The sequence below is a fragment of the Rattus norvegicus genome, chromosome 16, assembly GCF_036323735.1.
Source record: "Rattus norvegicus strain BN/NHsdMcwi chromosome 16, GRCr8, whole genome shotgun sequence".
NCBI lineage: Eukaryota > Metazoa > Chordata > Mammalia > Rodentia > Muridae > Rattus > Rattus norvegicus.
This window is the reverse complement of record NC_086034.1, coordinates 73193759-73263651: the sequence shown is the minus strand read 5'-3', so window position 1 is coordinate 73263651 and position 69893 is coordinate 73193759. Positions and strand designations below refer to the sequence as shown.

Sequence of the window (69893 nt, the reverse complement as noted above, 5' to 3'; positions counted from 1 at the left end):
AACTGCCCAGTGGCTTGCTTCTGGGGAGGACCCGAGAGTTCCCAGGATCCATGTCACATATGCATAACCCCCTGTAACTTTAGCTGCAGGGCAGGATTTGGTTTCTATGTGCACCTGTATTTATGTGCACACACACACACACACACACACACACACACACACACACACACATACACAAAATAAAAAATTAAAAACAGGGCTGGAGAGATGGCTCAGCGGTTAAGAGCACCCGATTGCTCTTCCAGAGGTCATGAGTTCAATTCCCAGCAACCATATGGTGGCTCACAACCATCTGTAAAGAGATCCGATGCCCTCTTCTGGTGTGTCTGAAGACAGCTACAGTGTACTTACATATAATAAATAAATAAATCTTTAAAAAAAATTAAAAACAAATCTTCACTGCCTATAGTGGTACATGGCTTCAATCCCAGAACTCAGGAAGCAGAGGCAGAGGCAGAGGCAGAGGCAGAGGCAGAGGCAGAGGCAGAGGCAGGAGGAACTCTATGGGTTTGAGGTCAGCCTGGTCTACAGTGAGTTGTAAGTCAGCCAAGATTACATAGTGAGATTCTGTGTTTAAAAAAAAAAAAAAACAATCAAAATAAGCAAACAAAAGAACCTTGGTTTTGGTCATGGTGTTCAGTTCAACTCTAATCTGGGCAACTAGCAACCCCCATTCCCTTCTTAGGAAGGTAAGTTAGGGTTCCAACTACCCAACCTCCCTGGTGTCTTAGAAAGGGAACAAAACATCATGGTCATAGACCAAGCTGCCTTCAAACTCAGAGATCAGTTTACCTCCAGAGTGTTGGTGCCACCATGTCCCGGAAAGCCGATTCTTGAGTCGGAATATTGCCTCTTACTCCTGGACCCAAAACTTTAGGAGACCAAAGCAGATGGAATTAAATGCAGGTGAAGGGAGTGGAAAGAAAAAAGACAAAAATAAACTTGGAGCATACTTGATTTGGAAGAATTTTTCCATTCCCATTCTCCCTGGGCCTATTCATAACAGAGATATGGTTTCTTAAAATACATTTTCTGCACGGGCTGGGTGAGTCTCCTTAAAAAATATTTGCCATATTTTCCCTGGCCCTGCCTCAGATGAACTCATAACTCCTGACCGGAACCTCCAATAAGACCAGCTGGACTTGAGCAGCTGGAGTGACCCTGAAACCTAGTTACGGGGTACAGATCCTGACCCATAGGTGTCAGATTCCAGTGGGATTTTTTTTTTAAAGTGTCTGTATGATATACAAGCATGTATGAATGGATACATGTTGGGCACATATGTGTAAGTGTTTATACACAGTGTTTGTGTCTCTCTGTGTGTGTAGGCCTGAGGCAGACTCAAAGATTGACAGTGTGAGCATTTCACCTGGTCCTCTGGTCTGTCTCCTGGGATCTGTTCTCTCTGCCTCCACAGGGATTACACGCAGGCCACTACACCTACCCAGTGCATGTGTGGATTCTTGGGATCTGAACTCTTTATCCACTAAGCCATCTTCCCAGCCCCTCAATAATTTTTCTGTCAACCCACTTGGCCCCCTCAACACTTACATGCATTGTGTGTGTGTGCCCTGTGTTCCCAACAAACACACCCAGTCACTGGATCGGACTGAATAGAGCTGGTATGAATTCAAGCAGGCTAGCACCAAGTGCTCTTCAATATACTGCTCCAGCTGCTCACCATTCTTTTTTGCTTAGTTGATACTTTTTTTTTTTCAATAATTAGTTTTAAAGAGAAACCAACCAGTTCTCAATCCCTGCTTCAGGCATGTTAATTGAGAGCAGCCTCTTTTCCTGTAGCGAAGGCTTTGTAGTCAGTCTGTTTGGATGTGGAGCCTTGCTTCTGTGCCTTGCCTTGCCTTGCTATTTAGCCTCTGGAAGGCTCAGTCTTCTCACCTGTGAAATGGGAGTTGATCACAGTCCCTGCCTTCTCGATGTAGGATTAAATGAGAGAACTACACTGCTGCTTCCTTGTTTTGCCAGTTCATAGTGGACACGGACAAACATGAGCCTCAAAAGCCAAACCAAACCAAACAAACAACCACACACACAGGCTCAAGCACAGAAGATGATGCAGAAGCCAGGGGCTGCCAGCCCCCCTCCAACGTCCCTTCATTTTCCTACCAGCCTCTCCAGCATCACTGCAGAGCCCAAGCCCAGTCTTTGAAAAGAAGCTCAATTCCAACCACAGCAAGCAGCCAGATCTAGGGAGGGGGTGGGGCTTGGGGGAGGGCAGTAAGAAGCAATCGAAGATACTGTTGAAACACAAAACGAAATAAGACTTTTAACAAACAGGCCCATGAAGTTAAGAAGTAGGAGAGAAATAAAAGAAACTCCACAAACCATATTTTCAAAAGAGGTTAGAATCGATTCACGCTAGTCCCAAAATTTGAAGTTAATGTTTTTCTGTCATCCTCAGGTATTTTACTGTGTAAGGAGGAAGATAAAGAAGGACCGGATCACTCAACAGGAGTGGAAGTCACAGACTGAAGATGTAAATCACATCCAAGACTGTAAAGCAGTTAAGAATGCTCACTATCCTTGCTGAGGAACTGAATTCTATCCCAGAAACAATCAGGTGGTTTCCCATCTCTTTCCCGTCAGGTAAGGGACAATTTAGAAGGACTGCTGCTATCCAAATGGATACCCGACAGGCCATTTTCCATGATTTCTCTTCTTGCCTAAATATAAAACCCATACCATTTACCTTAGTCAGGGTTTTTATTGCTGTGATGAAACACCCTGACCAAAAGCAAGTTGGGCAGGAAAGGGTTTATCTGGCTCACACTTCCACATTGTAAAGTCCATCACTGAAGAAAGTCAGGACAGGAACTCAAACAGGGAAGGGACCTGGAGGTGGGAGCTGATGCAGAGGCCATGGAGGAGTGTGGCTTACTGGCTTGTTCAACCTGTCTTCTTATAGAACCCAGGACCACCAGCCCAGTGATGGCACCACCCACAATTGGCTGGACCCACTCCCGTCAATCACTAATTAAGAAAATGAGTAGCCCCAGCTGTTCTGGAACTCATTCTGTAGACTAAGTTGGCCTTGAAATCAGAGATTTGCCTGCCTCTCGATAAAAGGCATGTACCACCATGGCCTGGCATGGAAACGTTTTTTCTCAGCTGAGGTTCCCTCCTTACAGATGACTCTAATTCCAGATGACAGACAATTGATTCCTTGTAAAATTGACACACAAACATGATACTGTTAAACCATAACCTTTTCTTTCTTGTTTATCCCCAATATCACACATGGACATCAACAACACAATATAAAACATTTTACAAACTGAAAAAATACTCATGGTCTTTACAAATTCAAACACATTAGAACTCAGTCTTTAAAAAAAAAAAATCCAAAGTTTCAATAGTGGCCTTTAATCCCAGAACTCAGGAGGCAGAGGCAGGCAGAGTGAGCCTGGTTTACACAGCGAGTTCCAGGACAGCCAGGGCTACACACAGAAACCCTGTCTCAAATAAAGAAGGAAGCAAAATAAGATAAAAAAAACCAACCAAACCAAAAAGAAAAAAAAAACAAAAACAAAAACAAAAAAAAACAACAACCAAACCCCCCCAAAAAAAAACAAAAACAAAAACAAAATCTAAAATCCCATTTAAAGCTACAACAAAAAAAGCAGTCTCTCAACTGTGAGCTTCTGTAAAATAAAAAATAAGTTAATACTTTCTTATTTTATAAGGGAACCAGAGCACAGCTACAATCAGATCAAAACAAAAGACAAACTCCAAACTGTGTATCTAACTCAATGTCCAATTATCTGGATTCATCATGGTATTCTGGGCTCCACCAAGGGACTTGGGTCCCTTTTCCAGCTCTGGCCTCTGCAGCACACACAGCTGTCTTCTAAGTTCTGGTCAGCTTTATTCTGCTGCTGCTGTTCTTGGTGGTCATCTTATGGTACTGGCATCTTCAATATATTGGAGACTTCTGCAACAATTGGACTATGCTACACTTTTACCACTTTTACCTCTCCTGGCCTCCCACAGTGCCGAGCCTCAGCTGCTCTCCATGACCTCTTCATGCCTTCAAAACCCATATAACTGGGAGGTTCTTACGATACAGAGTTCAGCTTCCAGCGCGAAGATACAGGTTTGGTTGCCTCTTGAACACAGCTTCTGTGTGCTGACCCTGAGGAAACACTTCCCGGATTTCACTTCAGTGATGCTGGTCTCTTCTTAATCCTTGCTAATTCCTTAACTGCAGCTAACCAGCACCAATTGTCCCAGTAAACCAAAGGTTTTACTCCAGTGGTTCTAGTCTCATGGTATCCACAGCTAATTTGTGAGGCCCAGTTAACCAGAACCACAGATTCTCAACTCAAAAATACCAAACATACCCTGTAAGTCTTTAAGCGACTCTCAAACTTCCGTCTGGAATTCACGACCCAGGCTTCCATTGTCTGCAGGGCTTTCAACATTCTTCCAAGCTCCTACAGAACAGCTCACCAAGCTTTGAATTCTCTCTCAATGGCTTTTCTAGCCCAAAGTTCCAAAGTCCTTCCACAATCCTCCCAACAGTTAGGTCTGTCACAGCGATACTCCACTATCCTGGTATCAACTTCTTAGGGTTTCTGTTGCTGTGATAAAACACCATGACTAAAACCAAATTGGGGGAGGAAAGGACTTTTTAGCATACACATCATTCAAGAAAGTTAGGACAGGAATTCAAACAGGCAGGAACCTGGAGGCAGGTACCGATTATAAAAGCCAAGGAGGAGCGCTGCTTACTGGCTTGTTTCCCATGGCTTGCTCATGCTGCAGCCCAGGGATGACTCCACCCACAATGGGCTGGGCCCTCCTCCCCCATCAATCGCTCATTAAGAAGACATCCTACAGCTGGATCCATTTTCTCAAATGAGGCTCCCTTCTTTCGGTTGACTCTAGCTTGTCTCAAGTTGACATAAGACTAGCCAGGATCCCATTCAATGTAGGCTTAGAGGGCTTGTTTTGATTCATTTTGTTTGTTGTGTTGCACGTGTGTGGTCCATGTTTGTGTGTATGCACACGAGTGCTTGCAGTTCTGCATGTACGTATGTGCATATTCAGAAGCCATATGCTAATGACATGTCCTCCTCAATCACTGTCCCTCTCGGTTTTTTAATTTTTTAATTTTTATTTATTATTATTATTATTTATTATTATTATTATTATTATTATTTTGGTGAAGAGGCCTCTGACTGAACCTGGAGTTCAAGGCCAGTTAGCCCCAGGAATCCTGTTCTCTGGTTTCCCAGCACAAGGATTAGAAGGCAGCTTTCTCAACCTAGCTTTGTATGTGACTGTGAGTTCCAGGTCAGCCAGAACTACACAGTGAGATTCTGCCTTAAAAACATTAATTAATGGGTTCGGTCCCCGGCTCCGAAAAAAAGAAAAGAAAAAAACATTAATTAATTAAAATTAATAAAGAGGACGGGTGCTGGTACTGCATGCCTTTAATCCCAGCATTCTGGAGGCAGAAGCAGGTGAATCTCTGAGCTTGAGGCCAGCCTGGTCTACACAGTTAGGACAGCCAGGGATAAATAGAAAAACCCAGTCTCAAAAATCCAAAATAAATAAATAAATAAATAAATAAATAAATAAATAAATAAATAAGTTGTCACATCCCCGAAGGTAACCATTAGTAGTTTAGTTAACAGATTACCCTTTTGTTTCAATAGAAAGGGGGAAAAATGGTTAGGAGAAATTATGAATATATAGTAAGATTTTCTAAGTTGTTTAAAGTTACATTTTATTTCATTTCTTTTTAGGTTTATCTATTTTATTTTATGTACCTGTTTTCCTTCATGTATGTATGTGTAACAGGTATGTACCGGTGCCATTGGAAGTCAGAAGAAGGGTATGAGGTCCCCTGGATCTAGCGTTATGGGTGGCTTTAAGCCATCATGTGGGTACCAGGATTTGAGCTCAGATACTCTGCAAGAGCAACAAATGCCCTTAACCACTGAGCCATCTCTCCAGCTATTAAAATTATGTATTAGTGTGCATGCATGGTTTTGCACGCGCGCGTGCACGCGTGCGTGCATGTGTGTGTGTGTGTGTGTGTGTGTGTGTGCTGTATGTATATGCCTATGCAGTGTATGGGCACATATGTATCACAGTATTGTAGTTAGGGCTTCTATTACTGTAATAAAAGCCATGAATATAAATTACTTGGGGAGAAGAGGGTTTATTTCATTTTACCCCTCCAGGTAGCCCATCAGTGAAGAAATTCAGAGAGGGCTTGCTCGGCTTGCTTTCTTATAGCCCCAGGAACACCAGCCTAGGGGTGGCACTGTACACAGTGAGCTGGGCCCGCCCACAACAGTCATCAATCAAGAAAATATACCACAAGCTTGCCTACAGGCCAATCTGGTGGGGGATTTTCTCAATTGAGGTTTCCTCTTCCAAAATGACTCTAGCTTGTACCAAGCTGACATAAAACTAGCCAGCACACACCACATACTTATAGAGGATAGAGGACAACAGGCAGGGGTTAATTCTTAATTATCGGGAGGGTTCTGGGGGTCGAATTTAAGTCATCAAGCATAGCAGCATCACAGCCAGTATCTTTACCTGCTAAGCAATAATACCATTGGCTCCCGTGGTAGTTTGAATATGCTTGACCTATCGCTTTTAGGAGGTGTGGTCTTGCTGGAGGAGGTGTGGTCTTGTTGGAGGAGGTGTGGTCTTGTTGGAGGAGGTGTGGTCTTGTTGGAGGAGGTGTGGCCTTGTTGGAGGAACTGTGTCACTGTGGGATGGCTTTGAGACACTCTTCCTAACAACGTGGGAGCCAGTGTTAGCAGCCTTCAGATGCTCCTCCTGCACCATGCCTGCTTGGACGGTGCCATGCTCCCGCCTTGGCGATACCAGATTGAACCTCTGAACCTGTAAGCCAGACCAATTAAATGTTGTCCTTATTAGAGTTGCCTTGGTCATGGTGTCTGTTCACAGCAGTAACAGCCTAACCTAGACATACTCTAAAGCATCCGTCCCACTAGTCACTTAGTCCATCGGTTTTGTGAGGTTCTTTCCAGACATTCTAGATGAACAAACATGTTAGTCTTGCGTACCTAAGGCCTCGACATCCACAGATTGAGTCTAGAGTGCGAGATATTTTTAAAAGTTGTGTCTGCTGAACATGCCCAAACCTTTCTCTTTCCATCATTCCCTAAACAATGCGGTATAACAATATTTACACCGCATTTATATCATATTGGGGGACTATCGGTAATTTACAGATGCTTTGACATAGAGGAAGAAGTGCGCTGTTGTGCACACATCCATTTTATGTAAGGCAGCCCAGCATGCTTGGATTTTGGGTATCTACAATTTTGGTGTCCACGGGAAGGTAAAAATAACGGTCACAGCATTGCTGGTGAGGGAAAACCACTGAAGTCAGCGTGCATGTCCATTTTCTGACTAGTCCACAGGGAACTTGAAAAATAGACCATGTACATCCACATTTCAAAACCGGGCATCCTCCTTCGGAGGATCGGTTTCCAGTACTGTGTCAGGCAGCTCACAACGTCCTGAAAGTCCAGATTCAAGGGGTCCAACACCCTCTTCTATCCACACAGACACACACACACACACACACACACACACACACACACACACACACAAATAAGTAAATAAATAAATAACCTTTAAGAAAGGAATAAGAAAGATCATTAATTATTACCTAATTGGAAGGGAATAAACGTGATTCTTCATACCGTGACTGTAATCTTGTGTTAAGAAAATAGACACTCACATAGATACACATAAATATAGTTCACCTAATAATTATTCTTATACAAAAACATCTGTGTAATAATCTCTTAGAAAAGAATTACCAGAGCCAGATGTTTATGGTTTGGTTTTTTTTTTTCTTTTTTTTTTTTATTTCTTCTTCTTTCCTCCTCCCTTCTTAAAGACAGGGTTTCATGCTGGCCTAAAACTCACCAAGGCAGGAGGATGACCCTGGACTATTGATCCTCCTACCAGCATCCCTGGAGCATTAGGGATCCTTTCTGTATTGCTGTGGATCAAACCCAGGGATAGGTATATACTAGGCAAACACTCTCCTGTATCTATCTGATTTCTCTCCATCTCCTGCTTTTTAGTTCTCCACGTTACCTCCACCTCTCCCAGTATCACCAAAAGTTCTTAGCCTCCTAGCAGAAATTGTTTGCAACTCGGGTGGAATCCACTTCAAAGTTCAATCCTCAAGTGTCTCAGCCTAAGCCTGGATCTTTGATCTTTGTCCCTAGGCAGAAGCCTTAGAACTCATCCACCCCCACCCCCCCACCCCCAGGGCTTCTCAGAAATGCAAATTGTTTGCTCTGTCACCTCTCTAGTCTCTTGGCCTTGGATGAATTGTTGGCTTTAACTGGGAAAAGTTTGTAAGTTGGAGGAAGGGAAACTTTGGAAAGTCCTGAAGAAAAAACAGGACAAGTGGCCAACCTGCCTTCAGCTAGCATTCTGAGGGGAGGTGGAAAACCAGACCGAGGTTGTATAGTGCGACTGAGGTTTGTATAAACCTCCTTTTCCACACATGTTTTTGTTTTCTTCCTGTTTCCCAGCAAAACCCGTAACAAGGGGGGGGGGCTGCTTATCTTGGGGTGCCAAAAGGAAGGGCGGCAAGTGTGGAAAATATCCTTTTCTGCCGCCGCTGTTGGAGAAAGCAATTTCAACAGGGGTGTAGGCAGAGAGTAGATAGTAAAGCCATACAGAATCTAGAAAGTAGGCTCCAAAAGAGATGGCTTGGGTCAAAACAAAGTTCCTGGGCTAACGGAATGACTAAGGCTGAACTTACTGTGTGCTTAGGCACCAGGCCGGCCGCGTTGTTGCAGTATCTCATTTAATCCTTTCAACGGCCTTAAGAAATTACTCTTGGGATCGTCAAGGTACCATCGTGGAAACGGAACTGACAAGGGAACTGGCAAGAACACAGGCAGGAAGGCGTGGCAGGTCCGGAACCCACACTCAAAAGTGACCCAATGTCAACTTAACCCATCCTCCGATGTTTCTCAGAGCCTGCTTCTTCCACTATCCCAGGTGAGTCTGTATGTTTGCTTGGCGTCTCTCAAAAATGCAAGCATACTCTTCCTTTCCTTATCTGTTCTCTTGGAGTCAAAGCCTGACACAGATGTCCTCCGGCTCCAAGAATGAATGTGGCAGTTCCCTTTCCCGCTCGCAGCATACAGAACGAACCGAAACGTTATTTACAAAAACACCATGCCAAACAAGATTCTCCCCCCTCCCTCCCTCCCTCCCTCTCTCCCTCCTTCCCTGATGCTGTACTAGGAACAGTCAGGGGTCACCAAATGGCGGCCAGATGGTAACTGGCTGCTGTCCCTAACTCCAGGAGCCTGGGGCAAAAGGCACAAGCGGCCCACCTGCTACCCAGGGCCTGTGAACCAGCCACTTTTTCACGGAGAGCCAAAGCAGTTCTCAGCTCATGCATCCCCCTCCTGCGACGGCTCTCCCAGCTAGCCCGGCCGGTTCCCAGATTTCCAGGGACTCCAGCCGGCTGGGCTTGGTGGACCTGGGAGCCCATCCTCTGCTTCCTCTCTCCCAACCAGAGAGCACTGATGGCCTGAGCGGGAGGGGGTGCTCGGCCGTGGTGGGCACAGTTGATTCCTGGCTTTACAGAATTCTCCTGCCTTCCTGCTAGAACCGGCGAGGCAGAGGAAAGGCTCTGCAGCCGTATTCCTAAACAAAGAAGGCAGCCAGGGCTTTGGGGAGAGCTCCGTTTCCCTTACTTGTATTCAGCACCGCTCCCCTCCTCCCACCGAGCCCAGAGGCGGCAGGCCCCCTGGTTATCTCTGGTCCTGGAGCGCAAGGGCCTTTGTCTCCCCCTCTGCCGACCTACCGGCAAGGCGAGGGGCCTACAAACCCTTCCTGAACTTCCCAGCTCTTTGTTATCTCAGAGGGAAGATTACATTTCCCCGTAAAGAGACAACTGCCAGGCGCCTTCGCCCTCCGAGCAGGCCCAGGGCCCCGCCGCGGTCGCCCCACCCTGTGGCCTGCGGCGTCCCGGAGTTGCCCCGGGAGCCCCGGCTCAAGAAGGGCTGCGGCTCTACAAGAGCCGGGCTTGAGTGCCGCGGCCCGGAACAACGCTGCGAGGCGGGGAAAGCAGGCTTCCTGCCTGGATCTGGGAAGCACTGTCTCCTCTGGGGCTGTCACCTTCTCCAGTCCAGCCTCTCTAGCTGTTTCCGGGAGAGCAGGTGGACAGCTAGCAACTTGGCTACTCTTAGTCCCACTCCCCTAACGCCGTAGAGGAATCTTTTAACAGTGTCAAACTCTGCGCCTCGATACCGAATAGGCACGTGGGTCTTTCTTTCTTTTTCTGGCTACAGCAAGGGCGCATTCTTCAACTTGTATCTTCTACGTGCTCTTCAGAAGGAAAGAAAATTTTTAAAAGATTAGTTTATAAAAATATTATAATATTTATTTAATAAATTAAAAAATAAATTTAATTATGAGCAAACACATTGAGAAAGACACAGACAGACAGACACAAAGAGATGGGAGAGAGAGAGAGAGAGAGAGAGAGAGAGAGAGAGAGAGAGAGAGACTGAATTTCCTCTCTCTTTCTCTCACAGAGCCCAGTGCTGTGTTAAAATTCTCTTGTTTTAAGAAGGGCCTGAAAGTACAGGCCTGAATCTCTGCTTTGGGAAAGGCTGATGTTGAAGTTGGGTGCTGGCCTGACTACCTAGTGAGATCTGGCTTCTAAATGAATGAAGATTTTTGTCAGAAGAACTGCCGAGATGAAGTGCAATGTTCGGACTGTCCTTAGGAACAATGTGACAAATGTAGTTGGCCTTCGGCTATCCTGCATTTTCCAGGACTTCCCTTCCCCATCATCACCCCAAGTTGCAAGGTTTCTTCTCTGGTAAAGTAAGGGCTATGGTTTGTCAGAGGATGACGCTCTGGACTCGAATAGTATATAAACATAAAGAGTGTTTTATTCTGTAGAAGTCTAGTGTGCTGCCGGTCTCCCATTAGCAAGATAGACAGCCAAGAGAGCTTGCAGGCCTGATTTAAAGTACAGTAGGGGATTCCTGGGCTAGGTGACTTTTATCTTGTTTTATCTCTAGGGACATTCCATCACCAGGGCTTTGGAGGCTGAAGAGTGTTGTTGGGGAGGTCTGGAAACTGTTGTTGAGGAAGTAGCTGAGAAGTCAAGAAACTGTGACCGAATGTCCTTGTCCTTGAACAGCTCCTGAGGCCTCGACTTGCCTGGACTTAACCCGTTCTTAAAAACAGAGGTTGAAGGGGTTGGGGATTTAGCTCAGTGGTAGAGCGCTTGCCTAGCAAGCACAAGGCCCTGGGTTCAGTCCCCAGCTCCGAAAAAAAAAGAAAAGAAAAGAAAAAACAAAAAAACAAAAAAAACAGAGGTTGAGGCCTTGGCCCCTTGAACGGTCAAGTTAAAGCTTGTCGTAGAGTCAGCCTGGCCTTCCGAAAAGCCCAGGTTTCTCATGTGGAGCCATTCCCCACACCACAGGTCTACGGATGTCTAGAAAACTCTTGAGACAGATGAGATGCGTTCATCCCTGTCCTAGAACAGTTCCGAAGCTTGCAGTAGAGAACCCCACAAAATAAAAATGGCAACTAGTAAAACTATGCTAAGTACCAAATCAGCAGGAGGCAGCCACACCTCCAGGTGGCCGGGCAGGGGCAGAGAAGGCTGTTTGGTAGCTTCTGTGAGAGAATAAGAGCCACGGGGCTAAACAGGGCAAGGATATGGTTATGTGGGTGATAATCCTTAAATACTGGCTGGCATTCATTCGTTCCACAATCATTTCTGGGTTTTTTATTTAGTTTTTGTTGTTGTTGTTGTTGTTGTTGTTGTTCAGAAATACTTACTGAATATTTACTTCTTAGGCTCCCAATAAATGTATTCTCTCCGTATTCCTCCAAATTTGAACCCAGATCATCTTGCATATGCTAAGCACAGGATGTACCACTCGGCTTAACGTCTAGCTCTGTTGGGCATGGTGGTGGCTTGCAAACTGTTGTCTCGGTAGGCAAGAGGCAAAGGTTGGTGGAAAGCCTGAAGTTTGAGGCTACCTAATGAGTTATACGCTACCCTGGGCTACAGCATAAGACTATGTCTGAAAACAAGGACAAAACAAACAAACAAAAATCAACCCAATAAATCAATAGTAAATTAATAAGCTCGCCAATAGCCCTTCTTCTCTCCTACCCTTCCCTGGAGATAAACAAATGTGGTAATATCCTGTAGACTCCCTGGTGGTCACATAGAAAATTGTCTCAGAAACTCTTAGTCTCCAACGTGGAGAGGAAGAGTCAGACAGTTTGCTATTCAAGTTGTCACGGCTTGCTCTGTTGACGACGGTTCATGAGGGAACAGAACAGTCCCCTTCACCGTGGCTTTCATGCATGTGACCCTTTTGGTACACTTACCATTCAGTCTGCTTCTCATGAGGCGGAACCATAGAAAGACTTGATTTTAGCAGATGCATGGCATGTCCAAAGTCTTCGGGTGGTAGAATTCATACCTAGTATGTCATATTCCGCCCTCCCAGGGGTCCCCAACTAGACATCACATGGCAGAGTGTCCCCCCCTCCCCATTGCCATGTATCAAATCTGAGGCATGGACCACCTAGTCAGGTTTGGAGTGTGCTGGAATCAAAGCTCCGTCTTCTAGCTAAGCTGCAACCCCAGCCCATTTGTTTAATTTGTTCAAGACAGGGTCTGTAAGCACAGGTTGTCTTCTCAGTTCTTATGCGGCCAACGGTGGTGATTTTAAGCCTCTGATCCTCCACCTTCCTAGCACTAGCTTTGCAGGTGTGCATCGTCACTTTTGACCTATTCGGTGCTAGAAACCGAGCTCCTGAAACTATGTAAAGACCCTACTAACTGTCTCATACTTGTTAGTGTGTTTCACAGAAATATCGGGATTCCTCGTGTCCAAGTAGGACTGGAATATTTGTATATTTCAACATTCTCGACGTGATTCATGTCCACTGGACCTGTTGGATTAAAGAACCACAGATTAACTGCTCTGTGAATGGATCTGGTGGGAAGGGCATTTCAGCGATTTTTCCTTGAGGTTCAGAGTATAACATGGGGGCTCTGGGTTGACTCTGATTAATTCCTAAGGCGAAAAAAACAAAACAAGCAAGCAAGTAAACAACCCTAACCCGAAAAACAAAACAAAACAAAACCAAACCCCTCCTCTCCTCGCTTGCTTCCTGAAAGCTAATGATTTCTGAGGCTACAACGAGCAGCACTGTAGAATTCACAGGGTCCATTCCGGAGTGAACCACAAAACCTAAATTATGTGGCTGGGGAAAGTTGAGATCCAAGGAAAAGGTCTGAGGGGGAAAGTTGACCGATCCATCAATAAAAACAGTTTGTATTTATTGTGAACTATATGAGGGTCCGATTTTTTCCTCCACTTTACTGTATTTTTCCTGTATTATTATCTCCCTTTTACATTACAGGAAAACAGATTCAGAGCACGAAAATCATACCCCAAGGCACACAGATAACCAAAGACCAAGTTGCCAAGTACAGCCTCAAAACTATAGCCAGGCCCCCGCCCCTCCCCGCCCTCCGCTTCGGTCCCCAAATTGCTGATCTACCCACAGCCTGAAATTCGGGCGCCCTCCAGGCGAAACTCAAGTCAGACCTGACTGTAGAACAGTTCTGTTCGCTCCGGGCTTCTCCCGGGCTGCGACTTGAGAACTACAAGGCCCAGCAGGCAACTGCAGGGGGAGGAGGAGGAGGTGGGACTAGCGCCGGGTGGGAGTGAGAGAGCGAGCCCTCGCGCCTCGCCGGCGCACAGCGCTCGGAGCGCTCCTGCGGGAACCTTTGCGGGGCTCTCGGCAGCCGGTGGCGCCGAACGCGAGCCGGAACGCCGGTGCAGCCGCTGCGTGCCGAGGATCCGGGCTGCGCAGGGAACGGGGCCGCAACGTCCGGACTGGACGGAGACTGTGCTTAGCGCATTGCGGCGACCTCGCCTTTCCCGGCCGCGAGCGCGCGCCGCAGCTGGAAAAGCAGCGGAGACCGAGGACTTTTCTCAGGTCCCAGAGGCGCACCACAGCCGTGCTGCAGTCAATGCCCGCCGTAGCCCTCGGAGGGGCGATGGAACTCGGGCTACCAGAAGCCTGAGACGACGCCGCCGCCGCGTACTGGAGAGCGGGGGGCGCACGATCTGGGGACCCCCGGCGGCGGACCCGAGCCCTCCCCCCCGCCCCGCCTCCGGGGCACCAGCTTCGGCTCCATTGTTCCCGCCCGGGCTGGAGGCGCCCGGCTCCGAGTGCCGCCGGGAGTCGTGCCTCGGCCGCGGAGCTCTCGAGACCCCACCAGGACCTGAACGGATCCCAGGGACGAGCTGCTGGAGCGCAAGACACAGACACCCGCCGCGCCACGGCGAGCTCTCCAGAGGCGGGACCGCAGCGCCAAGTGAGGTAAGAGTCGCCGGCGCCCGCAGAGCCGGCTGGCTGGGCGTCCCGAGCGGCCCCCGCGCTTCGCCAGTCGCAGCCCGCGCCTCCCTCTTCCGACCCCCCTCCCCCTGCTCCGCTCCCTCCCCGGCGCCCCTGTCCCTCCTCCCTCGGCCAGTGTCGCCGCCCGCGCCCCCTCCCCGCGCGCGGGGCCGCCGCTGCTGCCCGCTGCCCAACTTTTTCCGCCAACTCGCGCTCCGGAGCTAGCGAGGCAGCTGCGGCGCTCGAGTCCAGACCCCGACCCTCCCGGCCCAGGAGAAGGCGGCGGAAGCCGTGTGTTCCCTACTGGGGAGGAGGGCGGGAGTGGGCTGGGAGGTGGAGAGTGTGTGCATGTGAGTGTGTGTGTGTGCGTGTGTGTGTGTGTGTGTGTGTGTGTGTGTACACACGCATCATCTTTTGGTCTTCTTGAGGATTCATCCTGATTCAGCCGGTGGCTTTGGGCTCAACACCCCACATCTGGGATCTTTTCAAGTGTTTTTCCACCTCCCGGCAAGTCTGGGGTCCAGGTTGGGGGGTTGAGGAGGAAAGGAAGTGGCGGGGAAGGCTAGCTTGTCTTGGAATAGGTTTGAAGGAGGTCTCGTCACCAAATGGCTGAATCGGTTTTAGCGGAGGAGAGTGAGCAAAGATTCCCCCCTTTTGAGGGGTGGTGGTGGTGATGTTCTATTTTGTCTTAGATCTAGAGGACTCTTGAAGGTGTCTGGAGAAGGGGAGGGGGCCCTCGGGGTCTGACCGTTCTAGGAAGTGGAGGAAGAGAGGAGAGCTTGTCCGGTGTGGAACCCTCCTCCGCCCGCTTGTTGCTTCTCTGGCCCAGACCCCCTCTCCGCGCTTCCTGCACCTCCTCCTGTGGTGTCTTCGGCGCGGTAAGACAACCTACTATTCATATTTTTGGAGGAATGTGCTCACTTTTTTTTTAAATATATAGATGGGGTTTGTAATAGACATTTACCCCCAGTGAGGCAGCTGGACACCTTGGGAGTACAGGAGGGAGTTCTCCTTTTCTGGGCCTAGAAGCTATTAACTCATTTGCAAAGCATTTCGACGGCGTTTTTTTCCCCCTACCCTACCCCCCATTTCCCAGATGTAGCTGCCGCATCTGGTTCCGTTTCACCCTACACGGGGTACACCGCAGCCACATTATTAAACATCCCTCTTCCTCCCCTCCCCCTCCTAAATTAAAACTGAGATTCTTGGACTAGTCTTTACCACCGCCGCCACTACCCCTTAAAATTTCTTGAGACATGGAGAGGAAGCTTTGGGATTGGAGGAGAAAAGAAAGTTATAGATCCGCAAGTGGTTTTGGATTCTTCCACTCTCTTGCTGGTGGCCGACGATGGGGGAGGGGGAGGTGTTTAAGAATCTTTGGACCCTCTTGAGAGCCGCTTGCTTACTAGAGGTAGCCTTTGTCGGTGGGCTGAGCCAAAATTGGCCCCGACGTGTATTGGAACCAAGTATCGCCTCTCCCTTTAATTATAGTTGGAGCGCCTGTCTCATGTGGACACAACGGGCCCACCTATCGCCACGCGTCCCAGTCCCTCTCCGGGTTCCGTCCTCCATTTGGGGAGCAGGGCGCAGCCCCTGGTACTGTAGCTGCCAGAGACACCTTATGTTTTCAGTGAATTTCCTGGGTTGCAGTCCTCAGAAGCTTAAACTGGAGTGTTTTTGCCGTTTAAACAATGACTACAGGGCCAGGGATGGAATGTCCACTCCTTTGGAAGGGGGTGGGGGGGCAACAAAGCATCCAAAAGGTCCAAAGTTAGCGGCTGGGTGGGTAGAGTGGGCTGGTGCCTCTCACCCTCTCCAGTCTTTTAAATTGAAAACACTTCTCTGGTTTCCTTCTTGGGGCGGTAGTTTTGGAGGCTGTAATGAAATCGCACTTTCTCTAGACATGGTAATTAAGGTGACTGTTTCCTTCCCAGATGTGCTCTGGTCTTCTCACCTCCGGACCATTGCTTTTTTTGGAATAGTATCTAAATTGTAGAGCCATTGCCCTGAGATGGTTGAACAGAAAGTGGCCTTCTTCCTCCCTTGGCCAGGCTCCGGGTTTCCTCTCTGGGGCTTGTTTTAAAGCTAAGTAGCTGGCCCCTGGGACCAGCCACCGTCTAGCCAATTACCCCCACGCTGGGGTGGTGCCTCTTCCTTTCAGTGACCTAAGGCCAACAAGCTCAACTAATACCCGCCAACTGTGCTGATGGCTTGCCTCCCTCCCTCATGGCTTGTTTACATATTTCCCCAGTTGGGACACACTCTGGGGGAACCAGCTGACCCCAGAGTGCTGGGTGTTTGGGGACCCCAGTCGCTGTCTGGGGCTTGGTTCCAGTCGGGACAGTTACACACTTCATCAGTGACAAGCTACTTGAAATATGTTGCGTTTACTCTTAGTCATAGCTGAATGTCAGCTTTTCAACGAGGGGCAGTGGATTGAGAGCCATGGGTATTTCCAATACGAGGTATTTTCACAAGGGGAGGTTGGATGAACATGGCCATTGCTTCTTTTGGTTCCGTGGTGTACAGCCTTTAAGAAGGTGGTTTTCCTTGGCCCTCAGGCCATGAAGCAATGGCGGTAGGTTAAATCGGTATCCTTTGAATTAGCAAGTGAAGCAAAGGGACGGAAGGCACGGAGGAACTTCACCACTTATCGCCTGCTCCTCACGGGAGAGGATTAGAATGAATGCAAGCACCCTAAACCAGAGCTAGCTTTCTTCAGAGTGGACTCCGGATGAGAGAGTCGAATGGAGCACTGGGGAGGCAGACACCAGCCTTGGAGACCAAGACAGTCTGTGGTGTTAGATCCTCCTCTCTTCTCGTATTTGTGACACTGACCCCAAGACTCTTGAAAGCCTTGTTCATGTGAACTTGTGGCTTAGTACCTAGTGTCTCTGAATGCCTTTTTTTTTTTTTTTAATTCCACGTTTATTTTGTTATTTATGTGGGTGCCACAGTGCTCCAGTGGAGATCAGAGACTAGGTTACAGGGAGTGGTTCTCTGGCTGGAGAGATGGCTCAGCAGTTAAGAGCACTGGCCGTTGCTCCAGAGGACCCCGGTTCGATTCCCAGCATGCACCATCAGGCAGCTCACAGGAAACGTACAGTCTCTGAAGACACCTGCACTGGCGTGCACGTTTGTGTGTAATATAAAATAAAATAAAAAAGAAAAGAATTTGGTTCTCTCCCACTATTTCGGTTTGGTCTAAGAGATCTAAAACAAGTTTATCAGCAACGGCTCCTTTCTTGCCTCCAGTTTTTGTAATTTCTTTGATCCAAATGGCTGTTGAAGAGCGTCCTAGGAAATCTGGTAGCACCTTTCTTCCTTGGTGACAGCCAGCACTCTGTAGAAGTACGGAGATCCACAGTTCAAGGTCATCCTGTTTGCTGAGCTGGGAGCTGCAGTGGGTCTTGGGAGGACCCTGTTTCCTCCTTGGAAAATCTGGTCCTGAACTGCAGGAGGAAGAGGTGTTGGAGTTGTCTCTGACCTCTTGTTCTAAAAATGCCACCCGTCACTTGAGAGGAGTTTAATTTCCTCTTGGGAAATTTGTCTCGCATTTCTTCTTTTCTCCGGGGCTCTGGAAAGGGTCTGAATGCACGTGGGAGTCCAGATGTGGAACTTTAGAAAAGGTGCTGGTGTTTCCAGAGGGATTAAATTCAACACCCCCCCCCAAGTTTGCATTGGCTTTAAATAGGAATTCTTTTCTTACTACCATCCTTCCAGGAAGAACACCCCCCCTCCCCACTTCCCCAGGCCCCCAAGCCTGGAAATTTAAATAGTGTTCACCTGGGTAAGGAATTCCAAGAATATGCTAACACTGGAGTAGCTCCCGTGTCCTGTGTCAGCAGCTAAGCTATTGTTTCACTTGCTGTGTTGTTACTGGTTTTGTTTTGTTTTTGTTGTTTTTTGTTTGTTTGTTTGTTTTTTGGATTTATTTATTTTATGTATGTGACTGTTTTGTCTACTTTATGTATATGACTGTTTTGTCTATATGTATGTATGTGTACCACTTGCATTTCTGGTCCCTGATGCATTTAGAAGAGGGCGGTAGGTCCCCAGAAACTAGAGTTACAGGTAGTTGTAAGCCACCTGCTGTTGCTGGGAACTAGACTCAGATCATCTTTAAAAGCAGTTACTTCTAACGGTTGAACCATCTCTCCAGTCCCTGTTTGTTTTTTGAGTCTGGTGTTCATAGCCCTCAAGGCCAACCACTTGAGATCCTCCTGCCCCAGTTTCCTGAGTGTGAGGTTTTAGACATGTTTCATGCCCCCATACAATAGTTAATGATTTTTCTATCTTAAAAACATATAGATGCTTTTCATATATGGGAACACACATTTGTTTTGTTTCAGTAGTGTTGGAGACTCGAACCCAGGGTATTGTACTTGCTAGCTAGGCAAATAGTTTTACTACTAAGCTAACCCCCAAGCCTTGTTGCCAATCATTTGGTTACTTTTTTTCAATCTGGATACTTTGTAACAGAGATGCAAAGGAAGCTAGGCCACTCACTGCCTTTTAGAGAAACCCAAAGTCCGCAATCTTGGGTGTGCCTTTCTTTCTGAGAGCCTATTTCCTTCTTTCAATCCACATGCTTAAAATATTATTAATAAACCGAACTTCTTCATAAGATACACAAGCATTGCATTTCTTTTTCTTTTATTTTTATCTATATGTATATGTTCATGTCCATATGTGAGTGGGAACTTGTGCCACCGAAGTTAGAACTGAAGTCACTAGACTCCAATGACAGTCTTCAGCTACAGCAGCCGGCAGAGGTGATCTCCAGGCCCACAGTTAGCATGTCTTTTGTTTGAGTTACAATTTTGTAAGCAAAACTATCCCTAGTGTTTAAAAGTGTTTATTAAAGTGCGGTGAGGGGAAGGTTCCCTCTGCTGTTTAGTAAGTCTTATTTTTATCTAAAGAGAGTCATCCTTCTGTATCATAGTCCTCAAATCTGGGACCTCAATATGTTCAGAACAGTACCCTGTTGGCGTCAGTGCTTGTTAGCATGGGGAATTGGCTGCGGCTTTTTTTGTTCCCCTTGTAAGTCTATTCTTTTTTCTTGAAGCGCACATACAGGTTGAGAACCTGGACTCTAGCAGCACATGTCATGTTGGCAGTCCAAGAATTTCAGACTCCAAAATGTTTGGGATGTCATACTTGGATCTCACTGGCAAAGTCTATCCAAATGTTCTGAGATCCAAACAACGGCTAAGCTGAAACACGGAAGGGTCCAGCCTGGGTTTGTTTCTTCTCAGGCTTGCTTGCCTTTTAGTCTACTTTAACATAGATGCCCCATCTCCTGTGTATGCCCCCACCTCCTATGCTGAGGCTTGGGGGTACGATGAAAGGCAGGTAGGCACCAATCCTGCTTCACTGAAGCTCCACGGGTTTCTGTTGCTTCTGTTGCTAGGATGAAACACCGCCACCAAAAGCAACTTGAGGAGGAAAGGGTTTACTTCCTCTTAACCCTTCCAGGTTACTGTCTCCTGCTGAGGGAAAGCAGGGCAGGAATCCAAGCAGAGCAGGAATCTGGAACCATAGACCGATAGAGCTACAGAGGGGTGCTGCTAACTGGCTTGCTCCCCATGGTGTGCTCAACCTGCTTTCTTTTAGCTCCCAGGACCACCCACTCAGGGGTGGCACTGTACACAGTGAGCTGGGCCCACCCACATAAGTCATCAGTTAAACAAATACCCTAGGGCTTGCTGTCTACAGACCGCTCTGGTGGGGGCATTTTTCTCAATTGAGATTCCCTCTTCCCAAAGGACTCTAGGTTGTGTCAGGTTGACATGAAACTAGCCAGCACACTTGAGAGAAGAGTTGGAAGGGAACGTGAGCATGCCCAGTAAGTTAGTGAGTTCACATGAGCACCAGGGGAAATCAGAGGACTGGGCTGAGGCGCTTGAAGGTGTGTGGAAGCAGAGCTTTGAGCTGGGGTTCATTGATTAAGTTGGATCGGACCTAATTGTGGGGACCTAATTGCAAGAGAGACACTGGCACAGACCCCCAAATACAATGGTAGCCTCCTCAGATTTCTGGGGCAGGAGTATCCTCCCTCATTTGAAAGTATATGAGAAGAAACAGGTGAGATCTGCTTTAAATGTATTTGTTTAGATTCTAAGAATACACTGTATTTATATTGAGTCTTACTTATATTGTACTATTGCTATTTATTTCTAAAATATCCTTTTACATGAAATCAACCCAAAAGTTTGGAAGTGCTGGCAATTGAACTGCCAGGCACGCTAAAGCACACACTGTATCTGGCCCAGTATTAAAAAGAAAAAAATGGTTAAGATGTTTTACATTTTTTTCTCCCCTGCTAAATGTTGGTGACCACGTTCTGCTTTTCGCTCTTAGTGCGCCCCAGTTGGCAGGAGCTATATTTCAATAGTTCAACAGCTGCAATGTGGCCCGGAGCCACCAGATTTGCCAACTAGGTCTAGAGTGTTAGTGGTGTGAGAATGGAGGGCGCCAAATACCTGTGGGAAAGGAGGGAGCTCGAGTCCTGTAGGAGAACGTTGTCCGGAGTACAAGGAGTTTGGGGTCTGGAGAGACAGCTCAGTAAAGATCATTGGCTGCTCTTTCAGAGAATGTGGGCTTGGTTCCCAGCACCCCCACATGGCGGCTCACAATCTGTAATTCCAGTTTCAGCGGGATCTGATGCTCTCTTCTGGCTTTTTCAGGCGGACACATGGAGCACAGACGTGCAAGCAGGCGAAACAGCTATACACATAATAAGTACATTCAGAAGTGATTTTTTTTTTAAGTACACGTTTGCTATTATTTCTTCCATTAGCCTAGTACTACAGAGAGCAGGCTCTTCTCTGTATTGACTATGTGCATACACGTGAACATGTGTACACACGTGACAACAGGTACATGTAACCGCCTGTGATGTTACAAATGTTCAGGTCAGTTGGGAACCAATGCCCAGGATAAGGAACCGTCCCATGGGAGCAGTGTCATGAATAGAAGTGGTCGTTGACTGTGAGAGAGCAGGGAGAGGAAGACCTAGGGGCTAAAGAGATGGCTCAGGGGCTGGGGATTTAGCTCAGTGGTAGAGCGCTTACCTAGGAAGCGCAAGGCCCTGGGTTCGGTCCCCAGCTCCGAAAAAAAGAACCAAAAAAAAAAAAAAAAGAGATGGCTCAATTGTTAAGAGCTCTCATTGTCCCTCAGGAAGGTCAGGGTTCTTTTCCCGGGCTCAACATCAAGTGGTTCATAGCCTCCTGTTACTTTAGCTCCAGGGGAGAGGGCTCCTGGACTCCTTGGGTATCCATACACGTAGGGTATGTGCTCTCTCTCTCTCTCTCTCTCTCACACACACACACACACACACACACACTCTCTCTCTCACACACACACTCTCTCTCACACACACACATACTCACACACACACTCTCTCTCTCTCTCTCACACACACACACACACACACACACACACACACACTCTCTCTCTCTCCTGGACTCCTTGGATGGATATACATATACTTATGGTACACAGTCACAACACACACATTCACACATACACATACATATGTGCACACATACACATACGCACAAAGAAAATCTTTAAGAGGGAGATGAGAAGGTAGGTGGTGGTGCACACCCTGTACCCCAGTACTTGGGAGGCAGAGGAAGGTGGGACTCTCGAATTCGAAACCAGTCTGATCTACAGAGTGAGTTCCAGGGTAGCCAGGACCACATGGAGAAACCCTCAAAAAAAAAAAAAAACCCAAAAAACAAAAAAACCCAACAAAACCAAAAAGAGGGAGGAGGAGAAGGAAGAGGAGGAGGAAGGAGAGGAGGAGGAAGAGGAAGAGGAGGAGGAAGAGGAGGAGGAGGAGGAGGAGGAGGAGACCATGACAGATACTTGGTCCTGAACGCACCAGATGGGTTTCTCGAATCATTTTAGACAAAGAGATTTGATGCTAACAGGCTCTCTAGACCTTTAGAACTGAGGTACAAGGCCGAGTGCTCCAGGCCCTGGCATCCTGCTAGATATAGATACCCTGAAGCTCTTGTTGCATAAGTTACTTTAAAAAGAGACCCTCTCAGTTTCTTTCACACTGCCCATTTGGTCCTTGTAGCCACCCGGATGTCGTCAGGACAAATATTTTAACTTTCCCACAAGTATGAAAATGGAGGTCGTATGATCTCACTGCCCTTCATCGAAGACATCTTCGTCTAAGCAGGGTTGGGCTTTGGAATCCGGGAGCCTCGGCTGATAGTGGAGAGACTGATGGGGCGGCTGTGGGGGAAACGGCCGTGTACACCTCCAAGGCTGTGGGTCACACCTGTCTAACAGTGGAGGATGGAGGTGATTCCTAAGAGCTAAGGTGCCGGCCTCTAGGATTCCCCATCCCATTTGGATTTGTGGTTTGTGTCAGCGAGTGTTCTGCACATGTGCAGAGCCGTGCATTTCGTGTACCCCGCCACCTTGTCAGTCCTGGAGTTGGTACTGGGAGGCCAAGTGTCTATAGCATCTTTGTTGTGCAATTCGAGGCCTAGAGGGAAGAAGAGGGGGAGGCAGGAGGAACTCTTGTACCTGTTTTAGACGAGAGCCAGGGGGAAGGTTCCAGAATGCTCTCAGAATAGTCTCAGGTGTCTGAAGAGCATTCGACACCGGGGATGAAAGGACGTGTGTGTAGCCAGCCCACCCCTAGGAAGAGGTAGGTGGGCAGGCATCTCAGGGAACAGAGTGACAGGTGGAAGCTGCGGTCCGCTGGAGTCTAATCAGTCATCTCACGGTGACACTGGCTCCTCCTACCCACCCTTTGTGGATACTAAAGCCTTAGAGCTCAGGGTTACTGTGGGACTAAGGTTTTGTCGTCCGGTACACTTTGTGGATAGCAGGCCCACCTACACTGATGAGATGTCTTTGGGATCTGAGGTGTGGGTTTAGAATATCTTCAGGCCTGAGACTGCCTGACCCTGGGTCCTGAAGGGCCCCGAGGGATTTGTCATTTCTAGCATTGACTTGGGTTTCTCTTTCTCTATCCCGCTGGTTTCTCCAGCGTATGGTAGTCCGCCTGTGTCTGCCTGCATCACATGGAGGGGCTGGTTTTTATTTTTGAATTTCCTGTGTTGGGGATGAATGCAGGGGCCTCTGGACAGTGAGCTCTCCTCTGAGCTGAATCCCATTTAGGTGTGGCCAAATTGTTTGCGTTCTCCCACCTTGAATTAATGTCCCCAAGCCTGGGTGATCAAGTTCTAGTGTTACCAACAGCTCTTTGGGCAAAGTACTTAAGCTCTTATATCCCCGATCCCCGCCCACCCACCCCCCAGTTTCTTTATCTCTTAACAGAGACCAGTGCTATCCTTAGAGGCAGAGCAGGAGGAAGTCTTATATAAATGTATTTTGCTTGTGTAGGCTCCACAAAGTATATTTCGAATATATTCGGCAAATATTCCTTCCATTTCTAATCCTTTTCCTAAATTCAGAAGGAAAAAAAAAAAAGAAACCAGAAGAGAAATATTTACTTCGCTTTTGGTTTAAAGTTATTAAATTTTTTCAGTAAGCCTATGGAAAGCAGTTAGTGGTACTGTGCACATATTCTGCTGGCCAAGAATTTGTGGGGCTTTTTTCTTTTTTTGCCAGTCAGGACTGATTCACTAGCGAGGGGCCCTTCCTGACTCAGGGGGAGGCAGGGCTGAGACACCACATTAGGGCATGTTCCGGAAGCAGATTCCCTGAATAGCTTGGATGGTTTCCTGGAGCACTGAGGGCAGAAAACACCTGGGAGACAGGAGGTGGTCACCCTGGTACGCTGTAGCCAGCTAGTTCTCTGCACTTGTCCTCTCAGCCTTAGGACCCGTGGAAGTCGTCTTAAATGTCACCAACCACAGGGCCAGTGAGATGACGAAGTCCGTCCCCCCCCCCCATAACCCATGTAAAGGAAGAGGGGAAGAACCGACTCCATAGAGTTGTCCTCTGACCTTTGCATGTGTGCTGTGACACTGTCACCCCGCCCCCAGCAGTAATAAATAAAACATATCCAATACCAAAAATTACTATCACAGACTCTAGACGGGTCACGCGCTGCAGAAGCCATGGCTTTAGCTAGGTCTGGGTGAGCTACTTTGTGTCAGCCTCTGCACCGGCTCTTGACTGTGCTTGACTGTGCCTGACTGTGCCTGTGCTGGGCTTTCCTTTCCCACCTCCCCCTGACATCGCCACTCATTGCTGTCAGAGATGGCTGGATCCATCTCACAGTGTCTGGCTCTGCCTTCAAGTAGTGAAGCGTGTGTTCTCTGGGAGGGAGGCTGGTGTGACTGGAGGTTCCGTAATTCTTCTCATTTTAGGGGCAAAAAGATGGGCCCTGGAGAACTGGGGATGGGTCTCTGAGGAAGAACGAACACTTGGCTTAGCCTGTGAAAGGTCCTGGATTCCATCCCTGGTTGGGGAAAAAGGAAATGGTTTATGGGGTCTCCATATTCCCTGTGATCTGAAGCTGTGAACCAGTACTTAACCTATCCCTCCCTCCCTGCCTCCCTCCCTCCCTCCCTCCCTCCCTCCCTCCCTCCCTCCCTCCCTCCCCCCTCCCTCCCTTCTTCTTCTTCTTCTTCTTCTTCTTCTTCTTCTTCTTCCTCTTCCTCTTCCTCTTCCTCTTCCTCTTCCTCTTCCTCCTCCTCCTCCTCCTCCTCCTCCTCTTCTCTCTCTCTCTCTCTCTCTCTCATCTTATTTTTTTGCTTTAGTTTGTGCATTACAGCAACCATCTACAAATAGTGCATGTGTATGGCACGGGTTGAGGAGGGTGCAGATCCCACTGGTCTATCTACTTTCACCTCGAGAAAGGCCTTCACTTTGAGATCCTCACCGGGGCCTAGACACCTTTGGGACTCTGAGCTGCAGCTGCAGTCTCAGCCTTCCTTGGGCCTAGTCTTTGGTTGGTGCAGTCTACAACCCTTGGCCCTGTAACCATGAATCCAATCCCCGAGCATGGGTGGGTGATAAAAGCAAGACTGCCTACCCTGTGGTTGGGACACTTTCCTCTTGGTCTTAACCGTCTTAGGCTTCAGAGGGGTCGTAATGAGCTCGGCGCGTGCACTTGTGGCTTCTGTGATGCTTGACTGCATCTCAAGAGATTCATGGTTTCTTTGGTGGTGGTGGTGGTGGTGGTGGTGGTGGTGGTGGTGGTGGTGGTGGTGGTGGTGAGACAGGGTTTCTCTGTGTATCCCTGGCTGTCCTGGACCTTTCTATGTAGACCAGGCGGACCTTAAACTCAAGAGATCTCCTTGCCTTTGCCTCCCAAATGCTGGGACTAGAGGAGTGCCCCCTCCACACCCAGCTTTCTTACTGGAGTTTCCGATGCCATTTCTGTGCCGTTTGTGGGGACTGCTTTTATGTGGTGGTTCTTTAACTTGGCCATGTCTACAAAACCCACGTCAGAGGTTCCTGGGACCTGAAACTGCACGTCGTGTTTCTCAAGCCCTTCCTTTGCCATTTGGCTCTTTGGGACTTCTGGGAGTCCCTTCCCTTCCTTTCATAGTTGAGCGAGGCTTTTCTCTTGAAGAACATCATGGCTGTTGACCCAGCCAACTTGCCACTTAGCTCGCACTGAGGACATCGTTGTAGAATTGAAAGGTAGCGTCCAGCCTCCCAGCGCTCTGACAAAACAGCTGTGGTAATCAAGTTAAAGAGAGAAAAGGTTTATTTCACTCTCCGTTATGTGGGTTTCAGTCTGTAGTTGACCATTGCTTTTTTTTTTTTTTTTTTTGGTTCTTTTTTTTCGGAGCTGGGGACCGAACCCAGGGCCTTGCACTTCCTAGGTAAGCGCTCTACCACTGAGCTAAATCCCCAGCCCCGACCATTGCTTTTTTGAGCACGCTATCACAGTGGCAGGAAGGTTAGACGGCGGAGAGCTCTCTGTAGCAGAGAAATCCCGTTCACTCATGGTCAGGGACAGAAAGGATGAGGGAGGGATGTGAGACTGGGGTTCTCTGTAATTCCTCCTCTTCCAGGCTTGTCCCCAGCTGACTTAAAACCTCCCAGGAGGGTCTGTCTCTCAAAGGGCTCTTCACCTACCAAAAGTGCCCACTGGGGAACAAGACAAATTATGGATGTAAGCCTGTTACCTCTGATAAATGTCGAGACAGGCTCAATTCTCTTTGCACCCTAAGAAGCATCCTTCTGGGATTGTAGGAGCCAAGAAACACTACAAGACACCCACAACATCAACCAGGGCTCATAGGGACTCAGAGTCCAAACCGACGATGAGGGAGCCTGCGTGGTCTGGTGTAAGCCCTCTGCGTATGTGTTGCCGTTGTATAACTGTGTTCTTGTGAGATTCCTGTCTTTTTTGGGACCCTTGTCCTCCTACAGGGTTGTCTCATCCAGCCTTGATTTGAGGGGAGGTGCCTAGTCTCTCTCTCTCTTTTTTTTTAAGATTTACTTATTTTATGTGAATGAGTACACTGTTGCTGTCTTCAGATACACCAGAAGAGGGCATCAGATTTCATTACAGATGGTTGTGAGCCACCATGTGGTTGCTGGGAATTGAACTCAGGACCTCTGGATCAGAGCTCATAATTGCTGAGTCATCTCTCCAGCCCCAAGGTGCCTAGTCTTACTGTATCACGTGACATGTCCTGTCTAGTTGATATCCCTGGGAGCCTGCCCATTTCTGAAGAGAAACAGAGGAGTGGATGGGGGGTGGGAGGGCTGGAGTCAGGATGTAATATATAAAAAGAACTTAATTCTAAAGAGCAGCAGCCTTCCTGTCAGGTTGACTGTGGACGTGATGCTTTTTTTTTTTTTCTTTCCCCTCGCCCTCTTCTCCCCAATTTCGATTACAGCCGTTGTTTCTTTCCCCAGAGTCAGCTTGCGAAGGCAGATCCCGCTCACCGCAGCGGCAGAGTATCCATGGAGGTGCGGAGCCTTGTTACCAACCTCTAACTGCAGAACTGGGATGTGGGGCTGGAGGGGCCTCCTCTTCTGGGCTGTGCTGGTCACAGCCACTCTCTGCACTGCCAGACCAGCCCCAACCTTGCCCGAACAAGGTAAGACAACAGGACGAGCGTCAGCTGGATCCTTGAGCTGAGGAAACAGGGTGGGCTACTGGCGTGGAGATGATGTGGTCAGCTTAAAAGACTTCCTCCTTGGAGGAGAAAAGTGCCCCTTCCCCACACCTGGGCTGGTTTGGGCTTCCCTCTGTATACCGTATACCAAGCCAACTTTATCAGAGGTGGGGATCACAGAAGGCTGGTGACAGTCTGGTGACAACTGCTAGCCAGAGGTGAGGATCTCGGGGAGTGGGAGTGCGTTCCTTCTGGGGAAACAGTGTAATTAGGTCTTTAACTCAGACGATCATAGAAAGGGGTGGTTGTCGCAATGCGAAGAGTGATGTGAACATAGATTTGGAGAAATCATCCTCGAGTAAGAAGAACATGGTGATGGCCTCTGGCTTCCAGAAAGCTGTGCGGGTGACACAGCTTCTTTGAAGGCATGAGCAGTGACAAGCCCGTGCACGCCTTTCTGGACTTTGCCCTCCAGGTCTTACCTGAGGGCCTGATGAAGAGTTTGCTTTGGAGGTGGTCTGTTTAAGGGACTTGGAAAAGAACAAGAGGCAGAATGGGGCACAGGAACATCATGGGGGCCTCCCACGGGCCCGTGGCGTGTTCTAAGTGCCTGGAAGTTGTTACTGCTCCTAAGATTCCTGGTGGCTTCTGAGGGACTTAGAGGTAAATGTTGAGACCTTTCTGCTGTCAAATGGATCGAGAGTTAGTGGCTGGTCACAGAGAAGGCTGGCGTAGAGTGGGCTAAAGGCTTAGGGTGTATGTGCGAATGGTGGCCACGTGTTCAGGGCTGTTTTCTAAGCTGGCAGGGACCTGTTTGATGATCAGTGGGTGAACCTGTGCATACAGATGATAGTGAGGAAGGAGCAGGGGTGCAGTGGCGGAAACTGGCGTGTTCATGTTTTGTTCAGTAGTAGAACCAAAGACAGACATGAGCAGGAACATGCTTGGCTCAAGGCAAGAGGGGACCTCTGTACCTAATAGGGCTATAGGTGTATATGTAGGTATATAGTTATCGGCAAGTGGTGGCGGGACGATAAATACGAAGCAGACTATTTATTTATTAAAACTTATTGTTTTATTTTATGTGTATGCGTGTTTTTGTCTCTCTCTGTGTGTGTGTATGTGCTGTATTATGTGCTTGGTGCTTGCAGAGATCAGAAGAGGATTCGTGGACACTCTGGAATGATTGTGAGTGCGAGCCGGTCGTGGCGCGTGCCTTTAATCTCAGCACTCAGGAGGCAGAGTCAAGTGTTTCTCTATGAGTTCCATCCAGGACAGCCAAGGCCACACAGAGAAACCCCATCTCAAAAAAACAAAACAAAGCGAAGGGAAACAAGTATGATCCGCAGCTGCCTTGTGGGTGCTGGGACCCCACCTCTCTGCTCTTAACTTCCGAGCCCTGCCCTACTCGGTGCCATATGGCGGAGGCCATTTTGGTCCATGTAGCCAGCCGGTGCTTCAGAGAGAGATTCTGTCTCAAAAGAAAAAACAAAAGAAAAGAAAGTAGGGGGTCGCTTATCTTTTTATTTTTGACATAGGATCTCACTGTGTAGCCCTGTCTGGTCTCACCATCTTCTGTCACAGCCTTCAGAACGCTAGATTCCAGGTGTTTACCTGTAATCTTTCCTTAGGGTACTAAGGTACGGGTCTCGGTGGGGGTTAAGAACAGGCATTCTTGAAGTGGAGAGATTTAAGATGTGTGCACAGCGGAATTACTCTCTGGGTACGCAACTGTGGAGGGTAACACCTGGGAAGACTGGATTCAGCTGGCATGGAAGGCTTACTTAGTATACTTAAATGGTTCCTGCTGAGAGATTTGAAGTGTACTGACGGGACCCAGTTTTCAGTAAGTTGGTTTGCTCTGTGTGACAAATCACTAAAACGGGAACAACAAGAAAGGCTCGCATGTCACAGTTCGGACACACATAATACTTCCTCGCAAAAGTGTCCGTAGCTGTTCCTGCATCTGCCCCTGCTGTCAGGAAGAGAGGGAGACGGGCACGATGAGGGTCAGTCAGGGAGTGGGACTGTGGTTGGGGAGAGTGATGGCGGAATTTTAGAACGGAATCCGTGGGTTTCATTATAAGTAGTCGGACAGTAATCGTTTTCACGCGCACTGGTGTTTTGTCGGTGTGCGTGTCTGGTGTGAGGCTGTCAGATCCCCTGGAACTGGGCTTCTAGACAGTTGTGAGCCGTCATTGTGGGTGCTTGGAATTGAACTGGGATGGGGGTCGTTCTGAAGGATATTAGCCAGTGCTCTTTACCCTGGGCCATCTCTCCCAGCCCCGACGGAAGGAATTTTAAGTGGAGAGGAAGGGTCATTGAAGCTGCTGGGGCAGTGATGGAGACTGAAGCTAGGGGACCTATGACCTTTTTACCTGTGTTGTTGTTGTTGTTTATTTGACACACAGTTTGTCCATGTAGCCCTGGCTGTTCTGGAACTCACTCTGTAGACCAGGCTAGCCTTGAACTCAGAAGAGATCTGTCTGGGATGAAAGGTTTGTGCCACCACCCCCAGGCACAGTGGTGGTTCTGGGAATGGAGGGGTAGGGAAGTGGAGTGGGCGGGGCTGTATAGAAGTCTGTTGATTGAAGCATAATTTATGTAGTGTAACATGTGCCGATCTTAGACAAGTCCTTCATTGAGTTTTCATAAGGGCTACACCTCATGCTACTACCACTCTCATCAAGAGATCAGTTCATCATCCCCAAAGCTTTTCCCATGGCTCTTGGCTGTCTCCAACCTGCATCCTGTCACTTCCTGTCACCGTACACTGGCGTCGTTTCCCGTCAAGAATGAGGTCTTATGGTGACATAGGAATCTACTCATCCGTGATAGCCACGTGGGTCACTGTATTATTTCAATTCTTTCCCTGTTTCCTTTGGGACAGAGCCTCACTCTGTAGCCCTGGATGACCGGGCACTTATTACACAGACCAGGCTGGCCTCGAATTCAGGGATCTATGCCTCTGCCTCCGAATGCTGGTATTAGATATGTCACCACACCCTGCTCCTGGGGGTGGGTGGCGCTTTTGCCAGAACACAGACCCACTGTAACCATGATGTCAGGGCAATAGTTTCTCTCCGCGCCTTGTAAACTTTTGGAATCTCGAGGACACGCAGTGTACTGTAGTCTTGGCCTTACCGATTATTAAGTAATGCTGCTTTTGTCAAAAAAAAAAAAAAAAAAACCAGCTGTACTCTATATCACAAAGATGGGTCCAGAAGTTTAAAAACAAACCCTCCCAGACTTAGTTTGCACTTCAAGCTTTGGGAAGGCTTTAGTGAGGGGAGGGGGAGTAGAGGGCAGCCCCTCCCCTGGCTGAGCACCATCCCGGCAGTCTCTGCAGACGCCCCTGCCCCGAAGGGACCCAGGAGGCCTGTAGTTTCTGGCTGTCCTTACAAAGTTGATTTAATAAGGGTTCCAGGAAAACCAGTCTCCTCCCCCATCCCACCCCTTCCTTCTCCCATTTGCCATATTACCGAGTCTTAAGTTTGTTTCTTCAGATCGGGCTTTGGGGTTTGTGGGTAAAATGAAACTAGGACCCAGGCCCAGGGGCAGAATTCCCACTTCCCAAAGATAAGAACCAGTTTAGGAGCAGATCTGAGCCGGGGGAAGCCCATTTCCATGTATTTGTCTCCGAGAACAGAATTTGAGGGATTGGTGAGTGGGTATGTCTAAAACTTTGCAGGGCCACTTGTGGTTGAGAATGGCGGCCCCCTTCTTCCCTGTTCCCCTGAACACCCCAAAGGAGCAGTCTTGAAATACTTTCCTTCGTCCACGGAAACCTGCAACTCATAAGCGATTTAATGGCTGAGGTTTTACAGCTCCTCCCACCCACCCAGATTTGAAGGAGTCTGGTGGCTGGATGAGGGAGGAGAGGTTACATTTAATGGAAAAGCTGCACGTCTCTGTTGCTGGCTTGTAGGTCGCCCGTGCACCACAAAGCAGGGCTTTGTCCTTGTTCTGCCGAAACCTGTGCCTATGGGGAAAGGCTGGGGGTGCTGCCAAAATCTGGCCCTGGCCTCAGCTGTAGTTCCCTGGTAGCCCTCCTACGCCCACCCCACTGGGGGTTCTGAACTGCCTTTGGTCCAAGAGGGTGTGGATTTCAGCCTAGCTGCCTGGGGACCTAGCTAGGTATGCAGGGTGTTTTCACTGATAGGCAGACTGTAGGCCTGCAGCTTTAGCCTGTCAGTATGACCCTAAGGAGTAGTGTCACGTAGCTGGCCTGGAACACTTGGGGGAATACACCGTCGCTGCACCCCAGCCCCCAGTAAAATTTCTTATGAAAAGACCCTGTTTGTTTCCAGCTCGCACTGGATGGTAGAGGATTCCAGAACGAGAGTGGAATTATATGAGGCAAGAGGTGTTGAATGATGTGGTCCCCCCCCCCTTTTTTTTTCTTTGCTCAAGTAAGGGTGGAGGGTTTAGGTCCATGAAGTCTGAAATGAATTCTAAGTTGCCAGGCTTCCCCGAAGGACCTACCTTGTTGTACATCCCCTCCCAGGAGGTGGGACCAGTGCCTCTGGAAGGTTCTCGATAGTGGAGGGGGGTGGGGTGGGAGGGCAGTGCTCGCCCGTGAGAGAATGTGAGGGTACTCACGTGTCCGCATCAGCAGCGAGGCCAGGGTGGCCGGCCGAGCCGCTCAAGGCTGTGTTCTTGGCTCGGGCCTCTGCATTGCTACACCATTAGCTCCACTGATTTTTCCACTCCGGCTTTGCCAGCCGCTCCCCAAAGTCAGGGAGGAGGAGGAATTTCTCAGGGAAGAAAGAACAAATGGTTGTCCAGAGGACTTGCTGTTGGTGGGGGCAGGGAGGGAAGCCCACACAAAGAATCCAGCCGGGAGTCTGTCACCTGGTGTCTGGGACTTACCTGTCGGGGGAGGGCAGAACGGGAGGGAGCTGGCTTCTGCAAGTGCATGCTTCTGCTGCAGCACCCAGTGGGTCTGCAGGGTCATTCCTGCAGGATGTCTCCGGGATGTGGAAGATGGCCTTAGGGGAAGAGAGTTCTGGGGAATCATTATCCAAGGAGGTGAGTGCCAGGTCAGAGAGTCTGAGGAGCAGCTCTGCCCTGTTTTTACAAGGCCTCATTCCTCTAGGCTATTGGGAAGTCTGTTTGGCCGCCCCCCCATCCCCCATCCCCCACATTTTTACTTCCCTCTTCCCTGGAACCTGGAACTGAACAGGCAACTGCTTCTCCCCTAACAGGGAGAGACCCGGCTGCTCTCTCTTCTCAACTTCCTAACAGTATTCCTAACAGGTTCTCAGATGCATAACGGTAGCAAAATCACAGTTATGAAGTAGCAACGAAATAATTTTATGGTGTGTGTGTGTTGGGGGGGGATCACCACAACACGAGGAACTGTGTTAAATGGTCACATGGTTAGGAGGGCGAGACCCACGGCCTTAAGAGAAGCCTTTTGGAGTCTGGGCTGCCTCTGACTTTAGTTCCCTCTGTCTGCCTGTAGCGTGACCAGTAGGAAACCGACCACCTGGACCCTCTTTTTGGCTGTAAGCACTGGACTTGAGCATCTGCCCCAAGGGCCTTTGGCTAATACCACTGTCCATTTAGCCCTTACCATGCATGGTCCTTGCTGTCTTCAGTCGGGAATCTCGTCCTGCAGACTGAGCAAGGCCGGCGTGAGAGTTGAAGCCTTATCTGCTGAGTGACTGTGCTACTGAGTCTCCTGGGATAGCTCACGTAAGAGAGGTGTTTGGCGGGCAGCGGCCCTCTTGGTTTTAGCCCAAAAGCAGCCTTTTCCCAGACCCTGAATGTGTAGGCAGAGTGGCTAAGAGGGCCTGCCCGGGAGTTTGGTAAGATTGCTGCCTGTGAGTCTGGATAGAAAATATCAACACTGAAATTTCAAATGGTTCATTAGCAAAGAAAATTGAGTCTGGATCTCACCCCTTTCCTCCCTCATGTTCCCCACCGTGACTGCTAGGGTCAGGCTGGTTACCAGCCTGTTTCTTCACTGATTCCCCACCCACCCACCCAGTCTATCCAAATATATTCCTTTTTTTTTCCTTGACTGTAACATGCACCTTATATATGACCATTGCTTGTCCTTCTCCTTTAACATGAAATGCTTACCCGTTCCCACCCGACTTTTTATAATTCTTTATAATAAAGTATGCTTAATTCTTACCCATAAGCTTTAGTTTGGGTCCACACTAAGATTTTATTTAAGAGGCCGCCTCTTCCTTGGAGTTTCTTTCGTTTCCAGTCAGGGGTATGCGCTGTGTGCACGCAGTGCTTGCAGTACCAGAAGAGACCAGAAGGGGGTGTCATCTCTCCCTGGAACTGAAATTGCATACAGATGGCTGGAAGCCACCATGTGGGTGGGGTGCAGGGAGATTGAACCAGGGCCTTCTGCAAAAGCAACGAGTATTCTTAACCATTGAGGCAACTCTCCAGCCTCATGTCTCCACAGTTTAAAGAACCCTAGATTACTCTCACACCACACACACACACACACACACCCCTTTTCAGTTTGTAGTTGAATGCTTATTTTATTCCGTATGGGTTTGTTTGTTTGTTTTTAATATCTTACTTATGGATGCGAGCACACCATCTCTATCCTTAGTCACACCAGAAGAGGGCATCAGATCCCGTTGCCGATGAGCCTGCTCTCCAGTCCCCAGTGTATGGGCTTCTTTTGTTGTTGCTTTTGTTTGGTTTGGGTGTGTCCCCCCACCCCACCCTAGTGCCCACAGCTTCTTGTACACTAGGGTACACAGTCCTATTTATCCACCAGCACAAAGATCTGTGCAGTTAAAAAGAATGCCTTTAATGATAATAAAATAAATAAATACAATACATAAGTACATAAATAAAATACAATAAAACAAAAATAACAACAAAAACAAGTTAGACTAGATCAAAACAACCAAAGGAAAAGGGCCAAGCAGGAACTGGATAGCCTAGAGACCTAGGCTAGACCTGAACAAGACTGGCAAAAAAGAAAAAAAAAGAGAGAGAAAAAAAGAATGCCTTTACTGTTTGCTTTTTAAGATGGCGGGAGGTCTCCTGTAGCCCAGGTTGAACTTGAACCCAGTATGTAGCAAAGGCTGTTCTTGCGCTCACCTCCCCGGTACTGCTGTTACCGATGCATGACACCGTCAGTCTGTAAGAACAGTTTTGATGGCTGTAGAACCTTTGATTCTAGCACTCTGGAGATAGAGAGAGGCAGGTGGATTTCTGTAAATTAGAGGCCAGCCTGGTCTACAGAGACCCTGTTTCAAGAAATAAAACAGAACAAAAATCAGCGAAACAACAAAAAATAAAAACAAGAAAACCTCCAAAACATTTCGATATGTATTTATGATAAGAAATCCGAGACTACAGACCTGTACAGACAGGAAAATGATGTCTTAGATACTTATCTATCAATAATCACAGTTAACCCGAATCTTTTTTTTTTAAGATTTTCTTCTTGCGTTCCTATCTGAGAAATGGAATTTATACTGTATATATTGGCTTGTAACTTAAATATATTCCTATGCAGATTTTTTTTTCCTTTTTTAGTAGTAGCTATATGGTATCACATTGTGTGGGTTACGGAATTTTTACCCCTCTACTGTCAGGAAATAATTTAGGTTACGTTTAGTAGTTTGCACTGTGACATTTTTTCTTTCTATCTTCCTTTCCTTCCTTTCTCCCTCCCTCCCTCCTTCCCTCCCTCCCTTCTTTCCTTCCTTCCTTTTATCATGATTTTCAAGATGCCCTGGCTGTCCTGTGACTCGCTCTGTAGACCAGGTGGCTTCACACTCACAGAGCTCCTCCTATTCTCTGGAGTGCACTGCCGTACTGTTTAATAGACCTGCAGATATAATTAATAACTCATCTAGGGAGTGATATTTGAAGCCCACATCAAAGAAAGACAGGTTACGTAAGAGCATTTCACCCTGCGGAAGAGGGCCAAAGGGCTCAAAGTAAAGGGGCGAATTGCTTATCCACGGGCAACACCAGTTCACTAATTTCACTGTAGTTGATATATGGAGAGATATTTATTATTAATTTGTGGCCTTAACGATCTTCAGGGAGATGTATCATGACAAGATTTTTGTCGTCTTACAAACTTACAGAGTGTAGCCCACCACACCAGGCTATCTATGTATTGTGTACCTCTGTGTACATGGCCTTGGTCTTAGGCCACCATAAGCCAACTCAAGTTTAAGTCAAGTACAAGAGATCACGGCATAGCTAAAGATGGAATAACGTTGAATGTGTGAGGCTGTTGTCGGCATTGTGTTAAACATTGTTTTATAGTGAACTTTTTTTAAAGATGGGGTCTCATCTATACCAGTTGGGCCTTCAACTCCCAACCCTCCTGCCTCCACCTCCCAAGTGCTAAGGCTACATCACTACACCTAATTTTATGGTGAAATTTTAAAAAATGTAAAGAGTGTATGTGCGTGTAGGTCAGAGGATAACTGTCTGGAGTCAGTTTTCTTCTTCCACCGTGCAAGTCCCAGGGATCGAACCGAAGCCCAAAACCTTCCCTGCATAAGGGGCGGCGTTCTAAAGTAGTGATTAAAAGTATAGCCTGGTCACAGCTGACGAGATGGTGTGGCAGGAAAAACGCTTGCTGCAGGTACCTGGGTGATTGATCACTCGCTGCTGAATTCAATGGGAGAAGGGGGAACCAACCGGCTCCATAGAGTTGTCCTGTGGCTTCCACTGGCGTTGGGCTGAGTGTGCATGTGCAGAATGACAAAGCATTTTAGAAAATGCTTTCAAACAGCCAGTCCACTCTGTGTCGTCAGAGCTCAGCCTGCTTTAAATGTGTTCGCTGTACTCATCCTAACCTGAAACTCAGCAAAATCATGAAGCACAAAACCCGATCTTAGCCCAACTGTGGAGCATCTTGGCGACTGCCTATAATCCTAGCTGGACCATCGTGAGCCTCTCCATGTGGGTGCTGGGAATCGAACCCCAGTTTTCTGGCAGTGCTCCTAACTAACTGCTCAGCCATCTACCTCTCCAGACCCTAACAGTTCTGCTCTGTTCTATTTTATTTTATTTTTTAAAGATTTACTTATTTTGCGCATATGAGTACACTGTCTACAGGCACACCGGAAGAGGGCATCGGATCCCATTACAGATGGTTGTGAGCCACCGTGTGGTTGCTGGGATTTGAACTCAGGACCTCTGGAAGAGCAGCCAGTGTGCCCTTAACCGCTGAGCCATCTCTCCATCCCAACATTTCTAATCTTAAAAATGAAAATTTGGCCGGGCACAGTGGCTCTATAATCTTGGGACTCGGGTGAAACATGGACGTTGAGCCCGAAGGCAACCTAGGACTGGAACACGAGGAGACTGGGTCGAAACAGGAGATAGCTAGCGCAGGACCACGGTGGAATCACTAGGCTCTTCTAGCTCCGCGGTCTGCCTCTGCTGAATAAACTGTTTTGGCTTAATGGACTAAGTGAATGAAGTTAGCCAGGCCGAGGTCACTAGGGTTGCTTGGCTGAGGGAAGTCTGGACCTCAAGAGTTGTGGAGTACAAGGTAAAACAGGTACAGAGCTCCCCCCATGAAACTCAGAACTTCCCCTTCCCCCATACTCTTGGATATTCAAGCAAGGATTGCTTGACTTTGATACTGTGTGTGCATGAGATAGAGGCCGAAGAAGGAACTCATTTTGTGGACAGGTGGAGTCGTAAAGGAAGCTCCATTTTGGGCACCTGTGCTCCCTTACCTTTGCGGTCTTTTTAGTTGGTGTGAACGAGTTAGGTCCAAATATATGTCACCAAAGCTTTCCACTTTAATCACTGTATGATTCTTATTTATTTAGAGACAGGGTCTCTCTGGGGGTTGCCCTGACTGTTTTGGAACTTGCTATGTAGCCCAGGCTAGCCTTGCTAGTGCTGCTACTTACTTCAGTGTCTTAAATGCTCGCCTTACTTGGTAAGAGCCACCACACCCACGTTTACTCTGCGGTCCAGCAACCTCGGGACCTTTCACCTTCCCTAACTTACGGTCCGCCTGTCACCAAGTAACCAGCTTTCGCCGTATTATTTTATTTTAAGGCATTTTATTTTGTGTATTTTTATAATGTAATAAAGGTCTTTATTGGTGTTTTTTGTTTTGTTTTGTTGTTTGTTTCAAGGCAAGGTCTCGTGGTGTAGTCTGGATGGCCTGGAAATTGCTATGTAGACCAGGTTCGGTTAATCTGCCTGCCTCTCTCTGCCTTTGGATATGAAAACACACCCCTGCACATACACAGTGCTGGAATTGAAGATGTGAGTGCTACTAGAGATACACACACACACACACACGCACACTATTATTTTTTAACCCTTTTAGTGAACGTGATAGTGGGGACTGAACTGGAACCCCAGGAACGCCAAGTAAGCGCTCTACCCCTAAGGCGTCTCCTGGCTGTGGGCATGGCAGAGAATGACGTGACACTTTGAAAGGGCAGTTTGCCCACCCTGGGTTGGGTGGTCTAATGCTGGGCTCTCTGACCTAGCCACCCCCAGACTCACTGGCACGGTGCAGACAGACTGCAGGCAACACATAAACAAAATCGCTTGCCCCGGCACCATCTGTGGTTTTGGGGGGACAGAAGGCACATTCCGAAACAGCTGACGCTCCTACTGAATGAATGGATCAGCAAGTTTTTGGGGACTGCAACTCTTCCTGCCCAGCTGCCGGCCTTTTCCTTCTCCAAACTGGAGCTTCCGAGCCTGGGGGAGGGGTGGCCCTAGGAGGCGCTGGGCGCTTGGGGGCAGGGCGGTGCATTCCTTTCTTCAAGGAACCTGACCGGACTTTAAGGTCAGGGCCTAGCGAGGAGCGGACTTCGGGGGTTACCTCTTCCCTGTAGAGTCCTCTTATTCCCCCCTCCCCCACACTTAATGATCTTTCCATTACAGAACCCAGACCAGGAAGTGTATGACAGGTCGCAGCTGCAGACACATGGCTGGGAGGCCTGGGCTCCCTGCCAGTGGTAGGAGGGTCTAAGCTACCGCCCTAGCAACGGGACCACCACCCTCCCCACCCCCCCTTCCTGGCTAAAAACTTAGCAGCCGAGGCCTTAGGCATTCTATCACTTGGCGACCAATTGTACTTTTCGTAGCGAATTGAGGAAGTGACTTTGGGTTGAAGGGAGGCTAAGAAGAGATTCACCTGCTTGTGGCCTACAGTTAGGCCCTTGAAATTGCTCTCCAGCTACTACCCAAAATTGAGGCCACCTAGCACAACCACAGAAGCTTCCTAACGGGTGTGTGTGTGTGTGTGTGTGTGTGTGTGTGTGTGTGTGTGTGTGTGTGTCTTTCTGTCTCTCTGAGTGTCTCTGTGTGTCTCTGTGTTGTGTGTTGGATGAGGGTTTCCATAAGCAGTCTCAATGATTCCACAGACTCTTTTCCTTTCTCATTTTGTCGAGATTCAGGCTATGTTGTGTGTATGTGGACTGGAGGAATATAGCCCCCAAGCGGGCTTTGCAAGTACACTGGCCCAGGTTTTAGTCAGAGGATCTGGGACCACCTCAGATCCCAGTCCCCCATCTCCACCCTCCCCCACTCCCCCCCACCCTCCCCATGGGGGATGCATCTTTTGACTTAAAGTTGCTCAGGGGATGTTAGTGGCTCTAAACTGCCCTAGGAGGTGGTTGTCACACAGGAGTTTACCTCCAGTGCCAGCGTATGGTTGGCTTTCTTCCCTGAATCTGCCATGGCTGCTGCATTCTTCTGGTGCCAAGCGAGACACGGTGACTCTGGGAGCCCTTCCTGGAGCCGCAGGGTATCCCTTCTTTTGGGATTCTCTCTGGCCAGTGAGCTAAGGGGAAGGGGAGCAGTGTATTAAAGACCCAACTGAAGAAGGGTTCAGGAAGAGGTTTTCTTTTCTTCTTTTTTTCTCTCTCTGTTTGGTCCAGAGTTTTACCAGCAAAGCCAGGACTTCTGCTGGGGAAGAGGGGAGATTTGGTTCCTTTCTTAATCGTGTAATTACAATCCTTCCAGCTGGACTGGGCTGTGGCGGAAGTCGGGGGACATCAGGTCCGGGTTACCATGCCAGTGGGGAAACTACAGTCCTGGTGCACACCTTTGTCTTTTGAAAGGTTTGTAAGGTTGAACAAAACTCTTGGCCTGAGACTCCCGAGTAAAGGTTTCCCTGTTAACCTCCTCAAGCCCAGCTCCTGGGGAGCTGACTTTTGGGGGGTCATGCAGTGGACGCAAGGACCCTGGCTGCGGCTTTGGCCGTCACAGGCAGCTCCGTACTAAATTACAGTGATGAGGTGGGACGCACAAAAGAGTGAAATCTTTTTTTAATAAAAACAAAACAAAACTTCAGCCCCAAGCCCCTGGGCTTCTGAATGGCTATGGCTTCCTGTCAGGATTAGCTCTGCTGCCTGGGCATGTGTGTGCTGCCTTTCTCCTCAGGAAATACCTTTAGTAAGCCCGGGTGGAGTCCCCATGGCAACGAGAGAGGGGACCTGCTGACAGAGGCCATTCAGCCCTCGTTGTTCCCTGGCCTCTTTGTTGTGTGCTTTATTGCAGCCCCTGTGGCAAGCACTGTGGTTTGCACCGTTTTGTCAGCTGAATGTGGAGTTTTACATTTTAATGGGTTGTTCTGGCAGTGGCCCATTTGCATGCAAAATGGTCCTTCTTGCTCCTCTCCCTTTTCTATTTAAGGAAAAAAAAAAAAACAAAAACAACAAAAAAAAAAAACCTGTCCAAACCCCAGGTCAGGACACTGAACGCTGCTGATCAGGAGAAAGACCTGGTCATTGATTGGTGCTTCTGTTTTCCTTACCACAACACACCTATGCTCTCCCAGTTTTGCAGCGAGCCTCCCTTGTACTGAGGACGTCCCTACGTCCCCTTCTCGACGCCCGGTCTTTCGTAGAGTGATGGTTATCACCTAGGATTTCGCCTCGATTACTTGCTCTGTCTTGGTCTTGCTAGACTAGAGTGAAGTGTTCAGTTCTATTTCAAAGTCAAAATAACGTAATAAAAACCTCTACCGAGGGCCCCTGGAGCCCCACTGTGCTGTTCTTAGTTCCTGCAAAGTTGCTTTCAATGCCACCCCAAATTCCTCCCACATCCACAATTGCTCCCTCGTTTATCTCTGGGAGCCTTTGCCAAGACTGTAAACACTCCCAGACCACCATCTCCCTCTTACTGCAGAGACAGCCCCGTCTCCCTTCATTTTCTTTAACCCAAAAATCCCAGCCACTGGCATTTTGTGGGGGTGACCCTGAGATCACCCAAAGCAGCTGTGTCTGGAAGGGAGTCCTTTGGTACCTAAGATGCCTTCACCACTCCTGAGCCCTGAGAGATGAGACACTTGTGTTGACTATTCTAGGAGTCAGACAAACCAGGCTAAGGGCACGGAGGAAGCCGCTTTGAGTCTCGGCTGAGAGTACATTTTAAAATGGTGATACGCGTCTGAAATTTCAACTCGAAAGGCTGAGGCAGGAGGATCCTGACTCAGCACCACCTCCTGACACCTGGGGCTGGAGGAGAGGCTGTCTCTAAAGTGAGCAGACAAAAAGGGGGCTAGTTACCAAGTTTGACACCCACCTTTAACACCAGCACTTGGGATGCAGAAGCAGGTGGTTCTCTGGGATTTGAAGCCAAACTGGTGGTCGTGAGTTTCAGGCCAGCTACAGATAGATAGAGAGACCCTTTCTCAGACCAAAAAAAAAAAAAAAAACTGAGGGGAAAAAAACAAAACAAACAAAAACCCAACCACTACCAGGGCTGGAGGTGTGGCTCAGTTGAGAGAATGCTTGTCTAGATTCTTTGAAGTCCTAGGTTCCACCCTCAGCACCACATGAAGTGGCATGGTTCACCCGTGATGCCAACATCCCTCATCAGTGGTCAGCACTAGCTGGGGAGTCCCTGCCTCCCAGGGATAGAAGGAGGGAGGGAGGGAGGGATGTAGCTCTTCAGCTGGAAACTTCAGAAGTAAGGTGAAGTGGTGTTAGAGAAAGCATTTTAGAACAGCAAAGTCGGGGTTGGGGATTTAGCTCAGTGGTAGCTAGGCAAGCGCAAGGCCCTGGGTTCGGTCCCCAGCTCCGAAAAAAAAGAAAAAATTAAAAAAAAAATAAATAAAAAAGTCTCTAAAGTGGCAAAAAGAATGAAGAAATGGGGGGGGGTATGGAGGAGAGGCTGAGGCAGGGGAGAGGAGACAGCTAAAAGACTCTGGATTTTGTTTTTCAAGACAGGGTTTCTCAGGGTTGGGGATTTAGCTCAGTGGTAGAGCGCTTGCCTAGAAAGCGCAAGGCCCTGGGTTCGGTCCTCAGCTCCGGAAAAAAAGAAAGAAAGAAAGAAAAAAAAAAAAGACAGGGTTTCTCTGTGTAGCCCTCGCTGTCCTGGAACTCGCTCTGTGGACCAGGCTGGGCCTCAAACTCACAGAGATCTGCCTGCCTCTGCCTCCTGAGTGCATGTGCCACCAGTATCCAGCAGCTCTGTGATTCTTGAAGAGGGAATAGGTCTGAGATCTTGGTGATCTCAGAGTGTGAGAGGATCCGAGAGACAGCACGTTGTCACCTCTGCTGTTGAGCCAGGACTTCTCTCAGGACCTCTGATCTATGGAGGAGACATCCAGGCCCATTGACTAATGTGGATGGTGCTAGAGGTTATCAGCTGTAAACTGTAAATGGAGGGTGAGAAGACAGCTGACTGGGGGAGGGGGGCTGCGGGGAGGGCTGAGAGCCTCCCTGTGGTCAGGACGTTGCTGTGCCCGCAATCCATCAGTGGGTCATCCCTACCTGTTTCTCATCCTCACTTGGGGTGAGAAGCATCAAGGAGGAGCCCAGGACACAGCTGACCAGACACTTAAAGCCCTTTTGTGACTTTGCAGGAAGTTTCACAGCCAACCTCCACTTCTTTAAAACCAAGTAGCCCTATCACAGGTCACTGTGGTTTGTTAGTGCCACATGCGGTACCAAGGAGGGCCATCATTATTAGTTAGGGGTCTGCCATGAGGAGGGGACGCCCAATTCCCAAACCTGCTCAAATGGAGGGGTTCCTTCAGGTTAAAAGCACCGTTTTTGGTTTTTTGGCTTTGTCTGCATGTTTTGAGACAGGGTTTTTACCGTGTAGCCCAGGCTGCCCTTAACCCACGGAGATCTGCCCGACTCTGCCTCCAGAGTGCTGGGTTTCATCAAGTTGTGTGTCTGCAGACAGAGCAAGGTAAATGAATTCTTAAGGTATTGATGAGATTAAGCTGTGAGATTGGGAGTGTAGGGGTGGGAATAAGCCCGGGGCAGCTGATTTTAGGATCCCATGCGAGAAGAGGGGAGACTGGGTTCTATTCGATGGGATTAAAGCATCTTCACAGATCTCTAAAAGTCAGTGAGTTTAAAGACACGGTGAAGCTAAATTGTACACTCCAGAGGCAGGAGGCCTGACTTAAATTTGAGGTCACTGTGACTTTCATAATAAATGGAAGACCAGCTCAGGCCATCCAGTCTGTCTCAAGGGGGCTGGGGTGGGGAGTGGGGGAGGCAGAACAAAAGACAGAAGTAAAGGAAAGGGTGAGCTGTGCTGGGACGTGTGTTCTCAAGAAGCAGGGTGCTTGGGTTTGGATCCCAGCTCTCTATAGCACTTACCACCCAGGAGCATTGTCCTGGTAAACCTTGTACCTCTGTATGCCTCCATTTCCCCTCTCTGAAATGAGGGTACAGACGGTGGTACCCTACTCTAGCAACTGTGGGGATCTGATGAGGTAACACAAGAAGAGAGCCGTGCACGGCACAAGCCCCACAGCCACAGGATAGAGAGGACGTAAGGAACTCTTTAAGGCTGCCATGCAAAGGAGACAGCAGCCTGGAGAAATGCTTGCTGTGTGTCAGTGTCTGGTTTACACGGCTGTGAATGGGAAGCGTCACGGGGGGGGGGGGGGTGAGGCGAATGGCAAAGTGGTGTGCGATTGTGCTGTCTCTCCTCTTTGAAGTCACACGAAAGTGTGGGGGTTGGGCATGCACTGCCCTCGGTCCAAGTTGTGTTTTATAGAACCAGGCCTGGGGAAGGACATGGTGTGTTTTAATACAGTTTTTAAATTGCATTTTTTTTGAATTGGTGTGTGTGCACACGCAAACGCAAGGCAGAGGCATATGTATATGCCACGGTGCACGTGTGGTGGTCAGAGGATAGCTTGTAGGGGTTGGATCTCTCTACCACGGGAGTCCTGGAGGCAGATCTCAATCAGGCTTTGCAGCAAGCTTGCTTGCCAAGTGAACCATCCTGCCATCCCAGGAAATGATGTTGTAATGTGAGATACTTATTCACATGGCCCGAGTGGGCTGCACTTCCGGCCTCCACAGACAGGTGTGGCCCCCAAGCATTTCTTTAATGGCTGTCTTCTATTGAACACTGTACAAGCTGACCCTTAATAAGATTTATATGGATTTGGGCCTCAAGGCTCCGTCTCCCACTCACCTACGGCTCATGTCAGAAATCAGATTTAGAGTCAGGTTATTGGATCAACATGCTCAGACCAGAATTACCTGCTAAAAGACTGGATCACTTCTGGCCTGCTCTGCCATAAGCAAATGCCACCCCTCTTGGCTTGTTGAGAAGTTACCACAATAGCCAAAGTATTTGGGGTACAAGCAGGAAAGGGGGGCATAGGGTTTCATTCACATTTATCATGTTCTTCAACATAAAAGCGGTATGCCCTTTGTGGCTGATTTCTTGAAGATTACTGAAGTCTGGTTCCCCACTCCTGTTCTAGAGGCTCTAATAGAGAAGCTGGATAGGGTTGACACATTTTCCCTTCTCTCTAAAGCAGTGGCTACTTAGTAACTGTGTTTTTGCTACCGTTTTAAATTGTTACTGTAGCTTCAGGCCTTTGATCCCCTCCCTGGCAAGGGTTGGGGAGCAGAGGCAGGCAGATCTCTAAGTTTGGGGATAGCCAAGGCTACACAGAGAAACCTTGTCTCAAAAATTAAAAAAAAAAAAAAAAGATTCGTAAATATCTGTGTGTTTCAGATAGCCTTAGGCAAACCCTGAGAAAGGAACTTTCGACCCAAAAGAGGTCATGATCCATAGGTTGAGAAGCACTGCTCTAAAGGGACCACCGGTGCAGCCTGTTTTCTCATCGACCATGTATGAAATTTCCCCCCTGGCCCCCCTCCTTTCTTCTTCCCCTCTTCCCTCTATGTTGCCAGTGTAGCTCAGGTTGGTATTCACTCCAGTGTCCCCCCTCTTCAGCTTCCCTGTTGCTAGGACGCACACCAGACTTTTCCCTCCTATGTTTTAGACAGTTGTCCACACAGGCTTTAGGATTCAGGGTTGCAATCTGAGCCCCCTGTGAGAATGCTCCCAGCAAACTCTGTCTAACCTGCCGGGCTCTAACCTGGTGATAGTGGTAGGGATACCATTCTGTAGTATGGTTTTGCTGTTTTCTGCAGCTTTACTGTCCAATACTCTGCGGACGGGTAGACAGTGTAAGCTGACGCACAGTCAGACATTATCAGCCCCACACCAGATCACTGAAGATCGAGATGCCTTGTGTTTCCAGAAGATAGTGAGTGCCCTGTTTCATCTTTTGGGATGAGATGCATGTAGCATATATACACGAAGGATAAGAAGTTTTTTTTTTAATGTTTTTTCTTTTTTTTTTTTTTTTACTTTTTAGAAAGATTTACTTATTTTATGTGTATGAGTGCTGTATCTGCATGTATATCTGCATACCAGAAGAGGGCATCAGAGTCTATTATAAATGGCTATGAACCACCATGTGGTGGCTGGGAATTGAACTCAGGACCTCTGGAAGAGCAGCCGGCGCTTTTAACCACTGAGCCATCTCTCCAGCTCCCAAGATTTATTCGTTTTATGTGTATGGGTGTTCTGTGTACCTGTATGTCCGTGTACCACATGTATGCCTGGCATCCAAAGATGCCAGAAGAGGGCTGTAGATATCTTGTAACTGGCACTAGAGGTGGTTGCAAGCTGCCATGTAGGTGCTAGGGACCAAACCTGGGACCTCTGGAAGGGCAGCCAGTGTTCTTAACCTCTGAGCCATCACTCCAGCCCCCTTAAAATGTTTTTCAATCAGCTTGGAGGGACATACTTTTAATCTCAATACTTAGGAAGCAGACACAGGCAGATCTCTTGTAAATTTGAAGCCAGCTACGTAGTGAGTTCCAGGCCAGACAGGACTACATAGTGAGATCCTGTCTCAAAAAACAAAACAAAACAAAACAAAAAACAGTTTTACAAGACATTTATGTTTGTTTATTGTGTATGTAGTAAGGTCAGGGGAGCTCATTCTCTTTTCCCACCACATGGGTTCTAAGGGTTAAACTTGGGTTGTCAGGCTTGGCAGCAAGTCTGTCTGGTTGCCTCTACTTTATTTCAACAGGTCCCTATCCTACCCCATGCTGTCCCATGCTATCCTATCCAATCTTCTATCAAGGACTGGAATGTGGATTTCAGCATAGGTCAAGCAATCAGGTGGCCCCCTTTTTCCTCCTTCACAGCCAGTTTAATCAAAGTAGAAGTTAGCTGGTCTCTCATTGGCTGATAAACCTGCCACATTGTAGCTCCAGCCTATCGGTTTTGACTGACAAAGTCCAGCTCAGAAGAGGCTATGAATGCGGACTTCCTCTTGTCAAAGGAAGATGTGAGGGAGGGCCACAGCCGTAGTGGGTTGTTACTGAACAATTAAACCACCTTACCTAGTAACAGAGTCAGTGTTAGGGTCACTCTAACACACAGGTAAGAGTCCAACTTGTTACCTTTCCAGGCCTCCCACAACAAAGTAACTTTCTTTATGGCTGCTTTGTAAATAGAGAACCCAGTTACAGCCCCTTGGCTGATTTATGAGTCTTCTAAAATAAGTCCTGGTCTGGGTTGCTTTCTAGTATTTAGGAGAGAGCAAGGAATGGCTACTTGTCATCCCTGAGGGACAGTACTCCCTGACATCCTCCTGTCACTGGAATGTGATAGGTCATACACCCAAACACTGTTCAGCCGTGAAAAAGAAAGAAATTTGGAGAACAGCTCTGACCTAGAAGGACCTTGCCTACACAACACAGTCCCAAAGTACCGCACAGTGCATGCTCCCATTGTGGGAAATGCACAGAACAGTGGTGGCTAGTATGTGGTATGGCTGCAGGGCACAGTGTCAGGCGACTGTGACCCCAGAAGCTGGGAAGCATAGGCAGGCGGTCTCTGAGTTCAAGGCCCAGGCTTGTCTACAATGAATTCCAGGTTAACCAGAGCTATTGAGAAACTCTGTGTGTGTGTGTGTGTGTGTGTGTGTGTGTGTGTGTGTGTGTGTCTGTCTGTCTGTCTGTCTGTCTGTCTGTCTCTATGTCTCTATGTCTGTCTGTCTCTATGTCTGTCTCTATGTCTGTCTGTCTCTATGTCTGTCTCTATGTCTATAGGATGTGTAGGAGACTCAGTTCTATGGGTATGTGCGAGCTTTTTGGTTTTTGGCTTTTTTTTTTTTTTTTCTGAGGCAGGGAGGTAAAATAGTCTAAAATTCGATTTTTGGAATGGTTTTCTAACTCTGAATATACAACTACTCTTCCATTTCTATGGGTTCTGCTGGTTCAATCAACCATGGGTGAAGAACCTTTGGACAGAAATTTTTTTTTTGTCTGAACTGAGTATTGTGAAAAATTAAACACTATGCAGACTAAAGGCTGCTGGGATTTTTCTGACAGTAGGCTTTGACTGATTGAGGCTGGAGAACTCCGGAGGTTATGACTGGTGTCATCGGAAGTCTGGTTTCTCTGCAGGAGGATGGCACAGTTGTGCTGAGACATAGCTGGGTTTGGGGGGAAGGCACGAACAAGGTTGGGTGGAGTGTTGGGAAGACAGGATTGGATTGGCAGGAGCCTTGGAGGCCAAGGGGTGGTTATACATGCCTTTAATCCCAGCAGGCCAGCCTGGTCTTAAGAACGGCTTCCCAAACATCCAGGGCTACAGAGAGAAACCCTGTCTCAAAAAAACCAAAGGGAGGCAAGGGGGTGGGGGGGGACTTGGGTCTTACATTATATCTAGAGTAAGATTTTGATGAGGACAGTGACTATGTAAACCAGAGTGTAGGGCTGGGAGGAGTGTTGTCTGAGAATGGCTGCAAGAGCGAGAGGGGTGGGAGTGGGAGTGGGGGCGAAGGGGGAGTTGGAACAAGGATGCTGGTTCCCGAGGCTTTCGTAGCTCAGAGATGAGTTTCTTTTCCACGTTGGTCAGTGCCAGCTAGAAGTTATGGCCATGGGAAAGGGCAGACGCCGGCTCCTTCCCATGGGAGCATGCCTGTCTATTCTCTCTGCTGAGTTCTTTGGGAGCCAATTCTGGGACCTGTGTGATGTGATGCCTGGACTCTGAGAATTCGACTTCACTGTTGTTGACCAGTGGCCAGTCCGGATCAGGAGCGGCAAAATATTTAATGAGTGAGATCACTTGAGGGAAATGAAATCGGATCAATAGGAGGAAGGAACGCTTGCCGCTCTCCTTCAGGGTCCAGTCCAGGCTGGTTTTTTAATTCTTTCGGCAAAAAACATAAACTGAAAGAATGGTCCACGGCAGCTATTTTTAATCAACTGTGTCTTCTGTTCTCCTCTGGTGCTCTCTGCTCTCCTCTGGTGCTCTCCTTGACCAGAGCACAAAAATAAACATGTGTTAGCTCACTGGTATCCAGACTCGACTTGATGGCACTGTGTTTAGGAGACAGAGTCCTTAGGTTGATAAACAGCAGTGTGTGGGCTCCTAGGAAGAAAAGCTATGTTCAACCCCCCCCCCCACCTCCCCCATCTCCTCCCACCCCCACGTACCTAAGGCTTCTAGTGGACCGCTCCAGAAAAAGACTTGTTAAAATGAGAAGTAAGGAGCTGGAGTGGTAGCTCAGGGCTTAGGAGGATCGAAGTATGGAGGGTGGGTCCCAGTTTGGCTCCCTCTGCCCATATCCCGTGGCTCACAACTGTCCCTAACTCCAGCTTTAGGTGGGTGATGGGACACCTCTGACCTCCCCAGGGACCCACGTTCCCACGTGCAAATGCCCACAGACAGACACAAAGCACAGAAATACAGTTAAAAATGAAACCAATCTAAAAGAGAGAGGTGAGGATCTGTAAGGCGCTTTGCCCAGCACCTGCTTCTACTCCAAGCCCTGCAAAAGAAGGGGGTGGGGGTGGGGTGGGGGCGTCAGATTCGGGGTCAGATTTGGTGGGGCCAGTCTGTGCTACACAGTGAGTCAAGGCACTCTGGGCTATACAGTAAGACTTTGTCTCAGAAAACCAAAGTCCGGTGTAAGAAAGGGTTGGCTACATACCGTGAACCCCAGCACACAGGGTGAAGAAGTTGGTGGACCTCTGTAAGTTCCAGGGCTAGAAAGTGAGGCCCTGAAAAAGAAGAAGGCCAGGTGGTGGTTAGAACTAAGGTCCCTGCTGCTTTGAACGCTGGTGAACTCCTAGAGAGAGGCAGAGGATGGGATCAGACCAGGGCTGAAGGAGTTGTTTCAGAGTCTCAGGCACCTGTGACTTGAGCCTAGGTGGGTGGCAGGCACCTAGAACATTCTTTTTGGAGGCCAGCCATTCATTTGAACATCCAAAAAAGAGCAGAAACTTCTTTGGTTCCTTCTTAGCAAAGGGACGTCTTTGGCCAGTATGGCAGACTACTGATAGTGCCAAGAATATGGGTTTTCTGATGGTGAAGCAGTTCATTTGCAGGAGGGGTGGGTGCTCTCCACGGGATAGGTCTTGTACTTCTGGTTGAGATACAGAAGGGGATGCCTAGGGGTATGTGCACCTTAGCTACTTTTCTATCTCCATGAGGAGACACCAGGACCAAGGCAAGTTAAAGAAAGCACTTAACTGGGGGCTGGCTTACAGCTTCTGAGGGTGAGTCTATGACTGTTTTTGGTAGCACTCTGGTAGCACACAGGCAGGCAAGGTACCGGAACTGCAGCTGAGAGCTTACTGGTCTACAAGTTGGAGGAAGGAAGGGAGGGAAAGAAGAGAGAGAAACAGACAGACAGATGGACTGAGTAACTGGGTCTGGCATGAACTTTTGAAACCTTGCTCACCGGGATAACACCTTCTCCAACAAAGACATCTACTTCTTCCCAGAACAGTTCTGCTAACCCAGGATCAGATGCTCAATATGGGAGCCATTCTCTGTCTGTCACACCACCACAGTGTGACACTGTGTCCTAAGGAGGAAGATGGGGTGCAGGAGAGGGGTGAAGCCAGGCAGGCGATGAAAAAGGGTTTATGTGTGCCATGTCTGCTGCCAGAGCAAATGTGCCGTTGTGGCAGCTGCAGGCCTTGGGCCTAACACCTGTTAGCTGGAGGCTCCCCTGAGCTGACCTCTCCTTGGCTGTCCCTCCCACATAACGCATCTGTGTTGCTGGAGGGCCAGGCCCCCGCCCACGCTGAGTCATGTGTACCAAGAGCCCCGGTTGACCAAATTCCTGCTCTCATCTTGGGCGTTGGGACTGCTGGGTTTGTGAGGGGTCGGGTTGGTTCGCTAGGGAAAGGGGTGAGGCTGACTGACAGGGCTAAGAAGGACTGGGGTGTTCTGGTGGGAAGTAACCAAGAATTGAGCAGCATACGGGGAAGGGGGCATTCTAGATCTGGAAAGACCTTTCCCCTTAGACTGGAGGAAGTTGAAACACTGCTTAATGCTGCTGCGGCTGCTTCCTAACTTTGCCTTTTTCTTCTTTGACTTACGGAGAAGTGGGGTGGAGGAGACGGGCTGGGGACCTCAGGTTGCCCAGCGTTTCCAACTGGTACATATCCCAGTCCCCGGCTCTGTTGCCTCAACTGAGGCTCGGACAGTGCAGTGACCTATGGCTCACCTAACTCCCTTTCTCCTCCTCCTTTCTCCACTTGGCTCTTCTTCCTGGCCCCTGTGGGTGGCTGCAGCTCAGCCCTGGGGAGTCCCTGTGGAAGTGGAGTCTCTCCTGGTCCACCCTGGTGACCTGCTACAGCTTCGCTGCCGGCTGCGCGATGATGTGCAGAGCATCAACTGGCTGCGGGATGGGGTGCAGCTGGCGGAAAGCAACCGTACACGCATCACAGGGGAGGAGGTGGAGGTGCGGGATTCCATCCCCGCTGACTCTGGCCTCTACGCTTGTGTGACCAACAGCCCCTCTGGCAGCGATACCACCTACTTCTCCGTCAATGTCTCAGGTTGGTAGCAATGCCCTCTGCCCCTCCCCACCCGTACCCCCTGTCCTCTCCTCCAACTTTGCTAGTTTTCAAGGGAGGCGAACTTCCTTCCCTCTCCACAATCCGCCCGACTCTGCTTCAGAACTGCCGCCCACTAACATTGCTCTCCCTGCCCGCTGCGTGGCTTTAGCTCTCAGGAGGTTGACCCGGTAGGGCAGATGCCAAGCTAAGACCTACCTCAGAGGTGATTATTAATGCTTTGGGGTGTTAAGACCCCTGTCATTTCCCCAGCACAGCATGTCCAGGTCACTCTAAGTGGGGCTCGGCCAGCTTGATCTTGTCAAGTCCTAGGCTTAGTGGTTGGAACCTGAGAACATATGGTAAGGTTCCTGCCGTGGTGGGAAGGACTCGGGTACACGGCAATGTTCAGGCTTTGTGGGAAGAAGAAAACCTGTTGTCTGGCAGCCCGGCGAGGGAGCCTAGAACTCTTATGGCTGGGGATATGTTTCCTGTAGAATGTGACTTTCACAAAGCCACATTCCAGAAAAGCTGGAACTTCCTTTATGCCAACATGAGGTACTTGGTACCTCATCCCAGGCACCATGTAGAACTTGTCCCCAGTTAAGGAACAAGTTTCCCTAGTCCCCAAGAGTGGCATCGGGGACTAGAGAGACCTCTAGTGGATATTGAGACTTTTCTTTTTTAAACGGGGTGCATCCCATTTATGGAGTGGAGGATCTCTCTATGCAAGCCCTGGCTGTCCTGCAACTCACGGAGACCAGGCTGGTCTCAGAGTCACAGAGTTCCGCTTGCTCCCAAGTGCCGGGATTAAAGGTGCTACCTCACATAGCCTGTTTTTACACGAGGCACATCCCATTTGGGGAGTGAAGGCAGCTATAGCCGGGCACAGCAGTGTGTACCTTTAATCCCAGCACTCCAGAGGATCTCTTGTTTTGAGTTCGAAGCCAGCCTTGTCTACATCTCCACACCACGAGACACACTATCTTAAAACATCTACAGAAAAGGCAGCTCTGGAGCAAGAGAGATTGCCCAGCTGTTAAGAGAACCTGACACCCTTGCAGAGGACCTGGATTTGGTTCCCAGCATTCATGGCTTTTTTACAGATGCCTGTGACTTCAGTTCCTGGGGATCCAGCACCCTGTTCTGGCCCACGCCCCCTCAGGCTCCTGAATGCACATGGGACATGCTCATACAGGCTCATATACATATATATAAATTAAAAAATAAATCTTTGGGGGAAAGAGAGAGAGAAAGGGAAGCAGGCAGCTCCCAGCCCTCAGGAGATTCACACTAGAAGATTCTAACTGCAGGCTGTTTAGCCCATGGCTTTAGAAGTATCCGCAAGGCCCAGGTGTCTAGATCAGCCTTGGTTTCTCAACAGTTGATGTCCAAAGAAAACCAATTCTTCATCTGCTGTTGTGGGTACCCAGGTGGTACTGTTAGCTGAGAGGTCTTGGTATATGGGCTGGAATTAAATAAATTTGGCAAAAAGGAGGTAGCCCGGCTAGAGCCATCTGGACTTTTAGGCAGAAGGCAGTGCACTGGGCCGGGATGAGCGCTGGAGCACGCAGTTCTTAAACAGAAACTGTCACTGAGGCAAAATTCAGTAAAATTGGGAGTCCTTACAGGATGGATGTCTGTGACCGCACTGAGGTGGTCTAGACTGGGCAACTGCTGTTCGGATGGCAGTCTAGAAATGCTTGGACATACCTCAGTTTCCCTCCTTCCTCTCATAGATGCACTGCCATCCTCGGAGGACGATGACGATGATGATGACTCCTCCTCAGAGGAGAAAGAGACAGACAACACCAAACCAAACCGTAGGCGTGAGACACTGTTTTCTATCTTTCTGCCTTTGGGACTTGGGAGTTGGGACTTAGAGGAAGGCCTGTCTGAAATGGGAGGAGAGAGGCTCCCACAGTGCCTAGCTGCTGCCCCCCCTAGATGACCTAGGGTGCTGAGCAGGCAGACAGGGTGCATGTGGTCCCGCCTGGGCCCTGGCTTCTGAGCCTGATCACTCCTGCTGCCCTCATCTGTGTCCTCTGGCTTTTCCTTGACAGCTGTGGCGCCATACTGGACATCCCCAGAGAAAATGGAGAAGAAACTGCACGCAGTGCCAGCTGCCAAGACGGTGAAATTCAAATGCCCGTCGAGTGGGACACCCAGCCCCACTTTGCGCTGGTTGAAAAATGGCAAGGAATTCAAACCTGACCACCGGATCGGAGGCTACAAGGTAAGGGTACATACAGACCAAAGAACAGGTAGAGCAAGGCGTTGGATGGGGGCTGGGATAGCAAATGTCTGTGTTACCTGCTTTGATTACTTTGTTGTTGTTTTTGTTGTTGTTGTTGTGGTTGCCTTTTTAAAGGTTTTTGTTGTTGATTTTTAAAGTTTATTTTATAATTGTTTCGCATGCGTGTGTGTGTGTGTGTGTGTGTGTGTGTGTGTGTGTGTGTGCCTAGTGCCTGCAGAAGTCTGAAGAGGGTGCCAGATTCCTGAGAACTATAGTGTTTTGATTTTTTACTACTTTAAAATTTTTTGTTTGCGGGAGGATAAGCATGTGGAGATGTGAGGAAAACAGGGAAGGCTCTGTTCTCCTTCACCTAGGAGGGTCCTGGAGATGACCTCGGGTCGTCAGGCATGGTCACAAGTCCCTTTCTTTACCAGTTATCTTACCAGCCACCATTAGTCCACTCCTCCCTCCCTCTCTCCTTCCCTCCCTCCCCTCTCTGGGTTTTGATCCATGATCTCTCTCTACTTAGTTCTGGCTGTCCTGGAACTCACTGACCACCAGGCTGCCCTCAAGCTCACAGAGAGCCACCTGCCTCTGCATCCTAGGTACTGGGATTGAAGAAGGGCATGTGCCACCACACGGCCCTCTTGCATACTTTTAAAGGGCCTTTCTCAGGACAGATTACTGGAACTGGAATTATTAGATCCGAAAGTTTTAGATATGTTTTAAGTGTAGATATGTCAGTACCCATCATCCACTTCCTTCTCTTTCCCATGACCTTTCCTTGTCTTGCTCCTCCATGGTGCATGCGAAACCTGCACCATTGAGGTTCATCTTCAGCCCTTAAGTCCTAAAAGGGAAAACCAGTCACCTCCATAACTGGATATTCGAATGACAGACTTCCGAGACATTTGCCAAGAAACACAACTGGTCAATGTGTTTGTGTTGCTTTTTGATACCAGTGGGCATTTCCTATGCCAATAAGCCGCTTCCTCTCCCTTGTAGGAAGAACATTTTTGATGAGAATCTCTTCCTCAGAGATCTGATGATTCCCCCAGGTCCCAAATATGTCTGACTCCCCTAGAGTCTCTTTTCTCATACCTTTATGACTTTTTTAGGACTGTGCCCCTTCTCTATGTGCCCCAGACTGGTCTGAACTCCTGACTCTTCTGAGTACCTGAATGGCTTCTCATTGCTCCTGTATAAGTACGAGGGGCTGGCTAGAGAGGCAGCTTAGTGGTTAAGCATATACTACTCTGTTCCAGAGTACCAGAGTCTGCTGACCAACACCCACATCAGGCAACTCACAACCACCTAGAACTCTAGCTTCAGGGCTTTTGTGGATGCGCACGTGTGCGCACACACACAGACACACACGATCTTTTTCTCTATTAATTTCTCTATTAATTATTTGATCGTGTGTCGTCGTGTCTCCCCCCGCCCCCCCCCCCGCCTCTGGCCCCCAACAAGGATTTCTCTGTGTAGCTCTGGCTGGCCTAGAACTCAGAAATCTGTCTGTCTCTCCCTCTCAAATACTAGGATTAAAAGTGTCTGCCACCACCACTCAGTTCTGTAACCACATAAGGAGGTAAATGTCAAAGGGCAGCCGTGGTGAGCAGCCTGCCGCAGTTCCTCCGTGGAAGAGCAGGGGACGGTTGAGGACGGATCTGACCATAGTCAGCAGAAGAAGAGACATGGTTTCTGCGTTATTTTTATTATATGTTCATTTATATTTTGTGTGCACATGTGCAAGCAGTGGTGTGCACATGGAGGTCCGAGGACTACTTGTAGGAATTCCTTATCTCTGTCCACTTCCTGGGGCAAGTGCCTTTATCCACGGAGCCATCTTGCCAACCCTGAGGAGATAGTTTGTGAAACTTTCGTCACGTCAGGCGGACATGGCGAGGATTCCCAGTGAGCTTAGGAGAATTTCCCAAAGACATGTTTGTCCAGATCACTGATGCTGCCGTGAAGATGGCCAGCGTCTTCACACCTTGCTGGTTTTAGTTCGCAGGAAGGGTTCTGAGTGTGAATAGACCGGGAACCAGTCCTTCTGTGGTATGCTTGACTAATAGTGCATCACTGGCCGTGTGTGCGGCTCTCACTGCACTCTCCGCAGACCCTCAGCAAAGCCCCTTGTCTGTCCGTGCCCTACAGGTTCGTTACGCCACTTGGAGCATCATAATGGACTCTGTGGTGCCTTCTGACAAGGGCAACTACACCTGCATCGTGGAGAACGAGTATGGGAGCATTAACCACACCTACCAGCTAGACGTTGTGGGTAAGAAGGCCGGGGCTAAGTGGGCAAGAGTCAGTCAGAGGCAGGGTGGGGATGGGAAAAGTCGGCTGAGGAGTCTGAGATCCTAGGATGGATTCTGGACATTTGGTACTAAACTTCCCACTTTGAGCTTTAGTTTTTGCTCCCTCCCTCTCCCCCTCCCTCCCTTCATTCTTTCCAATTTGAGATAATGATCTTAGACTTTAGCCCAGACAGCTGTGGAACTCACCATAAAACTTAGCCTGATTTTGAACTCATGGCCATTCCCCTGCTCCAACCTCTCAAGTGCTAAGATTTCCTTCCTTCCCTTCCCTTCCTTCTTTCCTTCCTTCCTTCCTTCCATTCTTTCTTTTTTCTTTCTTTCTGTCGTCTGCCTTTTCTCCCAACCTTCCTTCCTTTCATTTATTTATTTTGGAGACAAAGTATCTCTATGTATCCCTGGCCACCTGGAATTTACTGTGTAGACCACACTTCCCTTGAACTCACTGGAGAGCTGCCTGAGTGCTGGAATTAAAAGGCATGCACAACTATTCCTGGCTCACTTTAGAAAACAAAAGTCATTCATTAAGCAACAGCTACTGTTAACCTTCATGTCTAGGAAGACACAGCTTGGTGTAGCAATGAGAAATACAGTGTAAAAGTAGCTGTTGCTTAAAGAACATCACTAACATACCAGGGTCTATAAGTCCCTGCTCTGAACTTTGGCCTTTGCGTCCTCGCAGTACAGACACCATTAAAGTAGCCATATAGTGCACATACTGGGGTGCAGAGGCCAAGTGCCTTGAAATACAGAATCGCCATCATGTCCACTTGGTAGTATCCTGGAAGACAGGAAGAACAGTGTGTTGTTCATCTCAGGACAGTGATTGAAAAGGTTCTGGGTATCCAGAGCCTCGAAACAAATACTTACCTTGCCATTGATAATAGCCCAGAGAGGAGATTCTAATCTGTGAGGTCTGGGAAGAGTCTAAGATGCTGGAATCTGGGGGTGTGTCTCTATTTAGACTTGGTTGTGTCTTGAATTGTGGGTGCAGGTCTGGAAGAAATGGCACCCCTTCTCTCAGATCAGGTTCAAGGGGCTGGAGTTTAGTAGAAGCAATGGGAAGGATACTGCAGAGGTCACTGTAGGCCTTAACCACTGTCAGCATCCCAGCCACGACCAGGTCAGTGAAGAGGCTAACATGTCCACCCTCCCTGCGCCTCCACAGAGCGATCCCCTCACCGGCCCATCCTTCAGGCAGGGCTACCAGCCAACAAGACCGTGGCCCTGGGCAGCAACGTGGAGTTCATGTGCAAGGTGTACAGTGACCCCCAGCCTCACATCCAGTGGCTGAAGCACATCGAGGTGAATGGGAGTAAGATCGGTCCAGACAACTTGCCGTATGTCCAGATCCTGAAGGTAATCTTAGCCTCATTTTTGGCTAGTTTGCTGGGAAGGTGACCAGGTGTTCCCTGGAGCTCAGTGCCTGCGATTTGGGCTCAGCTTTACCCATAAGGCACAGACTCTACTGGCCACAGGCTGGTGACAGCCAAAGATGGGGGTGAGCTGGGAACAGAGGGTGGCTGGGTGACGCGGGCGGCTGGTTCCTAAAGAACTTCGAGAGTGGCCCAGGATCTTGGGTCAGTTACTCAAGGAAGACATTGAAACTCCTGCTTGCTTGTGACGGGAGACCACAGCCTCCAACAGCAAATGTTTCCCAGGGTCTTCCTGCTTGTTTTTCCTAAGTCACAGTCTTTGGGCAAACAAGGTAAACAGCAAGGGCATTGCTTAAACAGTTGGCAAAGTAAATGCCACCTATAAATTCTAGGCCGGTTGAGGAGTAACGGCATTTCCTTCCTTTTTCCTCTTGCTCTCAGACTCATTGTCCGAGGGCTCTGTTAATCCAGGGGGCTAACTGGCAAGGTCCCCAGTGAATCTTGCAGCAGGAGTAACCAGAAGTTAGAGCCCATCCTCCCCTGCCTGGGCTGCCCTAGAGATTTACTGGCTGCTCCCTTTCTCTTTGCCACTGGAGCTGAAAACATTCTGGAAGAAAGGGGGCCAGCTCTCTAACTTGGGGCCTTTTGGGAGCACGTTCTCCAGTTACATGTTCCCAACCAGGTCTTGGAGGAGGGAGTTTAACGTATACTGAATATTTGCTTTGGGACAGTGACCTTTCCTCGGACCCCCTGCCCTCCCCTCCTCTTCTTCCCCCCCTCTCCATTTCCCTTTTTCTCCCTCCCTCCGACCCCCCTTGTTTTACTGTTTTAGCTTTCCGTCTCTGTCCACTCTCATTAGCAGCTTCGTTTTGTCCCCACTCAGAAGAGAAGACTGTAGGTCTCAGTGTCTCCCTCTCCTTGGCTCCTCGGGCTGAAAGCTGCCCGGGAGCACAGTGTGGCCACATCTTGGTGTTTGCCCAACTGACTGGTGTGTCGTTGGTTTGTTCCAGCATTCGGGGATTAATAGCTCGGATGCGGAGGTGCTGACCCTGTTCAATGTGACAGAGGCCCAGAGCGGGGAGTATGTGTGTAAGGTTTCCAATTATATTGGCGAAGCCAACCAGTCTGCGTGGCTCACTGTCACCAGACCTGTGCCAAAAGGTAACGGGGAGATGGACGGGACCCTGTACTGGGTACTTGATTTAAGCTCCACACTGCTGGGGCAGGTTGGGAAGCCAGTTCCAACTCTACCTTTTTTCTCCTACTGTGTTCCTCATGCCCAGAGCCATGGAAAAATCCCTGGCTTCTCGGGAGGCTGGTTTGGTTTGGTACTGTGTTGGTGATCTGTGGTTCCCTCTGTGCCTTAGGTATATGTGTGTTCTCTCCCCCCCACCTCCTGTGTGTGTGTGTGTGTGTGTGTGTGTGTGTGTGTGTCTAAGTGTTTGTGCCTCTCTGTAGACTTGGGAGATATTAGGAATGATGTTTGACTGAACTTTTTTCTTTTCTTTTTTTTTTTTTCTACTTGTACTCACTTTTAATGATATACCATAAAATACAGCATAGCAGCCATCTTAAAGGAAGACTTTACTCTTGCATGGTGTCTGGCTATGTAAATTACTGACTAAAGAACACAGTATTCAGCCATGCTGTTGACTGAAGTTTTCAATAGTGACTAAGAGAAGGGACCAGATATCTGCAGGTTGTGTGTGCATGCGTGTGTGTGTGTGTGTGTGTGTGTGTGTGTGTTGGGTTGGGTGTGGAGACTGCCTTTCTTTCCCTGCCATCTGTACCCACTGACTCTCTCCACCTAAAACCAAACAGCCCCCTACCTGCCAGGCCCCATTTCTCCATGCTGCCCACCGCCCGCATGCTTTGGCTGGGCCAGTGGCTGCCAGCGTCTGGTGAAGGGTCATAACCAAGCCGTCGTCTCCTCAGGTCTGCCGGAGAGCCTCCCTCAGAGCCTCGCTGTTTTCCTCTAACAGGTCTCGCTGGCTGGTGGTTTTTCTGCCCTGTTGCAAAGGAGATGCTGGGGGAGCATTTCTTCCTCTGGTTTTGGTCCCTTCTCTGTCCCCTCCGTTCCTCCGCCTCTCTGAGGTCTCATGTCCTGTGCTTGTCCATTTTGCTTCCGTCGTCTCTTCTAGACTGCTGGAGTTAATACCACCGACAAGGAAATGGAGGTGCTTCATCTACGGAATGTCTCCTTTGAGGATGCGGGGGAGTATACGTGCTTGGCGGGTAACTCTATCGGACTCTCCCATCACTCTGCATGGTTGACCGTTCTGGAAGGTATACACTGCACCGATCCTCTCCGGGTCCTGCCTTTGCCACGGGAGCAGTGCATCCATTACGGGGCTGGGGAGAGGCAGAAAGGGGCGGCTCCCATCTGCTGTGTACCCCTTTCTGCTCAGGCTTTGAGGCACAAGCAGGGGAAGTTCCTGGATTTCCAGGAAGTGACACAGCAGCCTCCCCTTGCACATGTATATCTGCCTCTCTCTCTCCCTGGCCGATGTAATGCATGTGTGAGCTCTGGGTTTACCTCGCATTTGGGCTTTCCAGCACAGGCTCCTTCCGTCCTTGGGTATAGCATCTTCCCTCATCCATTTGGTACAGAGGGTTTGAATGATGGAATCTTCTTTAGCCAATCCCAAGAAGAGCCATGGACCTCTTCTCCACGGATACATGCTCTTGGCCAATAGGAGTTTACAGCTTCCATAGAGTGTTGCTGGACCACACTTCTTCATTCTGCTTTGTACTCTGATTGACTCACTGGGATAGCAAAGTTGAGCTACCTAAGAAAGGCCTGTCTTAGCCATTCGGGATGCCTGGTGGTACCCATTTGACCTCTCTGGACATCCCTCCTGGCCTGCCCCTCTCAAGTGGGAAGATCTATGTCAGTGGATTACCCAGGAAGAAAGGAGCCTGTGGCCTTGCTGGGTGGTGGGCTGGTGACCACAGGACCAGTATGGTTTTGCTTGCATGAGACCTGAGAGCTGCTCTTCTGTGGCGGCTGAGTGCATACCTTCTCCACTCTCCCTTCCACCTCGCTTGCCCAGCAGTGCTCACACACTGCCGCTAGCAGAGAGGCATCCTGTCTTTATCGTCGTCTCTGTCTGTTTAGTCAGTGCTCCCTGTGAGTCCTCATTTCCTGACACTTGATGGGGGGTAAGGGAGAGCGGGGATGATGGACAGACACAAACCGATACCTTCCCTGTCGTCAGTTCTGTTGTTTCCTTGTCGGGCTGGGGGAGGACTCTCAGGGCTGGGAGGACTCCCAGGGTGTCACTTTGACTGGCTGAGGATTTAAAGGGAAGACTGTTGGAGGAGGGCTTATATACCTGCAGGGCAAGGAGGTTCCAGCAGATAGACTCTGTTTCTTGTAGTGAAGAGAAAGAGAGACTGGCTGGCAAGTGGGGTTGAGTATGTGTCTTAGCTGGGATGGCCACTGCGTCGGTGAAACACCATGACCGAAGGAAAGAGTTTATTTATTTCCCTTACTCTTCCATATCACCCAGTTCATCATCAAGGGCAGTCAGGGGCAGAAACAGAAACAGGGCAAGAACCCAGAGGCAGGAGGTCTAGTGCAGAGGCCAGGAAGGGGTGCTTGCTCAGCCTGCTTTCTTATAGCGCCCAGGAGCATCTGGATGGCACTGCCCACAATGGGCTGGGCTCTCCCCTATCAATTACTAATTAAGAAAATGCCCTACAGGCTTGCCTATAGCCCCCCCCTTTAAGATTTATTTATTTAATGTATATGAGTACATTGTAGCTGTCTTCAGACACACCAGAAGAGAGCATCAGATCCCATTACAGATGGTTGTGAGCTACCATGTGGTTGCTGGGAATTGAACTCAGGACCTCTGGAAGAGCAGTCAGTGCTCTTAACTGCTGGACCATCTCTCCAGCTCCCTATAGCCCATTCTTATGGAAGTGTTTTCTCCAGTGAGGTTTCCTCCTCTCCGATGACTTCAGCATGTGTCACGTTGGCATAAAACTAGCTAGCCCGGTATGAATTCTAAATAGAGAACATAGGAAAGTGATTGCCGCGCCCCATCCCATTTCCTTACATTTTAAGAATCGGGGGGGGGGGGCATGAATAGATTTCTTAACTGTCAAATACATGGTTTTCCATGTAGAGACATATTTAGCCATTCATTTACTTTGCCTATGTTTTGCTATTTACTGATCTGCTCTAACAGGTGACGGGTGTTTGGTAAGACACAGGATGAGCATTCATTAGGGTCCCACTCTGTCAGGTGTCTTGAGGCTATCTGGTCTTTTGGGCACAACAGTCTGTTTCTATATAATATGTGTGAACAGCATTGGGCTTCTGCAGGGTCTGAGGTGCCCATCCAACCCAGTGGTCAGCTAAGTAAGTTGGCACTGGAGTTAATGAGTGCTGGGCTTGCTTGCCAGGACAGTCTAGGTTGCATTTACCCTCGATGGGGTGTGAGTTTAAGGATGTTTAAGGATACCTCGGAGGTCCCAAGGTACCTGGTCCTTTGATGGCAGGATCCCAGGGGAAAGGGGCAGGTGCTGGGTTTCTCATGGGGCACACCTCTTGTGAGCAAAGCCCCGCCATGACCTGCTGACACCCTGTCCACACTGACCCAGCCCTGGAAGAGAGACCAGCCGTGATGACCTCACCTCTGTACCTGGAAATCATTATCTACTGCACCGGGGCCTTCCTGATCTCCTGTATGGTGGGCTCCGTCATCATCTACAAGATGAAGAGCGGCACCAAGAAGAGCGACTTCCATAGCCAGATGGCTGTGCATAAGCTGGCTAAGAGCATCCCTCTGCGCAGACAGGTAACAGAAAGTAGATGGGGGATTTGCAGGTTCAGCACTTTCTCACCCCCTCTTCCTGGGCCTCTGGGGTCTGCTCCCCTTCCTACCCTCTTGGGTTTTCCTCATCTCCCGCTCTGGACTTGGCTCCAATTTCTGGACACATTGGAACATTGTAAACTAATTCCGTCACCCGAGACACGGTGGGAGGAAATGAATGGGTTAGAAGGCGCAGACGCGTGAAAGATCAATCATTCCTCAGAACACCGCTGACCCAGAAAGGTGCCTGTAAGGATTAGGAATCCATAAATCTAAGGCAGAGAGTTTTTGCAAAGAGTTAGGGACAAGAGAAGAGCAGTTATATCATGAAACACTAAGCTTGAAGAGGTATATTTGGTATGCTCATTGGTTAGGTAAGCAAAATGGAGCCCAGAAAGACTTTGTTTGTCTTTTGGTTTTTCAGGACAAGGTTTCTCAGTGTAGCTGTCCTGGAACTGACTTTGTAGACCAGGCTGGCCTTGAATTTAGAGATCGCCTGCCTCAGCCTCCCAAGTGCTGGGATTAAAGGTGTGCGCCACCACCGCCTGGTTCTGGAAAGACTTTTTGATGGTGGAAACTGCTTAGTCAGAGCTTCTGTTATGGTTTTGGTTTGTTTATTTGTTTGTCTTCACCACATCCTTAGGAATAGAAGTAAATCTGAGCTATTTATGGTTTAAAAAAAAAAAAAAAGTGGGGATTTGGAAGGGAGGGGCTGGCTACGGATTCACCCTCTCCTTGCTAGAAGGGTGACCCCACTCTTTCTTACAGGTGTCAGCTGACTCCAGCGCATCCATGAACTCCGGGGTTCTCCTGGTTCGGCCTTCGCGACTGTCCTCCAGCGGAACCCCCATGCTAGCTGGCGTCTCTGAATATGAGCTCCCTGAAGATCCCCGCTGGGAGCTGCCCCGGGACAGGTAATGCTGCTGTAGTTTTCCACCGCGGATGCCCGCGCTTTTGCTCTAGCTGTAGGAATTGTGTGTGCCAGGGCCTTCTAGGCACTGAAAGAACATGATGCCTCTCTAGAAATAGCCCCACTACTTCCTGCTCTTGGTTGAGTGACATACCAAGAGGAATGCTTGATCTGGGGGCTGGAGAGGTGGCTCAGCAGGTTCAGAGCACTGATTGCTCTTCCAGAGAGGTCCTGAGTTCAATTCCCAGCAACCACATGGCGGCTTACAACTGATGCCCTCCTCTGGTGCGTCTGAAGACAGCTACGGTGTACTCATATACATAAAATAATTATTTAAAAAAAGGCTTGATCTTCTTGGTTGATGGTGTCACACACCTTTGATCCCAGAGCTCGGGAGGCAGAGGCACGCAGGTCTACCCCACATTCAGGAGGAGAGGCAGAGGTAGAGAGATCTGAGTTCAAAGCCAGCCTAATCTACAGAGCGAGTTCCAGGCCAGCCAGGGCTACCCAGAGAAACCCTGTCTTGAAAAATGGAGGTGTGGGGGGTGTTGACGTTTACCAGCCCTGACTGACACTGCCCGTTGGTCCAGTCCTAACTGTCACTCACTGCTTGTCTCCCACTCAAGACTGGTCTTAGGAAAACCGCTTGGCGAGGGCTGCTTCGGGCAGGTGGTGTTGGCCGAAGCCATCGGTCTGGATAAGGACAAACCCAACCGCGTGACCAAAGTGGCCGTGAAGATGTTGAAGTGTGAGTGGAGCTCCTGTGTCCTGTGGTCTTTTTCCTTTTGAAGGCATCCTATGATGCAGTCTCCGCTCACACCTGCTACAATCTCACCTTGATTCCTAATGTTGTCCAGGGGCTCACATGCTCTTAAATCCCATAACTGGCTGGTTTTTCTTGTGGTGGCTCTAGCCGCCTTCTGTAGCACCACAGGGTAGTGGTGGCTCCTGGTGGGAAGCAGGGGGAAGGAAGGGAGTCCTGGAGAAAAGGGGGCTCCTCCAGGATCTGTTTCCCCGGGCCCTCAGATGTCCTTTCCACCTCCCTCACCCCCCCCCTCTGGTTTGCATGTGAAGCTGATGCGACAGAGAAGGACCTGTCGGACCTGATCTCGGAGATGGAGATGATGAAAATGATCGGGAAGCACAAGAATATCATCAACCTGCTGGGGGCGTGCACACAGGATGGTAGGTGGCTCCTAGGGCAGGGAGGGGGTTTAATGTGTTATTCAGGAGCTGAGCCAGCCTGATTAGCATTCATTTAAGATTCCTTACCAACACGGAGAGGAACTATGTCATTAGCCTCTGCATTAGGGTGCCTACCCTCAGCTTTGCCTGGGAGCGTTCTGGACTATATGGTAAAAATTCTTGTTCTGGCTTTCTTTCGGGCAGAATGGCTTTACCTGTTCCCTCTGGAGGAGGCAGGAAAGAGTTTACACTGGGCATGGGAGACGGTGGGCTGTGATGTCAGGGGGAGGGGCTTCCATTACATGGCGCTCCCCTTGTTGACCTATGTCCTGACCTGTGGTCCCTACGTCTTTGCTCTCAGGTCCTCTCTATGTCATTGTGGAGTATGCCTCCAAAGGCAATCTTCGGGAGTATCTGCAGGCCCGGAGGCCTCCTGGGCTGGAGTATTGCTACAACCCCAGCCACAACCCTGAGGAACAGCTGTCTTCCAAAGATCTGGTGTCCTGTGCCTATCAGGTGGCCCGGGGCATGGAGTATCTTGCCTCGAAGAAGGTGTGGAGACTGAATACACCCCTCCCCACAAAAGGCAGGGTGGGACTGGACCCGGCTAGCTCTCCATGCTGGCCTTGAGCTCACGATCCTTCTCCCTCTGTCTCTCTGGTGCCGGGATGCTGACACAGCACTGCCCTACCTGTCTCCAGCTTATGACTGTTAATCCTTTAGAGCTGTGGTGGCATGGAGCCTGTCCCCTCGTGCTGTAGGCTCTGAGAGTTGGGAGAGCCTCTGTACCCTTGGGATCAGAGCGGATTAGGAGTCTGTGTAACCACTTTCTGCATAGACTCAGCCATTTTTAATTCGTGTTTTTCTTTTTGAAATTAAGGTCCCACTAGTTTTTGTAACAGAGGCCAGCCTCACATTCATTGTGTAGCATAGACTGGCCTGAAATGTGTAAAATGTATCCTGCCTCGGTCTCTCTCAAGGGCTGGGATTACGGAGCATGTGTCATAGAACCCAGCCTTATATCTATCTCCTTATCTCTCTCTCTCTCTCTTTCTTTGTGTGTGTCTCTCTCTGTCTCCCTCTCTCCCTCCTTTTCTCTTTCTTTCAAGATTCATTTATTTGCTGGGCAGTGGTGGCCCAAGTCTTTAATCCAAGCACTTAGGAGGCAGAGTCCAATCTCTGAGTTTGAGGATAGCCTGATAGCCTGGCCTACATAGCAAATTCTAGGACAGTTAAGACTAACAAAGAAACCCTGTCTCAAAACACTGGAAAGAAATTTTTTTTTTGTTTTGTTTTATATATATATTTGCGAGTATGCCTGAATGACAAAAGAGGCCTCAGGTCCCAATCCGGGTGGTTATAAGCGACCATGTGATTGCTGGGAATTGACCTCAGGGCCTCGGGAAGAGCAGTCCGCCGTGCTCTTCTTCTCTCCCGCCCCTGTATTTCATCAGATACAGAATAAGAATACTTGTTTCAATATAGTAGAAGTAAAATTAACCCGGCATGGTTCCAGTGCTCATGGTGTCTTTGCTTGAGCTCCGTATGCAGAGCAGACATGCCTTGCCAGGGAGGAGGGTACTCAGCACACACACCTCCACAGACTTAGCATAGCACTCAGCTAGCACCTAGCATAGGCCCAGGTGGTCTGTTTTAGAGTTACGAATCTAAAAGCTAGAGGTTAGGATCTAGAACAAAGGCATAAAGGAGGGCTTGCTACAGTCCTGGAGAAGGCTATAGTCGAAGGTGTCTGGAATTAAAGAATGTTTGTGAGGGGTCGTCTGGAGGGTATGGGAAGATCTAGAGGATATTGGGGGGGTGGGGTGGGCAGAAGGAAGACCCGTGAGATAACGCAGTCCTGCTGCCCACTACATAGGCAGTGCTGGAGTAGAGGGGACTGAATGGCTGCTCGGCAGTGCAGGGCTGTCATCTCCTCTGGTCCTTTCCCTCCTCAGTGTATACACCGAGACCTGGCTGCTAGGAATGTCCTGGTGACAGAGGATAATGTCATGAAGATCGCAGACTTTGGCCTAGCTCGAGACATTCACCATATCGACTACTATAAGAAAACCACCAATGTAAGTTTCCTGCTCGGCACGGCCCCGGGGCTCCCTGCCACTAGACTTTTGCCCACTTCGATGTTTCCTGTTGCTCTCGTGTGGGGGTTGAGTGGTCCAAGAAAAAAGGGCTTGTAGGAGGGCTGCAGATGTGTGTCCCGTACCCTGGCTCCCACCTACTTGTGTCCTCACTGCCTCAGCCATCATCTTCAGTTCGCCCCATGAGTCATCCCGCTAACACAGACGCTGCTGCTTGCAGGGCCGGCTGCCTGTGAAGTGGATGGCACCTGAGGCATTGTTTGACCGGATCTACACCCACCAGAGTGATGTGTGAGTTAGAAATACACAATTACCTGGGATATGCCGGAGAAAGAATTCTAATGGCCCTGCATGGCTAGACTAATGGGAATCTTATTCCATCAATGGGGGGAAGGGGAGAGGTGGGGACATTGTCTTGTCCTGTGAACTGTCTCTTGGTGCCCTCTTGTCTCCTGTGCCCTGACCCCTGACCCCTGGGTCTTGTTGGGGCAGGAAAGAGTCAAGATGTACACCTACCACTCTAGCTTCTCACGAGGACTTGGGAAAGAATTAAGTCACAGTGAAACTGTGCTCTCCTGTAGGTGGTCTTTTGGGGTGCTCTTATGGGAGATCTTCACTCTGGGTGGCTCCCCATACCCCGGTGTGCCTGTGGAAGAACTTTTCAAGCTGCTGAAGGAGGGTCATCGAATGGACAAGCCCAGTAACTGTACCAATGAGCTGTAAGCATGAGTTGGGGGAAGCCGGGGAAAGTTAGTAGTCGATGCTGTTTGAGCCCACCATTTAGCAAGCTGGGTTGGATGTTGGGATGGTGGGTGGGGTTCCTCGGGTGACGATGGCTCATGGGAGGGAAGTTCCTGAGGTCCAGGCTAGGAAGAAAGCAGGAGCATGGTGGGCAGGGGGTGAAGCTCTGTTTGGAGGACATGGTGTCCATCCCTCCCTGAGCCCTCCAGCCCAACTCTGCCCTTGTCCTCTCTGACCTCACCGTCCCGCTTCAGGTACATGATGATGCGGGACTGCTGGCACGCAGTGCCCTCTCAGAGACCTACTTTCAAGCAGTTGGTGGAAGACCTGGACCGCATTGTGGCCTTGACCTCCAACCAGGTAGAGCTGCCCCGGGCTGGAACTTGGGCTGTCGTCACATAGGCACCTGAGAGGACCCTGTCATGGGAAGGTTTGTGTACCACCCACCAATCTTCTTCTGTCACAGGAGTATCTGGACCTGTCCATGCCACTGGACCAGTACTCGCCAAGCTTTCCGGACACACGGAGCTCTACCTGCTCTTCAGGGGAGGACTCTGTCTTCTCTCATGAGCCATTACCTGAGGAGCCCTGTCTGCCCCGACACCCCACCCAGCTTGCAAATGGTGGACTCAAACGGCGCTGATGACCAGCCGTCCCCAGCCTTCCCCCATTCCATCATCACCCGTGCCCCTCACCTGCAACTCCCCGTTGGACACACTGTCTTTCTCCTTCTCCTTTGTGGCTGGCAAGAGCCAGTGCCTGACTGAGGCCTTCCTGTGTGGCCTACCCTTCCATCACCCCCAAGACCCCTCTCTTCCTCTTCTTAGCCTGCTGTGTGAGAGAGGAGCCAAGAGGCAGGTACTTGCTGGTGGCCACTTCCTCCTTCCCAAGTGTTGGACCAAGACCCACCCTGCTGCCTGGCAACTGCTGGGAGGTCTCCAGAGTGGAAGCAAGTGGCATAGGCGTGCAAGCAAGAGCTTCCTGGGTGTTCTTGTTGACCCATCAGCCCTTTGTGTTCTGGTGGCAGGGGCCTTGGGGCTCCTGAAGCAGTGAGGTTTCTGTTTAGGCCTTAACCGAAGGTGGGGCAACCTCTGCTCCAGATGGACGGTACCAGTAGCTTCTTAATTCCAATACTAATTTGCTTTGCTGACCAAATACCTGGTACCAGAAGACAGTGAGTCAGAGGTCGGGAGCAGGGATGTGCCCTTGGGCTGAGCCCTAGACTTGGGGGCTCTGTACATAGCTATGAAGAAAACACAAAGTGTATAAATCTGAGTATATATTTACATGTCTTTCTAAAAGGGTCGTGACTAGAGATTTACCCGTCGGGTGAGATGCTCCTGGTGGCTGGACCTGAGGCATCAGTAGCTATATATTAAAAACAAACAAACAAACAAAAAAAAAAGGAAAATGTTTTTTAAAAGGTCATATATTTTTTGCTACTTTTGCTGTTTTATTTTTTTAAATTATGTTTTAAACCTATTTTCAGTTTAGGTTTCCCTCAATAAAAATTGCTGCTGCTTCATTTTTATCCTGGGCGTGTGGAAAGGGAGGAGATGTCCACTGCAAAGGAGGGAGACAGGGACTCAAGGGCCATGAGCTGCCCCCCACCCCCTCAGCCCCCCACCCCCCCAGGCCCATGACCTCTGTCTCCTAGATTGTGCACCAAGACCTCCCAGACAATCCTTCTGGCTCTGAAACTTTGGGAAAGAAGATTGACATCCTGAGGGCATAGAGCCAAGCCCATCCACTTGGTTGTTTCCTCAGAGGAGAGGGTGAGGGGGGGTGAGACTAGCTAGAGGGTAGAACTGGACAGAAACTCAAACCCTGGACCCTGTGTGGGTGAATGTACGCATCTCTGAGAGAAAGTTTGTCACCCGAAGCTAGCGGTGCATTCAGATGTCTTGTCTGTCTCCCCCAACCTTCTCCTCAATTTCCTCTCCTGTAAATAACCTCCCCGGGCCTCTCCCGGTCTCTGGGAAGGCCCTGTTGGGTCTGTTCCTGACCTTGGCTTCCTATAGTTTTTCCTTTACAAACTCCACCCATCCCTGAGGAAAGGGAAAACAATCTCTTTGGGTCAGCTTCTGCCACCTGCTGGTTGTTCGTGGTACCTTAGTCCACCCAGCGCCATGCTAGCCTCGGTTTGTTTGCTTGTTTTCCTTGTGTCTCTGCTGAATACAGAACGGTTCAATCTGATTTCATCTGTAGGGGTTAGGGCCGCTTCTTTAAATACAGCTTTGATGGCTGCGGTTTGGGTCATCGTCATGAGAGTTCTTTCTTATCATTGTTTCCCTCTGTGCCCGTGTAACTGTCAAAATATCGCAAGTGGCTTTTTGTGCCAAAAGAAGGCATCCTTTGCCAGAGAGGGCCAGGAAATGAAATTTAGCACATAACTCGTTTTCTTGGAGACCGTATCGTCGTGTTTTCCTTTTTTCTTGTTTAAAATGGTGAGCGCCATTTCTGCCTCGGGTCTTCTTGATTCACGGTTGTGTGAACGGAAGGAGAACATAGAGGGGCTTTGTGTGACTCAAGAAGAGGAACCAGGAACTCAAGGAACTGAAGTCCCTTCTGTCACTATTCAAATTGCCCACGGATATCCCCAGGGACAGGGGTGGCTATCGAATAAGAGACAGTGAGATTGACACGAAGGAAAATGAAATGGCTATTTCACTTCGAGGGCCAGATTGGGTCTCCTGGGGAAGGGTACCCAGCTCACAGAATGAAGATGTGCCGTCAGAGCACAGCGTCCGTCTGGTTTCCTGAGGGATAAAATATGGCCAAGGCATCAATCAATACTTCTTTCCCGTCTTTTCTAATTGCCATAGGCTAGAGATCATCAGTCCCTTGGCTCTGTTAATGTAATATATTGATTTCAGGTAAGTAAGATTGAACATAGATGAAGTAAGAAATCGGCCTTAATGGTAATGAACTCTCTGTTTATCAGCTGCCACTGGGTGGAGCCAACAAGCTAAAATACCAGCCACACACACACACACACACACACACACACACACATTAGGTAATGCTGTCAGAGCCAGTTTTCTCTGAAGTAACAGACCTACCTGCAACCGAGAACTTTTGGCCTGGGTATAGTATCGTAAAACTCTGGACATGACCAATAACATCTTGTACAAAATTAAGACATGGCGCAGTGCAGAGCCATACTATGAAGTAGCAGCAACAGCCACTGTGGTAGAATTCTGTGTAAAATGTGAGCTGTGTCTAATGTCACTACAGGTGTGTGTTAGAGGGAGCTTCAAGTTGTACCCGGCGAGACTGTTCACGGCTGGTGGAGCCAAGCTCCTTCACATCCGCAGGAGAGTAGAGAGCTGAGAGGGCTTTGAGGCAACATTGTATGGCCTCCCATCCCCTTAGCTAGTAGGAACCAAGAAGGGAGTAGGCCAGCAAGAACACTGGAGTTGCTAGCCCTAGTGGAGAATGCCCTTAATCCCAGCACTTGGAAGCTGGCAGAGGCTGGCAGATGTTAGGTTCAAGGACAACCTGGTCTACATTGTGAGTTCAAGGCCTGCACACTCTGGTCTAAAAGGAAAACAAGAACACTGGTTATGAAGGACTGTGGAACAGGTTCCCTTTTGTTTGACACATAACACATTCAGAATCCTCTTCAGTGCACTGCCTGCCGTTGTATGCATGCCC

At 49.0% G+C, this 69893-nt stretch overlaps 1 protein-coding gene, 1 long non-coding RNA gene and 1 other non-coding gene across 15 annotated transcripts in view; 1 reads left to right on the top strand and 2 right to left on the bottom strand.

Annotated features, from left to right (window-relative positions):
* LOC120097430 (uncharacterized) overlaps window positions 1-10229 on the bottom strand; it is a 10986-nt gene extending 757 nt beyond the window's left edge. Inside the window, exons 1-3 of the long non-coding RNA XR_005494814.2 lie at window positions 6574-10229; window positions 1552-4617; window positions 793-871 (exon numbers count right to left, since the gene is read on the bottom strand). This is a non-coding gene — a long non-coding RNA (uncharacterized LOC120097430). The remainder of the gene's footprint in view (window positions 1-792; window positions 872-1551; window positions 4618-6573) is intronic.
* A 3567-nt stretch (window positions 10230-13796) lies between these two features.
* On the top strand, window positions 13797-69021 carry Fgfr1 (Fibroblast growth factor receptor 1). Of its 13 annotated transcripts, none has more exons than NM_024146.2 (18): window positions 13797-14427; window positions 27262-27446; window positions 50288-50554; window positions 52291-52380; window positions 52615-52787; window positions 54945-55068; window positions 56274-56464; window positions 58623-58767; window positions 61093-61295; window positions 62073-62218; window positions 62841-62962; window positions 63289-63399; window positions 63761-63951; window positions 65355-65477; window positions 65716-65786; window positions 66077-66214; window positions 66491-66596; window positions 66703-69021. In NM_024146.2, the coding sequence occupies exons 2-18, from the start codon at window positions 27356-27358 to the stop codon at window positions 66877-66879; spliced, it is 2469 nt and encodes an 822-aa protein (NP_077060.2). In that variant the 5' UTR covers window positions 13797-14427; window positions 27262-27355; the 3' UTR covers window positions 66880-69021. The 13 variants fall into 13 exon arrangements, with proteins under 13 accessions (NP_077060.2, XP_038950779.1, XP_063131821.1 ...); XM_039094851.2 differs by having other exon boundaries at window positions 14293-14427; window positions 52291-52374; window positions 61093-61289; window positions 66703-67767; XM_063275751.1 differs by having other exon boundaries at window positions 14293-14427; window positions 52291-52374; window positions 61093-61296; window positions 62074-62218; window positions 66703-67767.
* LOC120097583 (small nucleolar RNA SNORA15) lies at window positions 58002-58128 on the bottom strand. The gene has a single exon (XR_005495154.1). It is a non-coding gene; the product is annotated as a small nucleolar RNA SNORA15 (small nucleolar RNA).
* Window positions 69022-69893: the final 872 nt, after the last annotated feature.

Excerpts from the sequence above, each read along its gene's own strand:
- Fgfr1 (NM_024146.2), top strand. The coding sequence starts at position 27,356 with ATGTGGGGCTGGAGGGGCCTCCTCTTCTGGGCTGTGCTGGTCACAGCC. Across the intron at positions 50,555-52,290 it reads CTTCTCCGTCAATGTCTCAG|ATGCACTGCCATCCTCGGAG; the intron begins GTTGGTAGCAAT and ends TTCCTCTCATAG. Across the intron at positions 66,215-66,490 it reads AGTAACTGTACCAATGAGCT|GTACATGATGATGCGGGACT; the intron begins GTAAGCATGAGT and ends GTCCCGCTTCAG.